We start from the raw sequence: 72089 nt of genomic DNA, 5'->3' as shown, positions 1-72089 counted from the left end.
ATCCCTAACCTTGTGGGGTTGTCAGTTGATGCACTATAGTTTGTGTAGTTTGTCAGTTGAAGTACTGCAGTTTGATTAGTTTTGTCAATTGAAGCACTGCTGTTTGTCTCGTTTTGTCAAAATCCACAAACGCATGCTGTCCACCTATGTGGACATGTTCATAACTTCTTGAAAATTTGGTGTATAAAAACAGAACCAAATCAGTTCTTATTTTTATGTCTAAAGACACATAAAAACACTTAGTAACATTTTTTTATCTCAGTTTATCATGGGTCATGCATGAAAGGGTTAATATATAATAATGTTCTTTTTTTCCATTCAAAGACAGGGAGTTTGATTTTTACCAGGTCTCTGTTAAAATGTAAGATGCCAAATATGAGGGCAGAAGGTCAAAACAAACAGTGGAGATGACAGTTGACAACCTCTTCAAATGTTGGCTTCACAGACACAAAAGGGAATATATTTACCCTATATTGAATTTATTTTGGTATTGGATATTATCATAACATAATGTTAAATGCTGTATTGTATGGAAATCACTGCAAGATATGCCTAATGTGTGATTATGGTCAGCGGCGGTATTTGGTGTGAAATACTGTATTGACCCAAATATAATATATGCTTCCTTAGACAAGCGGATTTTTATACATGGTAATCATCAGGCAGAGTTTCTGTCCAGTCAGAGCTTTTCGTCCTGTCACTCACACAGACCAGTGGCCTGGAGAGAGGCAGTCTTGACACTGCTGGATAAAAAGTGTATCCATGGTTGGGTAAATCAGCAAACAACAGATTAGGAGTTTTGATGCAAAATTTCAAGAATCATGAAATTACTCTCATTTTTAAATTCATTTTTCAATTTTAAATTACATTTAATTACTTAAATTAAACTACTCAAATGACTCATTCCATCCATCTTCTACCGTGGGGGGTGCTGGAGCCTATCCCAGCTGTCTTTGGGCGAGACACTCTGGACTGGTGGCCAGCCAATCACAGGTCACATATAGACAAACAACCATTCACACTCACATTCATACCTATGGACAATTTGAAGTCGCTAATTAACCTAGCATGTTTTTGGAATGTGGGAGGAAACCGGAGTACCCGGAGAAAACCCACACATGCACGGGGAGAACATGCAAACTCCACACAGAGATGGCCGAGGGTGGAATTGAACCCTGGTCTCTTAGCTGTGAGCTCTGCGCGCTAACCACTTGACCACCGTGCATGTTGGATAGCAACATTACTTTCAACACAACAGTGGTATGAAAATAAAGGAAGAGTTTTTAATGACTTAAAATACCACAAAGTAAAGCATACTGCTGCAAAGTAGCAACGCTGTGGAGGTATTAATAGATGTTGTAGAGCTGACAGCATATCATCAGTGCCTCTCTGCAGGCTCTCTGCTGGGACTCGGTGTGGTTTCAAACGGCATCACACCTGTAGCAAAGCAAAACCCAGGCTAGTTAACTAGGCCTGCGAGGATAAGATATAGCGGGTCTGTGGCTGGACCATGGGAGTCCATTAAGGGTGCGATGCTTTGAAATAATAGCCCTAATGGAGGCCTTATCTGTGACTTTCTGTGGCTCGCCGGGGCTCTCAAAGGTGGAGCATGATCACAGGGTCTCGCTATGGTAACTGTAAGGTTCTTGGTTATATAAAGCATGAAGTCATATTTATAGGAATGGTGTATAGCTTTGTTCTGAAAATTCTCTTTCTATTATGCTTTTGGACCAAGTGACCATGTGCATAAATGGCGCACAAAAAGCAAGAAATCCAAGTAACAAAGTAAATTCATTCATTCATTTTCGACCGCTTTTTCCTCACAAGGGTCGCATGGGGTGCTGGAGCCTATCCCAGCTGTCTTCAGGCGAGAGGCCAGCCAATCCCAGGGCACATATAGACAAACAACCATTCACACTCACATTCATACCTATGGACAATTTGGAGTCGCCAATTAACCTAGCATGTTTTTGGAATGTGGGAGGAAACCGGAGAACCCGGAGAAAACACGCTCCAAACTTCACACAGAGATGGCCGAGGGTGGAATTGAACCCTGATCTCCTAGCTGTGAGGTCTGCGCGCTAACCACTCGATCACCGTGCAGCCAAACACAGTAAATGTTAGCATAGTACATTAGCATAGTACCATTTTTAGTTATTTTCATAGGTAGACATAAACATTTGGCACTATTATGTTGTGTGTTAACATTGCTACAATTCTAACATTACCATAGTAGCATGTAAACCTTCATAGCTAGATACTTATCACTATTATGCTAGGTGTTAGCATGCTAACATTAGCATGTTAGCACTACTGGCAAATCTAAATATCTAAATCTACATTGTACATTACACTACTATGATAGGTGTTACCATGTTAGCATTGCAACTATATTAACATTAGCATAGTACTATTTTTAGCTATTTTCATAGGTAGACACTTATATAAAAAAATTACGTTAGCATTTAGCACTGTTAGCAAATCTAAATATCTAAATCTACATTGTACTTTGCACTACTATGATAGGTGTTACCATGTTAGCATTGCATCTATATTAACATTAGTATAGTACAATTTTTAGCTATTTTCATAGGTAGACACTTATATAAACATTTTTACGTTAGCATGTTAGCACTGTTGGCAAATCTAAATATCTAAATCTAAATATGTAAATATAATAAATAGGACTAATAGCTGTAAATCACAATATGGACGACGGAGGTACTTTTCTAGTGCTTATTTATTTAATGTGTCCCATTTTCCATATAGACAAAATTCCCACTTTTACAATTAAATAATGATCATGCTGTAGTAATAGAATTATATTATAAATAAATAGTATTTATTTATTTTATTATTTTATTTTCACATATGCATTTTTTCCCATGATTATAAGTTTTATAAGTGTTACAAGTCAATAAAAAACAACATTTTTATTTAGACACAAACAGTCCAGCATCTTTAATTGTGATGGAAACTGATAACGTTTTTTCCGATGCCCCTAACCAGGACAATACAGCAGCTTCAATTGAAGCTCTCCCCCCCGCTCATATTGTGATCGTCTTTCTAAACTGTTTCCATTAGACCATTGTGATGGCCGTCTTTAAATACTTTCCGTGCCTGGACTTCAAAACCCCTTGCTGAACATTTTGTGTCCAATCTTAGCCAAGTATATGTGATGTGCTTGATTGTATGCCGTTCAGCCTGTGCCTCCCTGTTCAATAGAAGGGGTTCCATCAACTAAGTGAATCCAATCATGGCTAGAGGCAGATGGGGAGGGGGAGGATAATCAAACACTCTGTGCCTTTTTTTTCTCGCTCCAGCGCAGACATCTTGTAACTAATTGTGTTGGAGATCCAAAGGAGCTGCATTAAAAATAAGCTGAAATACTGCAAAGTGCCTGCTTGGCATTCACACCCAAATTTTTTAAGCTTAAATGCCTCACACTTACTTTTGTTTTTTTTTCCCATCCTTAAATGCATTGTTTTATAAATAGATTGTATCAGGGCATCCCAAAGTCCAACCAATGCAAGTAATATTTTATATAACAACGCGCAATACATGCATGTTTTCCTTTGGGCACCTGTGATATCAAAGAGGAAGTGTGATGATGACCATAGAAGCGAAAATGTCAAAACTTTCAAGCATTGTCTATACTAGGGGTGGGCAAATATTTTGACTCGTGGGCCGCATTGAGTTAACAAAATTGTCCAGGGGGCCAGAAAATATATTTAACACACGCACACACACACACTTACACACACTATTTTATGCTTATAATTTTCCTTGAATTATCTGTCTAATTTTATCTGTATTTTATCTTGTTCATATTTAATGTAATCTATTTATTCTCCACAGTATTATTTATTATTTATTATTTATTATTTATTATTTATTATTTATTATTTATTATTTATTATTTATTATTTATTATTTATTATTTATTATTTATTATTTATTATTTATTATTTATTATTTATTATTTATTATTACACGGGAGCCAGCGGGGCAAATATTTTGACTCGTGGGCCGCATTGATTTAACAAAATTGTCCAGGGGGCCAGAACATATATTTAACGCACACACACACACACACACACACACACACACACACACTATTTTATGCTTATAATTTTCCTTGAATTATCTGTCTAATTTTATCTGTATTTCATCTTGTTCATATTTGATGTATATTTATTATTTATTATTTATTATTTATTATTTATTATTTATTATTTATTATTTATTATTTATTATTTATTATTTATTATTTATTATTTATTATTTATTATTTATTATTTATTATTTATTATTTATTATTACACGGGAGCCAGGCAATGACATTTTGTTATTTGTTATTGTGCAATGACAATCAGGAAAGTCTATGTCTATGTTATGCTATCAGCTGTATGTTCTCATTTAAACATCAGACCACATCAAACTATGTAATTTAATTTAAAGTTTTTTTTGTTTTTTTTTTAAACAAATAAGACATCCAACTTGCAAGTCATGTTGCCAGTTTGTATGTTAAAAGTTGAAAGCAACTGCCGGGCCGGATTCAAACACTTGGTGTGCCACATGTGGCCCCCGGGCCGCAGTTTTCCCACCCCCGGTCTGTACACTTATTAAATGTTATGATGGTGGCTGTGACTCTGGAACAGATGAATTGTGCTCCCATTGTGTCCTATAGGAAGAAACGCTTTCACCGGTTAACCAGGGTCATTGAATGGATCGTCATTATTGTTATCATTTAAAGACAATTGGCCTTTGTTTAAACATTTAAACTATCACGTCTTGGGCTTGCGGTGCTGTGGCAACGACCCCATCCATGCAAGCAGGAACCAATTGCAGGTCAAACATTTTACAAACAATGCAATGACAAACTAAGATGGACACACCTGAACTAAATAGGAGGAAATTAGAAATTAGAAATAGGTGTGAGGGATTCAGGGAACAGGGTGAATTCTGAGGGAAATTTAGAATTTTGGATCACCCCCAAAATTGCATCCATTCTTCAATATCCCATTTCTGACAATTCAAATTACAAAACTTTTCAATATTTGTTTTTTTTTTTTTGCACATAGACACACAGATAAACACCGGCAAAGCGCTTGCACTTTGTGCTGCGTTTACCAGAGGTAAATATTATGCCAGCATAGCAGTTGTCCTTCCTCTGATGAAGTAAAAAAAAAAACAGCATTCACACAGGAAAAGCTCCAGGAAAGCGATGATTTATTATAATATAATTACTGCTGAAAGCAGCAAGGCCCCTCCCCCTAATCACTGCTTTTGTCACTAAATGGACATTATCGCATTGAAGATGCTTTTAAGGGCCACTTCCAGCCTTCAAATCAATAATAGTCAGTCACACACCAAAAATGCTGTTGTTGGACCTCAGGATGGCCATGTGTGTGTATGTGTGTGTGTGTGTGTATGTGTGTGTGTCTGGACCTCAACAAAATGTAAGACCAAATGTATGCTAATTATAACACTCGAGTATCCAGAAATCCCTCCTTGGCTCCAAATGACACCACTACTGGCCAGCATATTTTAACCAGCCATGTTTCCAGAGAACAGATTGTACAAAAAAAAATGTTCATATTCTTCACAATAACGAGATAAACTGAATGAGATTTGTCGTTCGGCCCAAAACAGCGAAGTGGCATTAATCACTTATTCACGTACTGGGCCTGCAGACAAATACACGCAGTCTCAGAGAAGCAATTGATAATTAGCAGTCATGGCTGAACAGAAGAGCGTATTTGAGCACTAGCGCCTCCGTGACCGTTTGGTTTATGTTCACTTTTATGACTTAGTTTTGGTTATATGCTGTTAATATTGCCAGGTCTGTTAATATTGCCAGCGACTTTGCGTTTCCCTTTAAATGACCCGCTACTACTTACCACCATTTCCAACCAATTGAATCCATTACAACATCAAACTGTTCAACGCGTTCACAACATTCAGGCTACCTATGTTTATAAAAATTCACAATTTTTCATAAAACTTCTATTACCTACCAACATTACAACATTCCAACATTACCATAGTAGCATGTAAACCTTCATAGCTAGACACTTGTCACTATTATGCTAGGTATTAGCATGCTAACATTAGCATGTTAGCACAACTGGCAAATCTAAATATCTAAATCTAAATATGTAAATATAATAAATACTCATAGCTGTAAATCACAATATGGACGGCGGAGGTACTTTTCTAGTGTTTATTTATTGAATGTGTCCCAATTCATGGCTGCACCTAAAATGTTTTATCTCTGTGACGACAAGACAGTCATCCATTTTCCATATAGGGAAATTTTTTTTCTTGATATTCCCATTTTTCGGGATACAAAATGCCTTTGCTTAACTGATTCAGACCATTCCAAAGTCAAAATTCTCAACTCATTTGGGACATTTAGCCTTCCGTATACATTGCACTACCATGCTAGGTGTTACCATGTTAGTATTGCTACTATATTAACATTAGCATAGTACAATTTTTAGCTATTTTCATAGGTAGACACTTATATAAACATATGTATTATCATGTATGTTAGCATTGCTACAATTCTAACATTACCATAGTAGCATGTAAAACCTCATAGCTAGACACTTGTCACTATTATGATCGGTGTTAGCATGCTAACGTTAGCATGTTAGCACTACTGGCAAATCTAAATATCTAAATCTACATTGTACATTGCAGTACTATGATAGGTGTTACCATGTTAGCATTGCAACTATATTAACGTTAGCATAGTACCATTTTTAGCTGTATTTTCATAGGTAGACACTTATATAAACATTTTTATTATGTTGTGTGTTAGCATTGCTACAATTCTAACATTACCATAGTAGCATGTAAACCTTCATAGCTAGACACTTGTCACTATTATGCTAGGTTTTAGCATGCTAACGTTAATGGCAAATCTAAATATCTAAATCTAAATATGTAAATATAATAAATAGGACTAATGGCTGTAAATCACAATATGGACGGCGGAGGTACTTTTCTAGTGCTTATTTATTTAATGCGTCCAAATTCATGGCTGCATCTAGAATGTTTTATCTCTGTGACGACAAGACATTATAATGCTCCAGTTTTGACTACACCAAGTGATCAAATTGTGACCTGACACCCACTATGATAATCCCATGTTCAAGGCTCCTCCAAGGCTCTGTTTTTTTCCCGTACCCCACATGGGTTTACATGGGTTCACATTACATGCCAATAATAGCGGACAACATACCAGTTAGTGCTTCCGTATTCTTCGAATCATATTAAAAGCTCATCTTTGCAAGGAGCCATTCATGACACAAGAGGAAGATGACTTGTTTCAAAATCAATAGCAAAAACGAAATAAGGCAGACTTTAAGTGGAAAGTCGCGGACATTCTGTTGCGTGTCTGATGGTCAAAGATGAATAACGGAAGATGGAAAACTGAGACAAGATTGTCTGAAATGATTCGCTGGGAATGACCTCCAGCGATGGCTGATTGTGAGAGGAGGACAAGTGCATCTCATGTCCTACATTGCTGTGATTGGATTAATAAATCAATCCCATCCGCCCATCGGGGGCTCACTCGGGCTATTTTTATGAAATGGGTTACAGAAGACCAGCAAAGTATTTGTAAGTATTGACTGACAAATACTTTTGACTTGGGGGCTGGTGAGGCTGCTTCAAGCGCACACTTAACTACAGTGTAGAACTGTAGACAATGACAGTGTGCATGGGGCAACAATCTGGCAACGATCAAACAAACCCAGGCGCCTGTGACAAAAACAACACCGCCAAATACTGACCCCGCATTTGGTCTTAGTCTTTTTAGTCTTGGTCTTTGTCGCGAGATCGTATTCATGAGCGTGTTAAAGCATCCGCTCCTATGAAAGCGACAGTAATAACCAAGCAGCACGGTGATCTTATTATTGGCTGGAAGACTGGAATCAATATCCCAGTGAGCCTTATTGATTCTAGAGAATGCTAAGAGATATTTGTTCTCCTGACTCTACTATTTCCTCCTCCCAATAAGCCTCTCTTATCTCTCTTTTTCTAACAGTTTCATTTCATTGTAAGATTTCATATTTTTATTCACGTATTAATTTTCAATTTTATTTCATGTGTGTTCAGTGTACACACTTTCAGTGCAGTGACAGACCTCGTATTTCGGTATGGGACAAAAATAAATAAATAAATAAATTATATTAGGAAAGCAGGAAGTGAACAAATGTAACACGAGACAATATTAAACTGAATATATTGGAATGTGGCGGCACGGTGTTCGAGTGGTTAGCGCGCAGACCTCACAGCTAGGAGACCAGGGTTCAATTCCACCCTCGGCCATTTCTGTGTGGAGTTTGCATGTTCTCCTTGTGCATGCGTGGGTTTTCTCCGGGTACTCCGGTTTCCTCCCACATTCCAAAAACATGCTAGGTTAATTAGCGACTCCAAATTGTCCATAGGTATGAATGTGAGTGTGAATGGTTGTTTGTCTATATGTGCCCTGTGATTGGCTGGCGACCAGTCCAGGGTGTACCCGGCCTCTTGCCCGAAGACAGCTGGGATAGGCTCCAGCAACCCCCCGCGACACTCGTGAGGAAAAGCGGTAGAAAATGAATGAATGAATATTGGAATGTTCATTACGTAGAAAACTCATGAGCCGTACGTTTTTGCTCACCGCGAGTCCGCCATCTTGTGTAGCACTACCTTGTTCTTTTGCGACTTTCGACATTTTTACTGATGGTTTCTGAAATTCTGGCATTAAAAATGCTGAGCTTTCTATTTCTGTGGTGCAGACACACAGTAGGTTCTGTTAAAAGTACAGTTACTTATTTTGCATAAATTTCCCATTTTGACCCAATACTGTGACTTGGAAATTATAGCCAATCTGCACTTCTGACTTACTTTTTCTTTATGGGTGACCTAAACCAAGACAAACTTTACTACTAAAGCATTTTGCTTATAGACCAGAGTCATAGGAAGCTGGTCATTTCTCATTGGCAACATTATATCATTTGAAGTCTCTCATCAGATCAACCAGTATTGTTTAATTTATGTAATATCTCAGATTAGATGAGGATTAAAAGGACAGTGGTCTCACAATATACTGGACAACTAACATCTTAAAAAAGATTATTACCCAACAAATGGTGATGGTGTTTTAGTAATTGCTTTCCTTTATAAAATGCACCTCATCTCTAAAGACCCCCTGCCCCCCAACAACTAATCTGCATGGAGTCCACTTTAGGGCACCATGTTTCACATCAGCTGCCTCCTAGTGTGTGACAAGAACAAGCCCCGACATGAACCTCCTTCTTGTATTCAGCTGTCACAGACACGGTCTGTGTGGGCTGAATAAAAGCTGGGTTGAAAACGCTTTACTCATTAGAATTACAAGAAAAACAAGGCAGTTTTATAGTTTTCGATCCATACTTTCCATTTATTATATGCACAGTTTGACTGCATTTAAGCCATCAAAGTGAACAAAGACTCACTCCATTACAGAGTGTATTTTGCTGGTTTTACATATATACTGTATATATTATATATTTGTATCGCGGGCATATGCGGACACCCTGGACTGGTCGCCAGCCAATCATAGGCCACATATAGACAAACAACCATTCACACTCACATTCATACCAATGGACAATTTGGTGTCGCCAATGAACGAACATGCAAACTCCACACTGAGAATCAAATCCAGGTCGGTCTTCCGATCTCCTGACTGTGTGGCCTACATGACATTGACATTTTTAATGAGTGCAAATATTGATACAGTATATACATACAGTATATCTGTGAATATTCAGGTCTATGTACCCTCAGGGCATTCAGTGGATCGTACCTGGACTGTTTAGGTTCTGTGAGGAACGCAAACACCAATTCATGCTCAGTACTCATGTTCAATACTAGGACACCAATATATTCAATGCCCTGAGAGCACAGTGTATATATTATATATATATATATATATATATATATATATATATGTCTGTGTGTGTGTGTGTAGGACGATACAGACATGAAAATGAGATAAGATTCATATCGGTATTGTTTTTCTTCTTTCAACAGACACGCTCTGTGCTGCTCTGTGATTGGTTTGTCTCTCTATTAGCAATGCAGCGAGCAAAAGGTTAATTCTGGATAGTGTCCAAGTGGGCCGGTGAGCTGTGGGATCCACAGATGCTGCTGCGGTGGAAGAGAAGCCTCAGCGTTGTCTTTACTTGGACCCTTGGGGTACTTATGCAGACAGTAGCTGCAAATGTATCCTAGTGATAGTGATTTTATCTTTGGCACTGTAACAAATTACATGTACAAGTACACATGTACAAGTACATGTTGAGTTGTAGTCAGAAGTCTACATAGTCACCCTTGGCATGAATATGACATTCATTTAGGATCTTGATGATACATTAGTATCATTATCACAGTACCTAATAAGTGTACATAGTACACTTATTGTGTGGAAATATGAGGTAATAACTATAAAAGCAATCTTCACTCGCTAAATGTACTGCAAAAAAGGCCAGTAAGGATAATTCATAATGCCGCCTACAGAGAACATACAAAATAAAAATAAAAATAAAAATAAAAATAAAAATAAAAATAAAAATAAAAATAAAAATAAAAATAAAAATAAAAATAAAAATAAAAATAAAAATAAAAATAAAAATAAAAATAAAAATAAAAATAAAAATAAAAATAAAAATAAAAATAAAAATAAAAATAAAAATAAAAATAAATTAGGAAAGCAGGAAGTGAACAAATGTAACAGTTACTGATTGTAAAAGTACCAGATGGAGGGGTAGGATTTAATAAGCTTTGCTTCTTCCTACTCCTTTTGGACATGTGGAACTGTGAACTTATTATGGGATGCACTCAATTGTAATCTAATGCATGTTCAAATAAAACCATTACCATTACCATTACCATTAGCATTACCATTACCATATATATGAATATGAATATAATAATGAGAGCTCCTGTAATTAAGACAATTTGTGTTCGGTTCAGGACATTTTTAATGAGAAGATCAGCGGAATGGAGTCTTGCTGAAAGTGCAGGCTGTCTGTTTGTTGGCCAGTACAACCTAATAGGTAACTATGGTGTACTCTACAAATATGTGAGTAGCCTTATCCTCCTAACGAGGGCCACAATGCTTTTGCTGGATGACCCTCTTCCGCTATCCCAGACTCATTAAAAAAGTTGTGCAAAACTGCAATGTTCACCTGGCAATTAAGACGACCTGGTGTTCTAAAGGGGAGGAATGGAACTCTTTGGAGACAGAGCATCAATGTTTCTCCATCCTGCTGCAGCATCATTCATTTGGATACCGTATTTTCCAGACTCTGAGTCACTTTTTCATAGTTTGGCTGGTTCTGCGACTTATAGTCATGTGCAAGTTATTGTATAGATCAAAAGCCAAAATTGTCTTTTCGCACAGTTTGCACACACTTAGCACCGGTTAACAACCAATTAAATCATTGACACACATTTTTTGGCATGCAAAATTGAATACCACTGCAGGGACAAAGTGCGTGCAAATGTAAACAAAGCTAAATTTAACATGTGCTGTCTTCAAGTTAAAGTGGAGCGGTGGTTGTTTTTTTTTGGTGACACCTAGTGGCCGCAATAATTCATCGCTATGAGCTTGTGACACAGTTAGGCACACAAATTCAATGACAGTCTATGGAGCCTATCCCAGCTGTTTCAGGCGAGAGGCAGGGTACACCCTGGACTGGTGGCTAGCCAATCACAGGGCACATATAGACAAACAACCATTCACACTCACATTCATACCTATGGACAATTTGGAGTCGCTAATTAACCTAGCATGTTTTTGGAATGTGGGAGGGAACCGGAGTACCCGGAGAAAACCCACGCATGCACGGGGAGAACATGCAAACTGGAATTGAACCCTGGTCTCCTAGCTGTGAGGTCTGCGCACTAACCACTAGACCAGTCCGTGCCGCCCAGCTTGTATGTTAAAAGTTGAAATACTTAGAAAGCAACTGGCGGGTCGGATTCCAACGCTTGGTGGACTGCATGTGGCCCCCGGGCCGTAGTTTGCCCACCCCTGTTGTAGAGAAACCCCAACAACACCATCCCTATTGTCAAACATGGAGGTAGAAACATGCCGCTTTGGTGCTGTTTCTCTTCTAAGGGAACAGGAGGACAACTACGCTTTGAGGAACTGATGAAGTGCATGGAACTCTTGGAAGAAAATCACCCCATGACCCCATGACCCAATTACCCAATGACGATGACCCAGACCACACTGCCAAAGCGACAAAGGAGTGGCTGAAAAACAAGCACCTCGTCCGTGGCCTTGGTCTCATTGAAAATCAGTGAGACCTTCAGGATTTGGAGACATCTTATTGATCCACAAACTGTTTAAAAATAGCAAAAAACCCACTGAGGTTGACATTTAATAAAATAGATTGATGAGTGTGTATTTTGCGATCGTATTTGTCCATGTTTGAGTAAATGAATGTATACGTCGCTTGTACTGTTTGCTGATTCATGACTCTAATGAAGTTGAAAGCGCTACTTCATTACTCATGTGTTTCCATCAATCATCCAGAGCGATACCGCCACAGCGCTCTGCTTGGAGGAAAGTTACAACATCACGGTCGTGTGGAGCTGTGGATCTCGACAGTGGCGAAGGTCAGTAACTGTGGTGTCATATGGCGTTTTCCTTTGTGGCCATTGCATTCAGCACTTTGTCCCCCGGAGATCTCATCCAGTTTGGCTGCGTGAGTGTCAGCAGCCTTCCGCCAAATCACTCTGCTCTGCTGGGACCTTTCTGTGAAGACTTAATGGAATAATGCAGGTGCACGCTCTCATGGGATGCAGTAAGAGGGGGGGTCATTGGAGGTTATTTGGTACAGGAGACCTAAAAGTGGCTGTAAACATGTTCCATTTGGAACCATAAATAGCAAGATGGCTTTATTGCAGGAACACATAAATAATAAAGTAGAAACAACAAAGTTTTTCTTTATGTTTTTGAATAATTGTTCTTGAAGAGTCTTGAACCAGTCATGATGTGCTTTATATATCACGATATTGACACTTACTATGGTACCCATTATGGCATTATGTACAACAAGAAAAAAAACTTAAACTGTATTATGGAAAGCAGGAAGTGAACAAATGTAACAGTTACTGATTGTAAAAGTACCAGATGGAGGGGTAGGATTTAATAAGCTTTGCTTCTTCCTACTCCTTTTGGACTTTTGGAACTGTGAACTGATTATGTGATGCATTCAATTGTAAGCACTGTCTCCAGACCAAACAACATGGCTGGTCTCACCACAGTTTTGTATCCCTTTCCTTTCATTTTCCGGGGAATTTTGCCCATCATTCACTCATTATGGGATACCCCCAGCTCTCAATTTTGTAATGAATACTCAACAAGATGCTTGTTTTTACCTGTGTTATATTTTCAAAACAGGGCTGCACGGCGGTCGAGTGGTTAGACCTCACAGCTAGGAGACCAGGGTTCAATTCCACCCTCGGCCATCTCTGTGTGGAGTTTGCATGTTCTCCCCGTGCATGCGTGGGTTTTCTCCGGGTACTCCGGTTTCCTCCCACATTCCAAAAACATGCTAGGTTAATTAGCGACTCCAAATTGTCCATAGGTATGAATGTGAGTGTGAATGGTTGTTTGTCTATATGTGCCCTGTGATTGGCTGGCCACCAGTCCAAGGTGTACCCCGCCTCTCGCCCGAAGACAGCTGGGATAGGCTCCAGCACCACCCTCGTAAGGATAAGCGGTAGAAAATGAATGAATGAATGAATGAGTTCTCCTCCTATTTTGTGTGGAAGTGGTAACTTTTTGGCTTCTTATTTTGTCTTTCCCCACCCTTGGTCATCTCTGTGTGGAGTTTGCATGTTCTCCCCGTGCACGTGTGGGTTTTCTCCGGGTACTCCGGTTTCCTCCCACATTCCAAAAACATGCTAGGCTAATTAGCGACTCCAAATTGTCCATAGGTATGAATGTGAGTGTGAATGGTTGTTTGTCTATATGTGCCCTGTGATTGGCTGGCCACCAGTCCAGGGTGTACCCTGCCTCTCGCCTGAAGACAGCTGGGATAGGCTCCAGCACCCCTTGCAACCCTCGTGAGGATAAGCGGTAGAAAATGAATGAATGAATGAATGATTTTTTTGATCAGTGTAGTTTACAATATAATAGAATTGTTAAACAAATTGTTCACGTTTTATGAGATACTGAATTGGTTGTTTTTATTCGCTCGGAAATATAATCATTCAACTTATTAAGATAGTTCTTAATAATGAAGATATTTCTGTAAAATATGAAAGTATCAATAAAAAGCGAGTACAGTATTGAATGTAGTCAGATTGTGCCCCACCAGTGTACAAGGTACTATTTTAACAATAGTTGCCTTTAAACCGCCCCCCATCTCTTAGCGGTGTGTCATAGTGTAGCACCAACAGAGACAGTGAACGCATCACTGGAAAACAAGGAGTGCGCAGGAGCTAGCGAGCAGCTGAGAAGTCAGATGGAAAGGAGGAGGCAGCAGCCACGGATATCATGACAGTTCAGTCGACGTTTGCCTTAAAGAAGAAGGCGAAATCAAACACCTTGCAGTGGGACGTTTAATGTTTCTTTTTTGGCTGCGCGGACGCATGTTTGCACCACTCCAAGGCGGGACTGCAGCGAGCGCGCACAGTGGTACTTGATGCAAGGAAAGCAACACCATTACGCGGGGATATTTTCCGTGATACGGGCTGCATTGATGGAATTTGAACGTTTACGCTTCAACTTGCTTGTGATGAGGAACCCAGGAGAAGTGGCCGTCAATGCTGCTTAGTGCGTAATCGTTCCTCTCGCATGGCTTCTCTCCACGGGTTTTTTGAAGTACACGCACACTGGTGACTGTTTAATGGCTGTGGGGTGCAGCCAGAAGAGTCGTGCGTGGAGACAGAGAAAGAGGACGGTGTAAGCAGAAGCCAGCGCACTTTTTTTTTGTCGCCTTCTTTTTGCGCACGGAGGAGGTGGATGCAACTCTTCTCAGAATCAGACTTTTCTTCTCCTCCTCCTTATTATTATTATTTTTCTCACTGCATCTTGTTTCTTTCGTAGTATGTCTGCACTCCGAAAGAAATTCGGGGACGATTATCAGGTAGTGACCACCTCATCCAGCGGCTCTGGCTTCAACAACCAGGCGCCCCCGGAGAAGAAGCGCAAGAGGCAGCGCTTCGTGGACAAGAACGGCCGCTGCAACGTCCAGCATGGCAACCTGGGGGGCGAGACGAGCAGATACCTCTCCGACTTGTTCACCACGCTGGTGGACCTGAAATGGCGCTGGAACCTGTTCATTTTCATCCTCACCTACACGGTGGCGTGGCTCTTCATGGCGTCCATGTGGTGGTTCATCGCCTACATCCGCGGGGACCTCAACAAAGCCCACAACGACAAGTACACGCCGTGTGTGGCCAACGTGTACAACTTTCCCTCCGCATTTCTCTTCTTTATCGAGACGGAGGCCACCATAGGTTACGGTTATAGGTACATTACGGACAAATGCCCCGAGGGAATCATTCTCTTCCTCTTCCAGTCCATCCTGGGCTCCATCGTCGATGCCTTCCTCATCGGCTGCATGTTCATCAAGATGTCTCAGCCCAAGAAGAGGGCCGAGACGCTCATGTTCAGCGAGCATGCTGCCATCTCCATGCGAGACGGGAAACTCACGCTCATGTTCCGGGTGGGCAACCTGCGCAACAGCCATATGGTCTCTGCGCAGATCCGCTGCAAATTGCTCAAAGTAAGTTGAGAGGAAGGAAGCATGCATGCACACGTCGCTCTAACGCTCTCTTAAGTCTCATTGCTAATTGGGCATATGCAATTAAAGCACCCCCACCCCACCCCCCCACCTGCCATACACGACCCAGTTGACCTGTCTAACATTGAGCATCACTTATACTATCATTTTATAGTACCCTATATCATATTTAAAATATATACTTTTAGAAAGCAAATTTGGAGATTATGTAACACTATAAATAAATAATATATTAAAATATTTCATATTATACACTAACGGTCAAATGTTTTAAAACACCCCAACTCCAATGAATGAGCTTGAAATAGTACAAAGGTAAGTGCCAGCATTAAAAAAAACAAAAACAAAAGAAGTTACCCAAAATGTGTATTTCAGAATGATACAAAAAGGCCACAAAATGGGTCAAACTTCCGCAGAAATGGAGGTTGGTGCAACTAATTCCTACAGGTGTTCCTACAAGTTTTGGAATACTTATACTACCTACCTCTGTCTGCATAAAAAACAGTGTTGGGAACACACTGTGCTACTATACACCCCCGTGAACATCATTTGTATGGCAGAAAGTCATCTGTTGCTACCAAAATGGTAAGAAAAAAGGGATTTAACAATGGAATAATACTTCAAAATGTTGTTTTTTTGCCTACATTGGAAATTGGAGTATTCAAAAACATTTGACTAGTAGTGTATAATACAATAATAATGCTATTTAGTTCTATTTTAATTCAAATAAAAACAAAACAAAAATATTTTAGATTATTATTGTAATTTGCAGTATTTGTCTAGTTTAAAGAAAACAATTATGTAATTTGATTGGATCTAAAAAAAAGTTATAAAATATTTGTAGGATTAAAATAAAGTTACTTGCGTCACTTATTCAGTTTTTAAAAGTATCAACTTAATCTGAGCCCAAATTAAGAAAATATTGAATTGGTTGCAATTTTACCTTAACATTTAAAATTGTTTATTATTATTATAAGGAACCTTTGATTTAATAAAACTAATTTTACTGCTTTTTACTTCCTGGTTTGGACATTTTTTATTATTATTATTGTATTATTATTATTATTATTATTATTATTATTATTATTATTATTATTATTATTATTATTATTATTATTATTATTATTATTATTATTATTATTATTATTATTATTATTATTATTATTATTATTGTCAAAGTAAGATTTGGCTAAATAAGGTGTTAGCATAATGCAGTGTAATGCAAACTCCAACCACACTAAACTTTGAATGTATTGGTCTTGTATTGGATCAGATTGTGCAGGTGTACCTAATGTAGTGTCTCTTGGGTGTTTATGCTCAAAGGGGTTAGAGGACTGTTGTATTGCGGTGCTGGCAGTACAGTATTTCTACCTACGCTTACGGCCGGAAGGATTCAGGCATTAGAAAAAACAATCAATATTCAATTTAAGTGTGGAGTTTAAGCTCGAGTTTAAAGACTTTCGCACAAGCGAGCCATTTAACATTCAGGAACTGTGACCATTTTATGCAGGATATCTTCATTTTCATGATGCCCAATAATGTAAGCATTATTTAATCATCGGTGTCTCTGCATGGCTGCCTGTCGTCATTAAGTAAAAAGCATGAAAAGCACGATCTCTTGGTTTGAGATTAGGCCGCTGTCTTGGGCGAGGGAGATTATTCTATTTATCTTTAAAAAAGTGTTGAGTTGCTTTCAAAGTGTGTCGTCCATGTAGCGTATGATCAATCTTTCTATCCGTTTAGCAGCTTTATGCCGAATGATGCCATAACCTTCTCCATGACATGTCTTCCCGTACGCTCCCTCAGTCTCGCCAGACCCCCGAAGGCGAATTCCTTCCGCTGGACCAGTTGGAGCTGGATGTAGGTTTCAGCACGGGAGCGGACCAGCTTTTCCTGGTGTCGCCGCTCACCATCTGCCACGTCATCGACACCAAAAGCCCCTTCTACGACCTCTCACAGAGGTCCATGCAAACGGAGCAGTTTGAAATAGTGGTGATACTGGAGGGCATCGTGGAGACCACAGGTGAGCCCCCTCCAAGGCGTATATGTACGTATGTGCTGAGTGTGCTCAAGTGAAAGCGTCCCGATGCTGTGGCATCTATTTCAGACTGTTATGAATAGTATTGATCTTTTTCATCTGTTAACAGCTGACAGCCAAATGGGCTCGTTATTGAGCCCTTGATTGCGTTTTATTGATCTGTGCTTCTGCGGCAAACATAGCTTGTAATACTAGCAGTTAGTGTTTATACATCACCGGTGATTGATTTTGGTGTGGAGTGACATCATTTACAGTCTACGTATTTCAACGGCGGTGTGTGATGAACGGGAGTTGAGTGTCGGGGTACACTTGAGGGAAAAATATCGATATCGATAGCTGCTATATATGGCATCATCATATAAACGAGTGCTGATGTAAAATCATGCCTTTTTTTTCTCATGACTTTGCAACTTTATTTTTTGTGAAATTGGTCTTAAACTAGACTCTTGTACAACCTTATACTCATAATTATAATTATTATTATTATATTATGTTATATATATAATATTTTATTATATTTATTATATTTTATATACATTTATATATATATATATTGAATAAGTTAATTAATTATGCTGCTTTGTGGTTGAATACAGCCTATTTATTATTTATTATTTATTATTTATTATTTATTATTTATTATTTATTATTTATTATTTATTATTTATTATTTATTATTTATTATTTATTATTTATTATTTATTATTTATTATTTATTATTTATTATATTAAAAAATCATATTTGGGCAGATTTTACACGCTTTATTTTGAAGCATAAAATGGAAAAATAAAAATAAAAATAAAAATAAAAATAATAATAATAAAAAAAAAAAAACTTAAACTATATTAGGAAAGCAGGAAGTGAACAAATGTAACAGTTACTGATTGTAAAAGTACCAGATGGAGGGGTAGGATTTAATAAGCTTTGCTTCTTCCTACTCCTTTTGGACATGTGGAACTGTGAACTGATTATGTGATGCATTCAATTGTAATCTGATGCATGTTCAAATGAAATTAAACCATTACCATTACTTCGGAGCGACTTATATTCCAGAAAATACTGTACTTCAAACGTCAGTAAACGAAATAAGTGACAATAAGGTCTTCAACCTGGACCGTGTCAGAAGTAAACAACTGCAATTGATGAGAGAAGCGGAGCATCCCTGAAGTGAATCTAATAATTACAATAATCACTCTTATTGCAAATGTTGAGGGAGAACATCAACATGGGGGATGTACTATACTGTACTGTAAATCCGCATCTTCATGGAGAGTCATGGTAAAAGTAGATATGATATATCGGATGGTTATCAATCACGCGAGTATATAATAAATGATCACCGCTTTCAAACACCACCAACGGTTTGCCAGTTTTCAGCTTTTCATGCTCACTTAATACACATTGTCCAGGTTTGATACCTCATAGCGGCTATCCTTACTGGAGGATAATAATTCACTTTCCAAGGTCCCTTCGGAATAAGGGGTTTCCATTTCTACAAGCTGGAGTAATGCCTCAAGTGAATTTCTGTGCTATGCTTGTGTTAAATTCACTGTGTGCTGCTGGAGTGTAAGGGAACACTCTTAATGCAATAGCTTGATGATGAGGAGATGGGACAAGAAGGCTTTCTTGGCAGACTTTTTAAATGGAAATTAGCTATTCAATTCCTAATGGAATGTTTTCATAGTGAGTTAATGCACTTTCATTAACACCCGAGGCAGCTTACGCTACGTTTTATTTGCACCTTTTACACTTCTACACGTGTGTGTGTGTGTGAGAGAGAGAGAGAGAGAGATCGTGAAATACAGTAGGTGCGCCTGGAGAAAACCCCTGTAATGGGAACTGTCACATGGTCAATGGGGGGTATTAAATATTCCTCTATCTAAAATAATCATATACTGTACATTTACAGTAAGATTATACTAATACTATACTTAAACTAATGTTTGAATCAATCAAAATTGAAAGAGTGAAATGAACGACATATTCCACTTTCATACCACTGGGTCTAATTTTTATGCTCATTTTGGGCCGTTTGTATTGAGTTGTGGACTCATGTAGAGCAGCTACACACAATAACCCGCATATAAAGCTTCCTAGATTCACATTCTGCACTTCTTTGTGCAGCGTTTCCATGGATTCCCTGTTTCCGACCCAACCAGTCTCTTTAATTTACTCCAACCCCCAGCCCTCCTGCCTAAACACTGACAGCGACATTGCGGGAGCAAAACAACGATAGTAATGAAATTCTGATTTTAAAATCCTGTCAGAGCCTGGTGGTAAAATGCCACTGTGTGCCACAGAGTGCGGACAGATAGTCCGCATGATGGTGTCATTACAGGGCAAGGAGCTGTCATTAAACTTTACAGGCACAGTCAATATTAAGGCTGTGCTGAAGTGTCCAACTGTACATTTACACTGGTGAGCCCGCCATAAGATTGTCTCTTCCATAATGGTCACACAACTTCTTCGGTTATGCAGTGAATGGTCTGATGATAATGCATTTAAAAAATTGTGTGTTAAGTTGCTGTGTGATGAGTTTAGCGTTCTTTGTAAGGTGACACTGTCAGGCTGTTTTTTCATAGCTCATGATTAACTCCAGTGGCAAGGCGGTCGAGTGGTTAGCGCGCAGACCTCACAGCTAGGAGACCAGGGTTCAATTCCACCCTCGGTCATCTCTGTGTGGAGTTTACATGTTCTCCCTGTGCATGCGGGTACTCCGGTTTCCGGTAGAAAATGAATGAATGATAATGCATTTTAAAAATTGTGTGTTAAGTTGCTGTGTGATGAATTTAGTGTTCTTTGTAAGGTGACACTGTGAGCCAGACTGTTTTTTCATAGCTCATGATTAACTCCGGCGGCACGGCGGTCGAGTGGTTAGCGCGCAGACCTCACAGCTAGGAGACCAGGGTTCAATTCCACCCTCGGTCATCTCTGTCATCTCTGTGTGGAGTTTGCATGTTCTCCCTGTGCATGTGTGGGTTTTTCTCCGGGTACTCCGGTTTCCTCCCACATTCCAAAAACATGCTAGGTTAATTAGCGACTCCAAATTGCCCATAGGTATGAATGTGAGTGTGAATGGTTGTTTGTCTATATGTGCCCTGTGATTGGCTGGCCACCAGTCCAGGGTGTACCCCGCCACTCGCACGAAGACAGCTGGGATAGGCTCCAGCACCCCCGCGACCCTTGTGAGGAAAAGCGGTAGAAAATGAATGAATGATAATGATAATGCATTTTAAAAATTGTGTGTTAAGTTGCTGCGTGATGAATTTAGTGTTCTTTGTAAGGTGACACTGTGAGCCAAACTGTTTTTTCATAGCTTATGATTAACTCCCGCGACCCTCGTGAGGAAAAGCGGTAGAAAATGAATGAATGAATGAATGAACTTATCGTTTTAATTGTATTACAGTCTCAGAAAATGGTAACCTGGTACAAACATTCAAACAGTAATGGCTGTGATGCAGATATAAATTCGACTTTTTCCTGCTCCTTTTTGTAAATGTATTTTTTGTGTGATTTCATTGACTTAAGTACAAGAAAACATCAAACAATTTTCACATTTCCGCATCAAATAAAAAGCTGACATGAGGCGGTGGCACACCTCTCCCTCTTGGTTTAAGTGCGCACTGGATGCCATGTGTTTGTCAGCGTGTCACCAATATACTGTTTTCAGACATATTTATAAATAAAACACATAGAAATGTCATACGTTGAGGCGCTGCAGCAAGGGACAGGTCTATAAGCTGGAAGGTGCTTGTCGCTGCCCTCCTTCCATTGAGAGTAAAAGCCAGCATTTGACAGTTATGGACACCAGTACCAGCTGGAGAGAGATACAAACTTTCAAAGGAAGTCAGCGCCTCACCAGCCATGAACCTCGCTTACCCTCGTTTGTTTACATCCCAGACGTTCCTGCACTAGTTGTGCTCGAGCGACGTCGGCGGAAAGGCAAAGGGTGGGGGGGGGGTGGGGCTGATGTAGAAACAATCTACAGTTAAAAATTGATGTATAGTGAAAGTCTAAATCCTCAGACGCTTTCATTTCTGGCCAATGCAACTCTGTTTCCATGGCAACCTCTCCTTGAGTATGCAGGCTTGCAGCAGTGCACCTAAACTTAGGTTGTTTTATTCCGATCATACGAGGACGATAACAGGGTTTGTGTAATAAAACAGATGCTGCAATGAAATTGCTTTGTTAACACAGCGACATGACAACCCCCATCTCCAGTGAAATAGGAAAAGCACCCAAAGGGATGGAATAAGATGTAATATTTATGTGAAGTATGGTGTTTATTAGTGAAGATGCTGATCTGCGTTCTTTTTTTTTATGGCCTCGCAATCACACTCTGCTAGACAAAAAAAAAACGCACACAAATAGATTCCCTTTTTACACAGTGAACTTTTGTGTCTTTACAAAATATCTTATGCTGATGTGCCCACACGAAAAGACAAGCGAAGAATGTGTAGGATTGTTCTATTTTGCTCTGACAACCTCTCCACCTTAGAAAAAGCAGCACCAGCTATTCCTCCTTCTTTTTTCAATTGCAGCCGGAGGTGTTTTGATCATGCACACTCCAAATGAGACGTGTAGGTTTTGGGATATTTGCTTCTGGAATAATGCCAGGAGTGGCTTTGTTGGATTTTTTTTTTTTTTACTTGTTTTGTTTTCATGCAGCTGCAAGATGATGAATGTTTTGGGTTTGTGCTGCTTAGGATTTATTGCTTTTTACATCACATTGCAATTAATAGACTGCGGTGAGTGTCTATGCTAAGAAGCACACTTGCAGCACGACTTCTCTTATATTAAAAGTTGTGGATGACTTAAGAGGAGGAATATCTGGCTAAAATTTGGACTCAAAACTGAAAATGCAACAAAGAGGAGAGCTGTGAAGCCTACATGGGTGTTTAAGAATCAAATTGCATGTTTAGTATGTTGCCAGGTCTGCAGTAACATTGAAAATACTCCCTGCCAACAGTTCACCGCGCTCCCCATTATTTGACCTAAAACAAATGACGTAAGTAAGAACTCCACCCCACGTCACGCCCTCTCCAAGCGTTCAATTCACCATAAATAGTCAATGCAAAGTGGCTCATGAATGCATTTGAGCAATACACTTAATTAGGCTTAATAAGCATCTGCGATGCCGTCGTATTGACTCCTATATGATTTGTTGAGTGTGCTAAAGAAACGCAGCGCTTTTGCTTTGGAATTGATGGTAATTGATGGTAATCATACAATTATCTGCAACAATTGCTTCGCTTTATGAACAACCAATTTACAGTAAAGGACACAAAGTTGTGATTGGTGGTATAGTAATAATAATAATAATAAATTATTATTAATAACTAATAATAATAATTAATTAATACTTTATTATACTATTATTTTATTATATATATATATTATATAATTATTATGTCAATAATAATAATAATCATTATTATTATTATTAATATATTACAATAATAATAATAATAATAATTGTATAATTAAATAATACAAAATAACAATAGTAATTATAAAAGAGAACACAGGTCACATAATAATCAAAATCAAAATCAAAATCAAAAACTTGGGGGAGCTTATCTGGCTTATGCCCACACCCATATAAGGAAGTCTGCTCCTCTGTGACATCACAAACGGGCAGTTTTACCACGCCTTCTGAAACCGTGCCTTTTGACCCATCCCATACTTTTTTCAGGCCTCACTTCCAAATACCTAAACCTCATTATCTGAAACTTTGGCATCATTTAACATGAGAATACAGCATTCTAACTACATTTATAGGTCAGAAAAGTGGAAAAAGCACATTTGGTCCACTTTAAATAATCTCCTTACATTTTTTCTCCCAATATTATGTTGTTATGCCTGTAACTTTATTCTTATGATATTGTAAATAGTCCAATGCTATGCAACTAAAATGACATATATTCTTATAATATTTAATATTTATAGTTTATTCTCATACAATAGCGAACTTATTTGTTGTTAGAATGTGACTTTTTTCCTCTTGATATTTTGACTTAATTCTCTGAAAAATACTATTTCTACTTTTTTCTTGTATGACTTTATTTCAAAATTTTCTTTATTCTCTAGTAACAGTTTCCCCAACCTAAGTTTTCCAAATTATTTACATTTTTCGAAATGATAGTCATAATCAACATTGAAACTTTTTTTTGGTAAAATTTCTATTTTTGCTGTAGTTGCTTAAAAAAAGTTAATCTTCATGTAGAATGTGCCACGTGTCAATAAAAAAAAAAAAAAAAAAAAACGGCATTGACCGCAAATAGCCCCCGCGTCGCACTTTAGACAAACCTGATGTAGCCGACGTGCGTACCATATAAAGCTGGAAGTGTTGCTGGCAGAGACACGGCCACCTTTAGATGCGCCCCTGGCATAAAGTGTGTTTGGCTGATGTGAACATACTGTAAGATCCCTGGCAGGCAGCTGCGTGTGTGATTAATGATCTTATTACGGCTCATAAAGGCAACAGGGCTTTTTTTTTTTTTTTTCTGAAACATGGCCGCATGTGAGCAGCAGTGCAGTCACTGTTGCTGTGAGTCACTGCCCCCTTGGAGTCTCTAGACGTGCTTACAACACAAAGAGAAGAATGTGGAGGAGTCTTGTATGAACTGTTATATATGCTGAAACCTGGACTCATTTTAAAAAAAAAATTATTGCTAAAGAGCTGCTTGTAGATGTGAAAAATACTGTGAAAAAGTGTTTGCCCCTTTCCTGATTTCTTATCTTTTACTTTTTTAAATTAACCTTTTATTATGAATGCAGGGGAAAACCTTCATGTCCCTGTATGAACACTAGTGCACTCTATTTGAAGAGCTTGCAAACAAAAGGCGCTAAATCCATTTTGACTGATTTCGAGAAAATCAATGATTTTTAACTACGCACATATCAATATATTTGGTCATCATTTGGTCTATATTGCAAATGCAAGAGCTATCAATATAGGTAATAAAAATGCATGCTATAAAAATCCTGCACACACCATGTATTTTATATATTTTTTTAAATTATTTTTTTTCTTCGGATTTAGCGCCTTTTGGCTGAAATAAATTTGAAGTCACCTTTAACTTCTTCAATGGCATTGTTGTAAAAGAATGTAAGGTGCTTTAATGTGCTATGCTAATAAAATAATTACAACACAGAAGCCATTCTCAACATACAATACAAAATAATTATTATTAATTAAATTAATAAAAATTTTATAACATACTGCATAACATACTGTAACTATCATACGTGTACTTAATGTACACAAACAAAACAGGATGCGCACTGATACTGGCTTTCTGTATGTGCAGTGCCAATTGTATTCTTCTCTCTGATTGGTCAGATTATCAATAGATGGGAAACTTGGGCCAATCAGAATAAAGAATAAAGAAAGGGATTTAGCGCCTTTTGGTTGAAATCTGAAATGGAAATAGCGCCTTTTGGTTGAAATCATATTTTTTAAAATGATTTCAAGACCAAAATATGTGATTTGGATACACATGACAGAGGTCTATTAAACTCATGAAAAACATGCAACTTAGTGAAAATTGGATTTAGCGCCTTTTGGTTGCAAGCTCTTCATTTTCACTCAATTGCTTTATTAATTGTAAACCAATTCCACATGATAGATGCAATGTTTCGCTTTCTTTCACTATGACATTAAGCTCCGTATTATTACTGGTAATTCTCAGTGCTGTTTGAAACAAGAAAAAAAAAACAATATTCATGAGTACAAAACTGTCTCTTCACTTAAAACCTTTTGTGATTTAATACATGCAAATTTCCCCAGACTGAACATTAGACTCGGACGTGCAGTGAAATCTAAATATGACTTAAAATAAGTCATATTTAGAAGTCATAATAAATTAGTCATGAAGTGTTTACTTGATAATAAACACATTTGTGTTCATCATGGGAGGTTTCACTCATGGCTGTAATTCGCTGTTGTGCTGAGACGGGCAGATAGCAAGCAAACGCTGTGATAATTCCTATGTTGGTGATGTTCCATTCACAGCCCGCGTTGCAATGAGAAGACCGCAGCGTTAGACCACGCTCTGTCTTGGATGGCTTTTTCCCGCTGTTTACAAGGCAACCGGTGGCTAAAAAGATCAAAAAGAGGCATTGTCTTTTGCTCCAGATTCCACGTTATTTTTGTTGTCAGCCCCCTCTTTTTTTCATATTGCTACGCCGCTTCCCTGTGAATCAGAGCTACAAAGAGAAAAAATAGAATATGTGCTTATTTGAAAGTGAGTGGGGGTGGCAAGCAATATAGAGTGGATCAACTGGTCATGTTTATTCATAAGACACAGCAGTTTTAAATAATGATGCTATACATACTTGTAATTATACATCGTGAATGGGTCCATTGCTTGAATACATTAACAGAAATGCATGCGCGGGGTATATGGTCAACTATGAATGCAGTAATAATAATAATAATTGAGCAATTCTGAAAGAAAAAATGGAAAATGCAAGAAAAAGTTGCAAAATTAGGCAAATTAAGTCACAGGGCTCTAATTTTGTAGACCAGGACAATTTTTTTTAGCAGCGCAGTCCGGCGCACCCACGCATCGGTACCTCCCGCCAGCCTAAGTGTCAAAGACTGAGGAGTCCTTTTTCAAATCAAATTGGTCACACTTTCTGTAGACCAGGACAATTTTTTTTTTTAGCAGCGCAGTCCGGCGCACCCACGCATCCGTACCTCCCGCCAGCGTAAGTGTCAAAGAGTGAGGAGTCCTTTTTCAAATCAAATTGGTCACACTTTCTGTAGACCAGGACAATTTTTTTTTTAGCAGCGCAGTCCGGCGCACCCACGCATCCGTACCTCCCGCCAGCGCAAGTGTCAAAGAGTGAGGAGTCCTTTTTCAAATCAAATTGGTCACACTTTCGGTAGACCAGGACAATTTTTTTTTTCGCAGCGCAGTCCGGCGCACCCACACATCCGTACCTCCCGCCAGCGCAAGTGTCAAAGAGTGAGGAGTCCTTTTTCAAATCAAATTGGTCACACTTTCTGTAGACCAGGACAATTTTTTCTTTTTTTAGCAGCGCAGTCCGGCGCACCCACGCATCCGTACCTCCGGCCAGCGCAAGTGTCAAAAAGTGAGGAGTCCTTTTTCAAATCAAATTGGTCACACTTTCTGTAGACCAGGACGATTTTTTTTTTAGCAGCGCAGTCCGGCGCACCCACGCATCCGTACCTCCCGCCAGCGCAAGTGTCAAAGAGTGAGGAGTCCTTTTTCAAATCAAATTGGTCACACTTTCTGTAGACCAGGACAATTTTTTCTTTTTTTAGCAGCGCAGTCCGGCGCACCCACGCATCCGTACCTCCCGCCAGCGCAAGTGTCAAAGAGTGAGGAGTCCTTTTTCAAATCAAATTGGTCACACTTTCAATCAAATTGGTCACTCTCCCAAACCGAACCAAACACTCTCCCGAGGACTTCCGGAAAAAACTTCTTTCAGGGCTCACTTCCGAATGCCCAAACCTCATTATCTGACACTTTGGCATCGTTTAACGGTTTAGATCCCCTTTAATATTGCAACTTTATCCTGACTTTAACCAAGTAGTTGGACTTTATTTTCAGTGTGTCCCAAATAATGGCTTCTTCCATTAAGATGAGCGAAATGAAAAAGAATGACCTGTCTCGTGTTGGAGAGAAATAATGTGTCCTAATGATGGCATCCTACCTTTGCTTCTTTTAGTTGTTGTTGTTGTGCAAATGCTGAGTTAAACATGGAATGAAGACTAATTACTGCAATGAAGATTTGTATTTTTTTTTGGGTCCGGAATAGAAATCAGCCAGTATAATTCATTAGAAACATTTATTGCAGTTGATTAGCAGAGCAGCCAATGTCATGGCCTGATCCACGCTTTTATTATCAGCACACTTAATTGAAATGAAAATGGAGAGGTTTCCATTGTGCACATGGCTTAATAGTTTCAATTAGGACTAAGAGCTGCTATCCTATTCCTGATGTTCTGAACTTGCCACAATTGGACTTTGGATATGAGCCGACTGTGACTGTCTGGACAACGTGACCTATAATTTATTGCGGGTCACCTCACAGAGAGCGCTCTGTGTCACATCTCATCTCGAGGGGTTAAAGTGGGTTTAGAGGGGAAGTAATAACTGCAGATCAGGAGTGCGTTGTCGAATCAGACGTGCTCGGGGTGACGACTCGGGAGAGCAGAGGCTGGAGATGGTGAACTTCAAAATGGGTATCCACGTGCACGAACTTAGAGTACGTCGCCATTGTTATTAAATGAGATGACTGTCACATAGAGGATCTTTGAAGAGTGTATCTGGTAGTCGTTCACATTCTCAAATACTGCAGAGTGGTCCTGTCAAATACGGAATCCTTCATGTTTAATAGTGTAGGTCCTTAAAAACTGTGGAATACTACATGATACCTTCAACCATGAAATGATTTGGAATACCTTTGAATTCATGAACATTTCTTCTATGATGTTCCTCTTGTGTTACCATTCTGGTATCATCTCTTATGTTAACGGGTCGGTTTTGACCCGTGCATTAAATCAGCTATAAAATACACTACAAACAATAAGTTACCATCATGTACAGTGGCGTGAAAAATGTCTTCTCATGTCTTGGTTATCTTCTTAGGCTTCCTCATTCAATGAAAATGTTGGTTTTAATAATTTTGGTGTTGCCATGTAGGCCTTTTTTTTGTCACTATACCCCTCGATTTCAATTTCCAAAAATGGTCAAATGAACATCAAAAGAATCATATTCATAAATTGAAGGTTCTTTTGTTACCTGGCTATTACTGAGGGATATAGAACATATCTCTTAAATCAATTAGTTTTATTTATTTTCTCATTTTAGTATTAATCACTATAGAAATATCTATGGTGTTCGGGTCAATTTTGACCCATATATATTAATGTCAAGAAAAAGTAGAAAAAGTTTTTGTTTTCAGCAACAGATCAAAGCAGAACAGGCATTTTCCTTGGAAAAGGACAAGATGTTCATCCACTGTCATCGTTAGCCTGGTTTGAACATCAGCAGAAGGAGCTGAGGACCTGCAGACTTTTTCCCCTTCAGTGTTTGCCACGGTAATGATTATTCTTTTCAGTGACACAAAGTGGCATAAACAGCCCAAAACCGGCACGGCGGTTGAGTGGTTAGCGCACAGACCTCACAGCTAGGAGACCAGGGTTCAATTCCATCCTCGGCTATCTCTGTGTGGAGTTTGCATGTTCTCTCCGTGCATGCGTGGGTTTTCTCCGGGTACTTCCAAAAACATGCTAGGTTAATTAGCGACTCCAAATTGTCCATAGGTATGAATGTGAGTGTGAATGGTTGTTTGTCTATATGTGCCCTGTGATTGGCTGGCCACCAGTCCAGGGTGTACCCCGCCTCTCGCCTGAAGACAGCTGGGATAGGCTCCAGCACCACCCTCGTAAGGATAAGCGGTAGAAAATGAATGAATGAATGAGTTCTCCTCCTATTTTGTGTGGAAGTGGTAACTTTTTGGCTTCTTATTTTGTCTTTCCCCACCCTTGGCCATCTCTGTGTGGAGTTTGCATGTTCTCCCCGTGCATGCGTGGGTTTTCTCCGGGTACTCCGGTTTCCTCCCACATTCCAAAAACATGCTAGGTTAATTAGCGACTCCAAATTGTCCATAGGTATGAATGTGAGTGTGAATGGTTGTTTGTCTATATGTGCCCTGTGATTGGCTGGCCACCAGTCCAGGGTGTACCCCGCCTCTCGCCTGAAGACAGCTGGGATAGGCTCCAGCACATCCGCGACCCTCGTGAGGAAAAAGCGGTAGAGGGCCGAGGGTGGAATTGAACCCTGGTTTCCTAGCTGTGAGGTCTGCGCGCTAACCACTAGTCCGCCGTGCCGCCCTCAGGATAATATATCAGGTTTTATTCAAGAGAGAATTGAACGTGATGTTAACACAATTACGTAGTTTGTGTGTATTGCCGATGCGCCGCAGTGACTTTCCCATAATGGTCATAGCAGCGCCACACCAGACATCCTGGATTCATTATCCCTTTTAGATGAACTGCACTGGCTTCCCAAGGGGGCGACACGTTAATTGTGTCTTTAGGGATTTGTCAACCCCCCCTACCGGGTAGCAATAAATCACCGATAGAGGAGCTCCGAGGGCAGACCCGGGATGAACCGGTGCGATGAAACCACCAGAGATCCATTCAACACCGATGTCTTTCTCTTCAGGCTAGCGAGACATAGACGAGGCATCAACAAAACAAACACGAGGTGGCACTGAGGTTGCCGTTATAGACGACGACGGGCACTCGGGGGCAAAGTGCTACATGTTGTGTGACTGTGATAATATTGGCAGCTTAAGCTCGTTTCCGAGCTTGTGCACTTGCAGTGTTGGCCACAGGCCACATTGATTGGTGGAGCTGCCACCACCGTCCCCGAAGTGCAGGTGAATCAATGGTGCAGCCTAAACACAAAGCTACATGAATATGTTGTTCTTAAGGCAAGAGACTCCTCAGGGATTTTCCTTTTCTATTCTTGTCGCTCAGGCAAGCTTGCAGTTGGATGGACTCGCTTTGCTTTGTACAGTTCCGGCTTGAAAAAACAATTGATTCTTTTCTTTGATACCGCTCAAGGCTTAAAACATCAAACTCCTCTTCATGCCGATACTTGTGCAGTAATCCCTCGTTTATCTTGCTTAATTGGTTCCAGAACCGATAAGTGAATTTCGGCAAAGTGAGATTTTTTTTATTGATAAATAGAATACCTTTTTTTTTTAAACAAAAAAAAACAAAAAATCAATAAAATAAATGAAATAAAATAATAAAATAAAATAAAAAAATGAAATAAAATAAAATAAAATAAAATAAAATACAATAAAATAAAATAAAATACCTTATTTTACTGGCTATTTGCTGGCTTCTTAACATTATTAGAGCACATGGACATATAATAACATCCCTGTAGCCGCCTTTACCCAATAAATTAGAAAATAAATAAAAATAAAATAAGTAAAAATAAATAATTTAAGCCATAATTAGGACTCATGCTTGTGTGTGTTTCAATAAATATGTAAGAAATTACGTCAGGGTTTTACCTTGGAGTGGATTACAGCTGCAATAGTCGCCCGTGTTATTATTATTATTATTATTATTATTATTATTATTATTATTATTATTATTATTATTATTATTATTATTATTATTATTATTATTATTATTATTATTATTATTGTGAGAGACATTGTGTTGTGACATACATGAAACCAGCCACAAAACCTGTTGTTACGGCAACAAAGCCTGGTGCTTGTGTGTCTCACCAAACATTACTTACATTAATGACCAGCATAGAATACTATATATAGGCCAATGCTTCAATATTCATTCATTCATTCATTCATTTTCTACCACTTATCCTCACGACAAGACAGCTGGCATAGGCTCCAGCATATCCGCGACCCTAATGAGAATAAGCGGCATCCAAAATTGATGGATGGATGGGTCATATTGAACCACAAACCAGCATGATTTATTCATATATTTTGGAAAAACCCTGACAAAATAAAGCTGCGGAATTCAAATCCAGTTCCAAGCAGTTGCAATCCGCTCAAACGCTACAAAGTATGCCTCAACTTGTGTTTCACGGAAAACAGGGACCAATGAAACATGCTTACTCGCATCAAATGTTGACGCTTTGCTTGCATCCATGTCGGATGCTCTCTAGCTCTAGTCGACGTAACGTAAGTGCCTCTGACTCAACTCTGAGTTTTTTTTAAGCTACAGCTCCCTTCTCAGCTGAAATTCCCTTTTCTCTCTTCTATCCTCTCACTCCATCAGGAGATGAGCCAACCTCACATTCAGCCTGGGGGAGAGTCGGTGGTGCTTTTTCCTCCCACTCACCCACCTGTTATAGGCCTAGCATTTCTGCGACAGGGCGGTCAGAGGTGTGAACCACAGAGTCCATATCTGAGGGTTCGTTACCTACTGACTTTGCCACTACGGTCTCCACACCATTATCCATTGACAGTGTACCGATTACACCTCCCTTACGCCAGCAGTGCACCACTGCTGTTTTTAGATTGGCTTTTTGGAGTGCAAAAAAAGGCAGTAAAAAAAAATCTGCCTTTTCACACTTTTCAAGGCTGCTCAGCTCAGGATTGGCCACAAACGTTGTCCAACACAATGGCCGTGCTCATAAAATAACACAAACGTGTTCACAAAGAAAAATTTGCTTCACTGGGTCTGCAAAAAAAGGTTTTTAGCATTGTCCGCACACATAAATGTAAAAATGTTTTTTTTCCCCCAAAGGTCCTATTTCTCCTCTCTTGTTGAGAATTGTATTATGTTTTTGGGTAACACTTTATTGTTTGTTTTAGGTATGATTTTAGCTCTTTGAACATTTACAAGATCAGCAAATTTTAATAACTGTGTGTTTAGGATAAAAAGTTTTCTATGACCTCTATAACCAGCATTATACATTAAATGTTTTTTTATTTGTTTTAAAATTTAAAATTTAAAATTTAAAATTTAAAATTTAAAATTTAAAATTTAAAATTTAAAATTTAAAATTTAAAATTTAAAATTTTAAACAAAAGTCAATTTTAAATTTATAACTTGAATCAAGAAATAATAATAATAAAAAAATTAAAATTTAAAATTTAATTTTTAAATTTCAAAATTAAAAAATTCAATTTAAAATTTAAAATTTAAAATTTAAAATTTAAAATTTTAAATTTTAAATTTAAAATTTAAAATTTAAAATTTAAAATTTAAAATTTAAAATTTAAAATTTAAAATTTTAAATTTTAAATTTTAAATTTTAAATTTTTAATTTTAAATTTTTAATAATTTAATTTTTCTATTATTATTATTATTTCTTGTATCAAGTTAGATACGGTAAAACCAGAGAACAATAGACAGAATGGAGTCATTTCTGTTCCAGAACAAATTTAGCTTTTTTCGATATTGATAATATTTCTTCCTACTTTATAATGTTTTATTTGTAATGTGGGATTTCCAACTCATTTTACTGTCTATTATAACATCCAAACATTTGTTTTTGTTTTGTTTATTTTATATATAGGGCTAAGAGTTTTGGTCCCGGTATTGACCCCTGGGGTACACCGCACAATACATGTAAACTTTCAGATTATATTATTCGGGTGTCCAATACATTTGTTCATATTGGAGATATCAGTTGAGGTAGTGAAAATCACTCCATGGGTGTTTTTTTTGGGGAGGGGGGGGGTGACCAATGGTGGTTTGGAATCGATCCATGTAGTTTTATACATTAACTGGTTACCTCCATGGTAGTGTTAAGCACCGCCTCTACTTCCACTCTCCTTCCTGTGTTAATAGCCTACAGCCATATGCTCCTCGTCGCCCTGCCCGACTCCCCACCTTGCGTGGAGATGGCTGGCAGCCCCCGCTCACATTCCCTTCCGTTCTTTTCCGACAGCATCCCCACTCAAGCCTCAGCATCCAGGCGCTCCCCTCCCCCACACAGCAGTGCACTTCCCCTGCCTTTTTCTTCCTCCCATCCTCCCATCCTCCCCCTCCTTCTCCTTCTTCTTACAGCTAAGCCGTCAGTGTGCACGAGCACTAAAAGCTACGTGCTGCCAACAACTGTAAGCCACTTTTGCAAACAGATCGCACACTTGGACACAATTTTAACGGCACAAGGGACTTTCTTCCATTTTGGAAAAAAAAAGTCAAACTAAAGGAAATAAGCAGTGGAATGTTTCCGGATATGCTGCCTTTTACTGCATGGTCACCATAGAAACAGCTGGTCTGACTGGTGTACTGAGCAATAAAGGCTTTACAGTATATCAGACCTGACTTTTAAATATGATGTAATCATCTCACCATTATAACAACATTGTCTCGGCGATGGCTCAGCATTCCTCCACACTTCTTCACTTTATTTTAAAAAGCCTACTCAGTGGCTCCTATTAGGAGACAAATGGCATCCTTTGTGTTTTACACAATGGAGCATGAAATACAGTGGAGTCTTACACAATTTGTTTCCATACTCAGATGATTTACCGTGTAATACTAATACGTTCTAGAGTCATGAAACCTTCATTAACTTGCATGGCTTTTCTACGAGCGCTACGGCTTCCTCACACCTTCCAAATATTCATTTTCATTCATTCATTCATTCATTTTCAATTTGGAGTCGCTAATTAACCTAGCATGTTTTTGGAATGTGGGAGGAAACCGGAGTACCCGGAGAAAACCCACGCATGCACGGGGAGAACATGCAAACTCCACACAGAGATGGCCGAGGGTGGGAATTGAACCCTGGTCTCCTAGCTGTGAGGTCTGTGCGCTAACCACTAGACCGCCGTGTCGCCCATATTCATTTTCATAATTTTCAGAATTCATTTTCGACAGCTTATCCTCACGAGTGTCGCTGGAACTTATCCCAGCTGTACACCCTGGACTAGTCGCCATTCAAACAACCATTCACACTCACATTCATACCTATGGACAATTTGGAGTCGGCAATTAACCTAGCATGTTTTTGGAATGTGGGAGGAAACCGGAGCACCCGGAGAAAACCCATAGGGAGAACATACAAACTCCCCACAAAGATGGCCGAGGGTGGAATTGAACCCTGGTTTCAACCCTAAATTTGACAGTCAGGGTTGTTCAACACAGCCAGTAAGACTTTTACTGATTAATACTACTTCAAAACTGGTCTTCTTGTACATGAACATTGTATACAGGAGGTCGTACGCCAAGTCACCACTTTAATTGGCATTTTTACATTTTTTGTCATGGGAACCCATTGGAGTCGCTAATTAACCTAGCATGTTTTTTGGAATGTGGAAGGAAACCAGAGTACCCGGAGAAAACCCACGCATGCACGGGGAGAACATGCAAACTCCACACAGAGATCGCCGAGGGTGGAATTGAACCCCGGTCTCCTAGGCTGTGAGGTCTGTACGCTAACCACTCATCCGCCGTGCAGCCTCTTACCAATCTATTCACTAATTTCCTATTCATAGCTGGTTAATCTCCATTGTAACGCAGTTCCACTTATTCTTCTGTTTTCAGCCCTTTTCATTAGTTAGTTAGCTACGTGATTCCTCCTCCTCCTTCAGTGATATTGATATCCGTAAGAACTGTGGTTTATTTTATTTGCCGCCACAGAGGTGTGGATTAGTAACTTAAGTAAGAAGAGCGGCTTTGCACTCTGGTGGGTCATACTTTAGTCGTGCCGCCTAGCAGGAATACCACCAGGATCGTATGTCTTAGAAAGTAGTATCGGTAAATATCGGATTGACCGCCATCCCTATACCGCTTGTTAAGAGTTGTGGGACAAATAGTGTTAGAAGTGAGATTACGTTAATTAAGTTTAATTAAATTAAATTAAGGAAAATACATTTCTGCGGTTCACAATAGATGAAAATATTAGCTGGAAACCTCATATTACAAATATACAACATAAGGTGGCCAGAAATATTTCAATATTGAACAAAGCAAAATTTGTTCTCAATCAGAAATCACTCCACACTCTTTATTGCTCTCTGGTTCTACCATATCTTACTTATTGTGTGGAAATATGGGCTAATAACTATAAAAGCAATCTTCACTCGCTAAATGTACTGCAAAAAAGGCCAGTAAGGATAATTCATAATGCCACCTACAGAGAACATACTAACTCCTTATTTCTAAAATCACAAATACTTCAACTTGCTGATATAGTTCATCTTCAAACAGATAAAATAATGCATAAGGCTAAAAATAACCAATTAGCTAAAAATGTCATCCAATACTTCTCTACAAGAGAGGAGAAATATGATCTCAGGGAAGAAGTACATTTGAAACACTTCTATGCTAGGACTACGTTAAAAAGCCATAGCATTTCAGTATGTGGAATCAAACTATGGAATGGATTGAGTAAGACCCTCAAACAATGCACAACGATGAGCCAATTCAAGAAACAATACAAGCAGTTGATGTTTGCTAAATACAAGGATGAAGAGTCTTGAACCAGTCATGATGTGCTATACATATCACTATATTGACACTTACTATGGTACCCATTATGGCATTGGATGCTCATATCACCTTGTACTTCGGTACGGGACAAAAAAAATAAAAACTAAAAAAATAAAAACTTAAACTATATTAGGAAAGCAGGTAGAGAACAAATGTAACAGTTACTGATTGTAAAAGTACCAGATGGAGGGGTAGGATTTAATAAGCTTTGCTTCTTCCTACTCTTTTCGGTCATGTGGAACTGTGAACTGATTATGGGATGCACTCAATTGTAATCTGATGCATGTTCAAATGAAATGAAACCATTACCATTACCATTACCATTACCATTACCATTACCAAGTTCAGGTTTGATTAAGTTTGGGTCCATCAGTAGCATTGATCGTTGAAAAGACCTTTGGTAAAATGTACTTGTGTTATTTGGACAATCCAGGGGTTAGTCTGTAGGTTCAAATCTAGAACTCCGCTCTGAGTTCTGTGTCAAAAGTTTATAGTCAGTTTGACCGACCTTCGGTACAGTTGATTCCTAGTGCAATTCTGTTTTTTTAAATTCAATGGAACCATCTTGGAGTGTTAGATTGTGGGTACTCTTCTGTGACCAGTAGTGTCACAATGGTCAATGGTTACATGTCACTCCATCAGATAGTGTGGTCAAAAGCATTTCGGGACATGCGATCCTTGTGCTTTGGTCAATGAACTAAGTTGTGTCGGAAGATGTGATTCCATCAGTGGCATGCCCAGTTTGGATGACAGATGATCCTTATTCCTTTTTTTTTTTTTGGAATTTCTCTTTATGCACAACACTTAATCCTTTTCCATCCCTGAAAGCTTGTCAGGGGACTCTGTTGACAGCACTGCACTTGTGAGTGAGTGTGCTTGTGTGTGATTACGTGTGTGTGTGTGTGTGTGTGTGTGTGTGTGTGAGACTGTGTGGAAGAGAGAAGCAGATAGAAAGAGACAAGGGGATAGGGATGAAGAAAGTACTTTGTGAGCTCTTCCCTAAATAGAATAAAGAACTCTCAGAAGCCTGGATCCTTTTAAGAAACCATTTTCACAAACAAACCAATTTCAGTATTGCTTTTGATGAATGAGCGTAATGTCGCCACGACTGACACTAGATTGTCTCCAGAGTGCTCTCAGGTCCGTGTTGTTGATTTGTCGCTGAGAATATGACTTAGCCAAATGAATATCATTCTCCACAATCCACAACCTCGGGTGAGATACATCAGGACAGGGAAACAAGTCGGTAAAAAACACTTATGTTTTTTTTTTTTTTCCAACTACTATCAAGGCTGTTTAAGTCCACAGTGCTTTTCTATTCCAGAACCCCCCCACTACCAAACAACCCATTTTATCTTCGCCGTCACTGTGCTGACTCTGCGGCTGCCTCACTCTATTAGACAACCAAAGCTGTGCACTATTAAGAACAAAATGTGCATTTATTGCAAGTGAGCCTGAAACATTCATTCGTTCATTTTCTACCGCTTTTTCCTCATGAGGGTCGCGGGGGGTGCTGGAGCCTATCCCAGCTGTCTTTGGGCGAGAGGACTGATGGCCAGCCAATCACAGGGCACATATAGACAAACAACCATTCACACTCACATTCATACCTATGGACAATTTGGAGTCGCTAATTAACCTAGCATGTTTTTGGAATGTGGGAGGAAACCGGAGTACCCGGAGAAAACGCACGCATGCACGGGGAGAACATGCAAACTCCATACAAAGATGGCCGAGGGTGGAATTGAACCCTCGTCTCCTAGCTGTGAGGTCTACATGCTAACCACTCGACCGCCGTGCAGCCCGGCTTGAAGTCAATCATTCATTCATTTTCTACCGCTTTTTCCTCATGAGGGTCGCGGGGGTGCTGGAACCTATCCCAGCTGTCTTTGGGCGAGAGGCGGGGTACACCCTGGACTGGTCGCCAGCCAATCACCGGGCACATATAGACAAACAACCATTCACACTCACATTCATACCTATGGACAATTTGGAGTCGCTAATTAACCTAGCATGTTTTTTGGAATGTGGGAGGAAACCGGTCTACACGCTAACCACTCGACCGCCGTGCAGCCCGGCTTGAAGTCATGTGATTCAAAAATGTGTAGTCTTGTTTCTTTGCTTTTTGTTCTCTCCATAATTGAATCAATCAGGTGAAACAAAAGTCAAAAGAAATCCAGAACAGACACCTGGATTCTGCAGGTCTGACCTTCACACTGATAGTCAGTGTCTCAATTTGAAACAAACAAAGACCTCTCCACAAAGAGATGCCTTCTTTTCCCAATCACAACAAAAGGTGGAGCTGTCGTAGTCTCAGTTTGCTGACACACAATTAACTGTTGAGCTCATTTGAACACGACAGCTTGGTTCAGCATTCTCAGTACTAACCTTCCAAAGTGGCCGTTATTTTTGTTGGACTTGAACCCAGCATTTCTTAGCCAAACGCTTGGGGTTAGGGTGTTTTGGTGAGTCAATTCACTTCGCTACCACAACACTTTTGGACATCGGGTGTCACGGACCCCTGTAGTAGTGAACAATGGCAGAAGGTGTTATTGGATGTGTGTGTAGCCTTTTTGTGTCATGTTGTGGTACAATTATTTGAGCTGTCACAAAAGCAAATAATTTGTCTCAAAGTAAAAGTTATGCTTGGAATGTATCTGTTCACAAAAAATCAGCTTTCAACTTTTTGTTGGGAACTGATATTTCCCTGAAACTTACCTACGTTCTACTGCTAATTACAAAATAATGGAAAAGGTAGTTTTTTGTATATGTTTATATAGCCATTGAAGACAGTATTTTGTGTGCCTTGAAAGATCAGTCAAAATTATCTAAAATGGCCGGTAATGGAGGGGATGTTTTTTGAAAAATTGCGGAAATTGGTTCCAGACCCGACCGTGATAAGTGAATTTCTAACAAGTAGAATTCCTTATTTATGAATGAAATAGTTCCATAGTTCAAGTATTGAAATAGTTCCATAGTTCAAGTATTGAAAACCTGTTTATGACCTTCTAAATTCAGTTTTTAACATTATTAGAGCCTTCTAGACATGAAATAAACAACAACTATAGTTACTTTTGTACTACCCAATATGGTCGACTTAATAACAAAAAGTGCCACATAAGACATAAATATGCTATGAATATGTTCCAGTGTTTGACAGGAAGTGGTGTTGGGAATTCAGAGTTTGGCATGGTTTTACGGTCCTAACAGTAGCTTGTTATTTTTATGATGATGAAAATGTTATTTTTATTGCACCTGGTGCTTGTGTGTCTCAGCGAACATAGCACCTTGCCATGACTAGACATACATGTAGTGAGTCAATAATTGCCTCCAGCCATAAAAGGAGAAAATACATGATTTTCTCATGCTTGGGAAAAATGAGCTCTTTAAAAAGTGACTTTTTTTTTTTCAAAATGTGAACTCAGCACAGGATTATTTTAATGCTGTTAGCGCTGTCACATGCATAATCCAAATGAGAGCAGTAAACTGCAGAGTGAACCTCATCTTTGACAGACCTCTGAAGGCTTTTCACACTTTTTGCAATGTTATTAGCATAAAATGCAGAGTAGCACGGCAGAAAAGGGCCATGAGACTCCTCAATCCTTTAAATGACCGTAAAGCCTGAACATCTCCATTACTGGAGAAAGACTTTTTTTTTTTTAAATGACATCAAAATTATGGTAGAAAAAAATACAAATCATTATTTTATTGGCAGATACAGTTTAAAGGAGGCTTTTCATTTCAGATTCAACGGGTTACAAAATGGATCGACATGCCGAAACCTCATTTAATGCGACTGTAACCAATGAACAATGGAGAGCAGCATCCTTTTGTTTTTTCATGTGGTGCACTGAGCATCGTCATTAAGTGAAGCTGCTACACTGACCACTGGTGTTAGGAGTGGTTCCAAAAAAAATGCTCTATTTTTCTCTTGTAAGGCTGCCAGGCCCACCACACAAAGACAATGACAAACCACGCACTATTGTGTAAAATAAGCCCAATCGGTTGCGTGAGCAAATCTTCTTTTTCTTTTTCTTTCAGCTTTTCCCTTCAGGGGTCGCCACACCAAATCAATCTCCTCCATCCAACCCTTTCTCTCTCACACCAACTACCCTCATGTCCTCCTTCACTACATCCATAAGCTTCCTCTTTGGTCTTCTTCTACGTCTCCTACCTGGCAACATCCTTCTACCAATATATTCACTATCTCTCCTGAACCATCTCAGTCTGGCCTCTAACATGTAATGTCCATCTGATGTACTCCTTCCTGATCCTATCCATCCTGGTCACTCCCAATGAGAATCTCAGCATCCTCATCTCTGCTACCTCCAGTTCTGCTTCCTGACTTTTCCTCAGTGGCACTGTCTCCAGACCAAACAACATGGCTGGTCTCACCACAGTTTTGTTTACCTTTGCTTTCATTTTAGCTGAAACTCTTCTTCAGACATCACGTCTCCACCCGTTCCATCCTGCCTTCTTCACCTCCTTTCCACAATCTCCATTGTTCTGAATTGTTGACCCCAAGTACTTAAAATTATCCACCTTCTGTATCTCTTCTCTCTGTAACCTCACTCTTCCACTTGGGTCCTTCTCATTCGCACACATATACAAAATCTTGCTCCACGGCAAACCTCCGCTCCTCTAGCATCTCCTCCACCTGTTCCTTACTCTCACTACACTACTCTACTCACTACAAATCTGCATCTGTCATCTGCAAATACCGTCTAAATATCTGTCACGATCGGGCTTCACCCCTTTGTGACAGCTCCTTTAGTTCCTTTTTTGCCTCTCGTTTTCCTCAGTTCCTCGTTCATGCCCTTATTTTGTATTCACTTCCTCTGTTGCTCTGTTCTGTTTTCCGTTCCTTTCCGTTTTCTCCCACACCTGTTTTCAATTTGTGATTCCTATTTAGTTCAGGTGCGCGTTCCTTTGTTTGTCGGTTCATTGTCTTTTTGGTTGAGTTGGACTTGCTAGTGCGTCATCCTGCTGCATAGCATTAATAAATATACTTTTACCTGCACTTGGGTCCTCATCTCTGCATCCTGGGGTCAAACCGTAAAACTCACAAGCCGGACCGTGACAATATCTGCCTCAAAAAGTGCAAATGTGAACATTGTTACAGTATGCACAAGAACGTCATGTATTGGATGTGTATTTTTGGATTGTATTTCATCCTGAGTCGGTATGTGTCTGGCAGATGCAAGCTAAAATCCTAGTTGGGGATACTCCTCCTCGGAGTGGGTGTTAGAAGTGAGACCATTCCAGTTCCTGGAAATTGAGCAAATCTTCGTGGATTATTCGCAACCTCAAAACTTTGTCCAATTTCCCCGCACATTATATCCAATCGTCGGATTTTCAAACTCACTTATTTCTTCATATAACTCATACAGAGGCGGCACGGCGGTCGAGTGTTTAGCACGCAGACCTCACAGCTAGGAGACCAGGGTTCAATTCCACCCTCGGCCATCTCTGTGTGGAGTTTGCATGTTCTCCCCGTGCATGTGTGGGTTTTCTCGGGTTTCCTCCCACATTCCAAAAACATGCTAGGTTAATTGGCGACTCCAAATTGTCCATAGGTATGAATGTGAGTGTGAATGGTTGTTTGTCTATATGTGCCCTGTGATTGGCTGGCCACCAGTCCAGGGTGTACCCCGCCTCCTGCCTGAAGACAGCTGGGATAGGCTCCAGCACACCCCGCGACCCTCGTGAGGAAAAAGTGGAATGACTGAATGAACTCATACAGAATGATGGACAACACCGTGTCAGTCTCCTTTATTTTTGTCAGAACAGAATCAAATCACTGCAGTGCATGTGAAGAGGCGTTCGAGTGCACCTCGTAACTTTAACGTTACTGTAAATCTGTGAGGCAAATCCGAAATTTGACTGATTAAAGTGACAGCTCCATTACCCATTAAGTGACATGGGCCAGCATTTCTGATTCTGAAGGCTCTGGGCAGATTAGACCGACTGGATTGACTGAAAGCAGTGCAGCCACACTACTAAATGAAGATAATAAACTGTTAAAAATGTGTTATTAATTAGTATAATTTCATGGAAACTGTTACTGTTAAGGCCAGCAGAGAAGTCTTTGCTGGCCCAGACCACCCATCACTGTAAACTTCAGTACAATCCACAGTGGCAGGTATATATATTTTCTGCTCATTTTAGTGTCTGACATCTTGGTGGGTGAACACAGCGGATTTGTGAGACAGAGCCTAACGGTGAAATAAGCGAGTAGGATCTCTCATTATGCGGCTCTTGTTTGAGATGGGCCACCCCGTTGAGGATTGAAATGTAATGGTATTGTCTTATACGTAGTAGTCACAGAGGCGAACACATTACCATTTACTGAAAGAAGAAGTGTAATGGATCCACGGTTACACAATTCTCACCTCACGGGCTGAATGAAGAATGGTTCGGTCGGAGAATCCGATGATGTATTCCTCCCCACAGTGTTTCCTCAAACACCTTTTCCCCGGGATTGTAATTTCCTTGTGTTTATGAGTTGAGCAATGAAGATGCCTGTGCGCGGATTCACTTTTATTGCCTGAATATGAGTAGGGTAATTATCACTCTTACGTCTATGAAATGTCAGAAACTAGTAAAAGGGAAATAAATAAATAAATAAAAGCACCGTAGTCGTCTTTGAGCCCCAGTTGATATATTCAAATTGCTTTTTACCACCCACCATCTATTTAGACTCAAATGTATTTAATTTGTTGTCATAGTGGGAAAGGCTGCAAATCATCACATTTTAAAGGCTTTCACAAGCTAAATGTAGCAGTTCACAGTAAAATCATTTCTGCCAATTTCCTCCAATAGTGTGAGAGATGTGGAGATGTAAGATGACTATAAATATAAGATGAGCATATGAAAAAAAAACCTATTTTTGGTTTGGTATTTTTCAAAAAAGTTGCTTCATTTTCATGAAGCAACTGTTTAATTGCAACAAAAAAATCTATCATATTTTTTCGCTGCTGTAAGATAACTTTGCCAACCTTTAAGATATAATTTTTCTAGTTTGGCTGCATTTATCCAGGTCACTCGTGTGTGAGTGACAAGAAGAAAAGCTTTGACTTGCTTGTTTTTTTAACAGGCACTAGACACACAAGGGTGTACAAAGTTGCAGCCGTGCTGTTTTTTTATTGACCCGTGTTACGGTCTAGAAATATAATTTAACAAAGAAAAAAAAAAAACAACAACAGCAAACATTGGGGAATCAGCTTTAAAAGAGCAAAGTCGAAATATTAATAGGAAAAAGCTGTAACCTAACAAGAAAAAGGTGTAATTTTACAAGTGTAACACTGAAATACTGTTAGGAAAACAACCTCACTTTAGTAGAATAAAGTCAAAATATTAAAAAAAAACTTTTTAAAGATGTAACAATCAAAATAGCCAATAAAGTTCCAATTTTTAGAAAATTAGGTTGCTTAAAAAGTCTTACAAGAATACGGTCATAATTAAGAGAAGAAAATTTACAAGATGAAGGAAAAAACAACAGCAAAAATAAAAAAAAATTGCTTTAATTTTAAGAGACTGAAGGCAAAATATTAAAAGGGACCTATTATGCTCATTTTTGGGCCTTTGTATCGAGTTGTGGACTCCTATAGAGCAGCGACACACAATAACCCCCACGGAATCCTTCCTAGATCTATTCCAGTTGTATTTCCTGGGATTTCCAAAACTTCTGTTTCAATTTATTCCACCCATGACCCACTCCGGGGCATGCAAACTCCGCTGTTCCAGTTAGTTTGTACAGCTAACAACTTGTACCGGGGCATGCCCATATAAGAAAATCACCTGCTGGATCAAGCCTATGACTTCTCACAAGGCGGAAAAAAACCCAGCCTTTGGAGCCAACTAAGGTTCCCTTTAGTAGAAAAGGACAAAAACTCTGAAAAAGTTGCAATTTTACATAAAATAAATATGATATAATATTATTACCCCTGCTCTAATGGATACTCCCAGCACCTTGAACCAGCTAGCAGCTGCCCATCGTGCACATGATATGGACAAATATGGACAAAAGGTATTGGGACATATGGACATTACACCTACATGAAACAAAAATACACACAAAAAAGGTTTGTAATCTATTTTTTCACACGAGTCTGTGGGAATTGATGTCCACTTATGAGGGCTTCCTGGCTCACCATCTTTGTTCCAAGTCATCCCGAAGGTGTTTGATGAGCTTCTTCCACAGTAAACCCGTCCAAGCATGCTTTTATAGACGTTGCTTTGGAACAGAAAACGGCTTGTTGTATCAAAATAAGCATACAAAATGTCAATTTGTCGGGATCAGGCAGTGCTCCTGCTGTCTAAAAGAGCAGATAGGGGTCCTTCTGCAAAGTTGTAGTTCTCTTGTGGCCTGGTGTGGCTCTCTTGTATGTTTTCCATGCTCCAGAACTTGCTATGCCATTATTTAATACGTATTGTTTTAGTAATTTTAGCTGCACTGTAATGTTTATGAGTCCCCTATATATATATAATATTTTTATTAGATTGTACTGCACTGTGATTATAGCGTACTGTTGCAGGCCCAAGAAATCCGACAGTGTATTTCTGCCTGAATCTGTGTGATACGCAGTAAGCGTGAATATCAACAATCTCCAAGCAACCTTTTGTCATTTCAGCTTTTTGTGTCGCAAAGAATTTTGCTGATGGTCAAAGTGAGAAAAAAAAAATGTGTCTCTTGAAGCCTTACAAATGCTTCAATCTCGCTTTTGCAGAGAAATCAATTTTCAAAAGACAGCCCTGACTTTTTGTTGTGGAATGTCACTGCTACTTTGGAACAAGCAGTGAGAAGGCTTATGACTCTAGAGTACACAGATTCCTATAGTTGGTTTCCATAGAAACACAGTCTCAGGCAAGCGTGTCTTGGAGTTACATAAGGTGTTGCCAATAATATGAAATACACACAGATGTGGGCTTTGTCTTTTGTGTGAATTCCTATTTTTGGGATTGAGAGACAGTAACACAGAGCAGTGTTTTACTGCACCGATTTGGGCTTTTTAAACTGCTTATGTGGCTGACGTTGTTGTGCATAATGTGCACAAATTCCTTGTTGTCATTGTTGTGTATGAGAGCAGCTGCTCTTCAGCTTCAGATTTAAACATACTGTAGGTGACACCTTGAATGATGCCGTGGTCTAGGTGTCAATCTTTGAACACACAGCAATTAAAAAAAAAATAAATTAGCTCTGATAAAGTGTTGTAGCATTGCCCACTTTGAGATTTTTGGGTTTTTTATGAGGGGAACATGCAAAACGTAGGTTACCAGAGCCTGGGGTGAGTCAGATATTTGTCTAATCTTTTGTTTTAGTTTTTCATTCCATGTCATAATACAGTGATGACTTGGTTAAAGTCCTAAATTTGACTCAAACCAAAACGGACTCTAACCAAAGCAGATTTTTCCATAGAAAATACTGTATATTAATCAATTAATCTGTTCCAGACACCCAAGAATATTACCACAAGACACATTTTATGGACAATATTATAGTTTTACGTGCAGAAAATCAAACCATCCATCCATATCCTCACTAGGGTCGCAGGTATGCTGGAGCCTATCCCAGCTGACTTCGGGATAGAGGCAGGGTACACCCTGGACTGGTCGCCAGCCAATCACAGGCACCATTAAAACCATCAATTCATAAAATAGATGCGTTATTCTTCTGGAACCACAATTTGCATTTGTGTAAAAAATCGAACTGGAAATGTAGCATCGAAGATGTGTGGTGACGTCCAATAATTATGCTATCTAATCAGCATCTTAGATGAATTACCTCAGCAAAGAAAACACAGATTTAGACAGATTTGTGATGAATACTTTGAGGAAACTTTTGTGTATGTAGAAAAATCTTTTGCTGTTTGAGTTCAGCTCATGAAAGATGGGAGCAAAAACAAAAGTGTTGATATTTTTGTTGAGTGTACTCGCCTCATTATTCTCTTGACTCATTATTGTAGCAAACCTTTGCCTTGGGTACACATTAGTTTAAGTTGTTTGGACTCATTTTTCCCAAAGCTAACTGCATTTTTGATCTTGTGGGTGTGCTTTGGTAGTCCATAACGACGCAGCATTGATTGGAATATTCAACAAAGCCGACTTGTAGTGATGAACAGATACTACGCAGTTTTACAGGCTCAGAGTGCCTCCCAGTTTCCAATCATTCTTAACTCCCAATCGCGCCAGCCCTTTATTTCTTATTGGTTTTTCCCATTAGATCCACTGCAGCACACTTCCATATGCCTAAAGGCCTTGGGACTCAGATGTTGTAATACTGTGAATAGCTCAAATGCTCTGAATGTTCTGCCTCGTACACATCTGTGCTTGTGTACAGAGCTGCTGTCGCTGAATTCATTCATGACCTTGGGAACGAGGCACAGATGCCTCCATCCTTTCAATCATGACATCTCTGCACCGTTGTCTCACTTTGGACGACGGCTGTTATCGCAGGCATTAAGATGGTAATTAAAGTATATGATAATAAGCCACTGTAGTCACCAATTTCCTAATGGATTTCAAGAAAACTTTGACACTAGCGTCCCACGGCTTAATGCTAAAGAAGAAAACCTATTTTGTCGTTTGTTTTAGACGCAAACTCAATTAAAGATTATTTGAAAGCACACTCAAACTAATAAAATAAATAGGTTTAAGATACACTGCAAGCAAAGTGGTATGATGTAATGGGAGGGGTTATTATGGCACCTACTCGAGAACGTTGATGCATATGGTCGATATAGTGGAATTTTTTTTTATTCCCAATTCATTCATTCATTCATTTTCTACCACTTTTCCGCACAAGGGTCGCGGAGGGTGCTGGAGCCTATCCCAGCTGTTTTCAGGCGAGAGGCGATGTACACCCTGGACTGGTGGCCAGCCAATCACAGGACACAAAAAGACAAACAACCATTCACACTCATACCTGTGAACAATCACCTGAAAAGGTGCATGGGGTCCACGCATGCACGGGGAGAACATGCAAACACCACACAGAGATGGCCGAGGGTGGAATTGAACCCTGGTCTCCTAGCTGTGAGGTCTACGCGCTAAACACTCGACCGCCGTACAGCCCGGCTTGAAGTCATGTGATTCAAAAATGTGTAGTCTTGTTTCTTTGCTTTTTGTTCTGTCTGGTGGTCAGCCAATCACAGGGCACATATAGACAAACAACCATTCACACTCACATTCATACAATTTGGACAATTTGTAGTCTCCAATTAACCTAGCATGTTTTTGGAATGTGGGAGGAAACCGGAGTACCCGGAGAAAACCCACGCATGCACGGGCAGAACATGCAAACTCCACACAGAGATAAGCCGAGGGTGGAATTGAACCCTGGTCTCCTAGCTGTGAGGTCTGCACGCTAACCACTCGATCTAACTTTGCCAAAAAAATATTTTTGGTTCAATATAAGCTGAGAAATGACCCTGCATGTGGTTACATTTCACAATGGAGAAAAAGCATCTCAGTCGTTGCCATGACGACCCTGAATCACCTCCCTTAGTGGTCGGCGGACAAGAAGCTGGCAGTAATGTTACTATCTAGGGTTCTGCGTAGTACTTGTACAACCCAAAATGCACAAACAGTTAGATTAACACATCCCCTGTGTAACAGCGTTGCAGATTGACCTATAAGATTCCCTTTTTGTCCCATTAAGCACCACTGTCACTCCCATCAAAGGAGATATGGTCCTCCTGAAGGGTTTCCACCTGCGGCCAATTCTCTTGTGTTCTCCTTTATCTTCTTTCATGTGCTAAATACAAGTTGCTCACAGGCCCTGGGATTTCCTCTAAAAGCCATTTTTCTTATTTTTCACAAATTATTCATGTATATGTACTGGTCAGATTAGAAGTGTACGGAAGTCACTTATTAATGGACCGCTATTGTAAATGGTTTTCATTCATTCATTCATTTTCTACAGCTTATTCTCACGAGGGTTGCAGGGGTGCTGGAGTCTACCCCAGCTGTCTTCAGGCGAGAGGCGGGGTAAACCCTGGACTGGTGGCCAGCCAATCACAGGGCACATATAGACAAACAACCATTCACACTCACATTCACACCTATGGACAATTTGGAGTCGCTAATTAACTTAGCATGTTTTTGGAATTTTGGAAGGGTGGAATCGAACCCAGGTGTCCTAGCTGTGTGGCCTGCCCGCTAACCACTCGTCCACCGCGCAGCCCGTAAAAGATCTTTATTTTCATTTTCCATAAATAATGACCTGTAATATTAGTTATGTTGAACTAAGTCTGTGTTTTTGAATCACTGGCAGAGTTGTTTGGGCACATTTTGACCGTACCATAACCAAAACGGTGTATTATTTACACATTATTACACACATTTTCAGGGTGATATGTCCCATTTAGACCAGTCCAGGGTGTACCCCGCCTCTTGCCCAAAGACAGCTGGGATAGGCTCCAGCACCCCCTCGACCCTTGTGAGGAAAAGCGGTAGAAAATGAATGAATGAATGTCCCATTTAGACCAGTCCAGGGTGTACCCCGCCTCTTGCCCAAAGACAACTGGGATAGGCTCCAGCACCCCCGCGACCCTTGTGAGGAAAAGCGGTAGAAAATGAATGAATGGAATTTTCAGGATGATATGTGCCATTTAGACCAGTTCAGGGTGTACCCCGCCTCTTGCCCGAAGACAACTGGGATAGGCTCCAGCACCCCCGCGACCCTCGTGAGGAAAAAGTGGTAGAAAATGAATGAATGTCTCATTTAGACCAGTCCAGGGTGTACCCCGCCTCTTGCCCGAAGACAGCTGGGATAGGCTCCAGCATCCCCGCGACCCTCTTGAGGACAAGTGGTAGAAAATGAATGTCCCTTTTATGGGTGACTTTGCAATAACTCGTAAAAAGTGGAAATTTATGATAGGCTTCTATTTTGTCAGCTGATGTCATCTATTGACTTGTTTTGCTCTGTGAAAAAGACAATGGCGCTACAAAACTAAAGAGTTGATTCTAATGGAGGAGTGCCAAGCCTGTGATTAAAGTACCACAGCGTTTAATCATCTCTAAACATTAGGCTCTGCTGTGGCAACACAATGGCGGATAATTTGCTGTAATTGTTGAAGTCCTAGTTAATTTATTGAGGTAATGTGACATTTCAGCTTGTGTTTTTTTTGCCGCTCCACAGGGATGACCTGCCAAGCAAGGACGTCTTACACTGAGGACGAGGTTCTGTGGGGACATCGCTTCTTCCCGGTTATCTCCTTGGAGGAAGGCTTCTTCAAGGTGGACTACTCCCAGTTCCACGCCACCTTTGAAGTGCCTACCCCTCCCTACAGCGTGAAGGAACAGGAAGAGGCTCTGCTCCTCTCCTCGCCCCTCATGGCGCCATCGTTGTGCAACAGCGGGGACAAGAACAGCTCCCTGGACTGCTTGGAGACCCTGGAGGACAATGACAGCACCACCAAGCTGCCCACCAAGCTCCAGAAAATCACAGGACGGGACGGCCTGCCCAAAAAGCTTCTAAGGATGAGCTCCACCACCTCAGAGATGACTTACAGTTTTGGAGACCTGCCCATGAAGCTGCAGCGAATCAGTTCAGTTCCTGGTGTTTCCGATGATAAGCAGGGCGGTAAGGCCTCCAAAATAAGCACAGAGCCCATGAGTAAGTCGGTGGCAGACTTACCTCCCAAGCTGCAGCGACTGGCCGGGGGAGGGGGCAGGATGGACGGACACCTACCGCCCAAACTTAGAAAGATGAATTCAGATCGCTTCACATAAAGCAACCCCCCGCTTCTCATTTTAAGTCCTTACCTTAATTCTGAATTTATGAATGGACAATATTCCAATATTCTTCTTGCTGTATCAGAACAGAAATGTAGACTGGCTATATGTGCAGAAATACCTTATATCAAGTAGGGTGACGCAATTGAGCACATGGTCTTGGATGTAAGTGTACATGCAATGATGAAGGACTCTTTTGGGGACAATGTACAATTAGCACAATCGGGCATGTAAGAAGAAAACAGCGCATGTAGAACCCAATCTCAATAATTCCCGGCATGACATTTACCAATGTTTATATTAAAAAAAAAAAAGTGAGTTTCAGTCACGAATCTAACGTTTGAGTGAGTGAAAAATTGCACAAAGCCATACGATTTCAAACATGACATGATTCTAATTTGTGGCGACGAACGGCACACACATTTGTTTTGAGTTTCTTGCTTTTGTTGTTTAATGTAAAGTTGTGGCAATGTTACGTTGATTGCATGCTCCTCTTATTGACTATACAAAAGGTAATAGACAAAGATGTTTAGCCTTAACTATATTACCTTGTTTCCATTTTTCACGTTTGTTTTTTGCTCTTTCGACGACATACTACTTTACCATGTGCCAATTTAATGACTTTGTTTCATTGAGCAAACATTGAATATTTTGTTAAATGATGCATTTTACGCCGCACCTTTTTGTCCCCGGCTGAAACAGACACACAAGCTACGCATTTTACACTTGTTTATTAAAGTCAAATTTCAGTTAAAAGGGTCAGTCCCGGTACTTGATAAGCACAATGCAGTAATTGTATAAGATTCTATCATATTAGTTAGCATTCTTGGGCATTTTATTAGAAATCTGGGGCAGTAAGGGCAGTACTGTACAAAAAGAAATCTAGATAAGCTATAGTAGATGATCGTAAAGACACTGCCTGGTTAGAAGTTAGAAGGTGGGCATGCATTCTCCTCTCCGCAACGAAAGCAATAATATGAAGTGCATAATCTTTCTAAAGCCACAGCTTCCATAACAGCCCCATCTTCATTGTTTACTGAATCAATCCCACCACTTTTTGGTTCTCTCTTAATGCATTCAAATATTGTATGATACCGTTCAGGAATAAAGATCTAACAACAGTGTTTAGCACTCTTTGCCTACATGGTATATACTATATCCTGTTCTGATCAAGTACATGCAAAATACACAAAATAGACTACAGTTGACAGTTGGCCACTCACAGTCATTCTGAGCGCCGGTTACCATGGTAACACACAGCCATTCTCTCTGTCCCGTTTTATTAATCTGTCAATCATCGGTGTTTCTCTGGTCCCGCAGCGGTCATCCGTGTTTTGCTGTTTAAAAGCAATTACAGTGGAAACTTGTTTTTCGCCATTAATCCCTTCCATAAGGTGCGATAAAATATATTTTTCCAATAAAAAATCACATGTATTGATACATTAATATATAAGAACAGAAGAGGCTGCGTACTTGCTCAATTAAACTTTACTGTAAACTTCAGCTGCAGGTACAATCATCATTATACACACACTGGCACAGATGACTATCTATAATGTGTCTCGCTCAAACCGCTCCCTCTGCAACCTGTGTTAACTAGGAACAGCATTGTGCATTGTTCTGTGTGTGTGTGTGTTCTATGAACAAATAAACCACCCACACATACATAATAATAGAGATGATGAAAGGATTCCCTCACCAGAATCTGTCTATGGTCTAAAAGAACCACTATCCATTCTTCAGATAGTAGCTATTCAATAACCAAGACGTATTTTTTGTTGAAAACCAAATCATACAAAAAACGCAGCCTACCAAAACCGAGGTTCCACTGTAGTTCCACACGTTACACTCTAGCTACATTTTGTTATCATGGCATCCAGAATCTGTCTATGGTCTAAAAGAACCACTATCCATTCTTCAGATAGTAGCGTGTGGTAGCTTTATTTGGGCACCCGATTCTACCGATTAGTTTGTTCAGCGCACTATTCAATAACCAAGACGTATTTTTTGTTGAAAACCAAATCATACAAAAACCGCAGCCTACCGAAACCGAGGTTCCACTGTAGTTCCACACGTTACACTCTCGCTACATTTTGTTGTCATGGCATCCAGAATCTGTCTATGGTCTAAAAGAACCACTATCCATTCTTCAGATAGTAGCGTGTGGTAGCTTTATTTGGGCACCCAATTAGTTTGTTCAGCGCACTATTCAATAACCAAGACATATTTTTTGTTGAAAACCAAATCATACAAAAACCGCAGCCTACCAAAACCGAGGTTCCACTGCAGTTCCACACGTTACACTCTGGCTACATTTTGTTATCATGGCATTGACTTTTGACAGCTTCACTTCACTATGGTACTTCACTATGCTTTGTGTACCATTTGAAAGTCTTATTTACTACGCCCTATTCGTAACATGCAGGTGTGGAATGAGTAGCACAACAGAGTGTGCATTCAACAACCTGTTCTGCTGTTTTTCTATTTACCCTTGTTTGGTGTTCTTTGATGGATTGGATGACGGTCACAGTTCAGCAACCATTTTATGATAGTATTATAGTATCTTTTCAGTGGGCGACATTATGGAAACTTTCCTTCCATTGGACAGTATCAATATTCTGTGAATGGGTTTACACTGGTCCATCACCACATTGCAATTCAAATTCTGCGCTTTCACTCATCATGATTTTTCCAAAATCATTAATAAATCATGCTGCTATTGTATACAGCGTATTACACCCGTGCCCCTGCAAATACATTTTGCTCCTCATCAGTCACTATGTTTGGTAAACACCATTAGGGGTGTACCAAACATGGTGATTTGTCAAAACACCCTAAAGTTACAGTGGGTGTTTTGAAGTTTCCTGTGTGAGAAATGCCAATTGGATTTGACTTATGGGGTCAAAGTATTTAATAACAGAACCACCAGAGACTCCACTCCACAAGGATCCTGAACATGTGTCCCTGCAGATAACAAAAACACAACTTCCTGTCAGAAATCTCAGGGAAAGACATCATCATTGCATTAATATATTCTTGTACCTCATTGTTACATATGCCGAATGCTCCAAATGTATGTAATCTATTTCTAAATCAGTCACCAAAGTGTGTCAGATAAAAGCTTCAGAGACAGAGACGGTGTCACTGCCAGAAAAATGTTCCCTTGGCACGTTTATTGTTTTGTGAAATCAGTGCCGCTGTTCTTAATTCACAATGCACTCTTTTTCTCTGCTACACGTAGCGGGTAAATAATAATAAGACTTTTTTTTAAAAAAGAGAGACCCTGAAGGGCTCACGGCGATACAATCAGCTCAGTCAATTTGCGTCTTTAACCTATTGTAACCTTTCTGTGTGAATCTTACAAACCGATCGGAATAGCAAAACTGGTGGTTACTCTCAAAGTGGGGCGTTCGTCCCTTCATGCCCAACCTGAATCAACACTTGCTCTGCCAGAATACACTGTCCCTTTATCATTGAGGACATCTCTGCTCGCTCGTATTCCTTTGTCACACAGGCTGTCACATGTCTTTGCGGGAAAAAGAATTTCAATCCTAAAGCAATAGACGCAAATGCTGATACCGATTTTCGAAGGTTGAGAGATGTTCCGACAGGCTAAGTGTTATTGATAGGTTTCTTGATAAATAACATTTGGCACAGATTAGAAGTGGAAATAGAAACGAGGCTTAAGGGGACAAAAACTGGATGCATTTTGTGTTTTCTCAGTTCGAATCCAATTTGCAGTGCATATAGAACGGATCTTCGTATGACCTCGTACTTCGGTATGTGACAAAAAATGTTACAAAAAAAAATTAACTATATTAGGAAAGCAGGAAGTGAACAAATGTAACAGTTACTGATTGTAAAAGTACAAACGTGGTATCCTGTAATTTTAACTCATTCAATCCCAGCTGTTTTTCAAATTCAACATCTTGCAAGGCACACTGAGTATTGTGTTGTATGGCTCTTTTAGTCTTAGGCTCTTTTAGTTCTTAGTACAGGGGTCGGCAACCTTTACTATCAAAAGAGCCATTTTACCACCTCGTTTGCAAAAGAAAAATACAAACAAATAAAAAACAAAAAATAACTTAAATTATTTTAGGAAAGCAGGAAGTGAACAAATGTAACAGTTACTGATTGTAAAAGTACAAACATCGTATCCTGTAATTTTAACTCATTAAATCCCAGCTGTTTTTCAAATTCAACATCTTCACTACCGTCCATTTTAGACGATTTTGACAAATTTCGCAAGGCACACTGATTATTGTGTTCTATGGCTCTTTTAGTCTTAGGCTCTTTTAGTTCTTAGTACAGGGGTCGGCAACCTTTACTATCAAAAGAGACATTTTACCACCTCGCTTGCTAAAGAAAAATACAAACAAACAAAACACAAAAAATAACTTAAACTATTTTAGGAAAGCAGGAAGTGAACAAATGTAACAGTTACTACTCCTTGGACATGTGGAACTGTGAACTGATTATGTGATGCATTCAATTGTAATCTGATGCATGTTCAAATGAAATAAAACCATTACCATTACTTTTGCTAGAGTATATATAAAAAAAATACAGTATGACATAAAATACAATGGAATTGATTATCGTTCATATCTGAAAGTGTCCAGGTGGTGAAGGTGGCTCCATGTTGGGCACCCACTGTCTGTAAGTAGAACCGTTTTTGTAAACTTCTCTTGCCATCCATCCCCAAATGTTCTCAAATTAATTTAGATAAACAAAACACGGTCCAAAAAATTGAGTTTATTCCTCTGGAAAAAGTTCTTTGTCAGACAGGCATTGTGAACTGCAGTGTTGTGAGTCATTTCCAAACAGACGCGGGCCTTCAGTCATTGGGGATGACCCCTGAAAGATCTCCATATAACCAGCTGCTCTTTGACGCCCCTGCACAACCTGAAGTTCCATTGTTCCATCATGATGTCGGATCCCCTTCTCTGGAAAACATCTCAGATGAGATCTCCTTGTTATGCCAGTAACGTCGGAAGCCACCAGGACTGTCAAGGTTACATTTTTGAATTTTTGAATCTCTTTCATTTATCAATGTCCCATGTTTGATGCTCCTCCAAACGGGAAGGCGGTTGAAGGAGACAAAGCCTTTGAAAATGTTTTTTGTTCTAAAACCCTTCTCTTGCAGATGCTGCTGTCGACACCAGTAACAACCTTCATTTTTGGCCGAGGAACGTCCTGTCTTGACAGACAGCCAATCAAATCCTTTTCCATTTTTTTTTTTTTTTTTTTTTTAGTCTACCATTTACTGCTTCCTTATTATCACTTATTGGGTATTACTGCGTCCCACCTCGGTCGCAATAACACTCTGCAATCTGACCACGTTCAAAGCGAGAAAGCTTTTTTGGCTTTGCCATCCAGACATCATAACCGTGTGAATAAATGACAGAAAATGACTCCCACTTTTTGGGCAGATATCGGCTTTTAAAGGCTGTGCTCTTAAATGTTTGATTAGTTGATAACCATTAAACTGAAAGAGGCTGTTTGTTGGAAATAAATTACTCCAGAAACTTTTCAACTGGCCTTAAAATTTGGATCAGGAGTGTATTTTAAGTCTAAAAAATTGTCTATATTGGAGTTGCAGAACTGTTTTAATGTGACTAGACAAACGCTTCTGTCGATAAATTCTACATCATCAAAACAGAATATTTAATGATATTACATGATTACTACCTGAATATAAGATGAGCTCTCTTTTTCAAGACTTGTTTTTCAATAAATAGTTTTAAGACCAAATGAAAGACAAATTTTTCCAGTATCTGGGGAAATAATAACTGGTGGATTGCAGTAAAATGTACAGTATCATCATATTTGTTAGCTGCTTGATAGCATCATATCACTTCTATTGTTGCCCAACCACTTCATTTGAGCAGGTCTCCGTATCCTTACAGATCACAGGTATCACGTGAGTGATGGGAAGAAAAGCTATGACTCACTTGGAGATGTATACATTTCTCATCCTTGAATTTGTTCCCACAAATAGTCTTATAAAAATCTTATATTCAGCTCAATAGGGTATATCAGGGGTGGGCAAACTTTTTGACTCGCGCGCCGCATTGATATAACAAAATTTCTGGGGGAGACTATATATTTTACACGTAACAGTCCACCTGTTATTATTGTATCTGTAAAATTGTCATGCAATCTGCTATTATTATTTATTATTTTATATTTATATTTAAATATTTTAAAAATAATAAAATATTATAATAATTAAAATAAAATTAAAAAAATAATTATTATATTATTATTATGTAAAATATGCAAATATAACAATATTATTATATATAATTAATATAATAATTAGCATTAATATAATAAATATAATAATCATAATGCTGAAATGACTATTACTAGTATTACTACACATAATTTACTTGTCATTTTTTCATTTTTTTAACACTCCTTGAAATTGTCCCAAAACAAAAAATGTGTAAAATTGTTAAATTTTCTAGCCATTTTGTCCTTGAGGAGACGGCCTGTTAAAAAAATCTGAAGTGGTAAAAAAAAAAAATGTTGTCCAAGCTGTTGCTTATAATCTATCAAATAATCAGCATGAGTGAGCCTATTCATAAATACATTTACAATTATGAGGCATCAGTATTCCACTCGGTGAAGTGGATACCTTCTTTTGTCTTTTAGTTGATATTAAATGCTGTGATTGTGTTTTTGGCGCAAAGTAATGGTTAGAATATTCACCTTTGCTATAATAAATTGAAATGACACGGCCATTATGAGCGGGAACGGATATTACACAGTTAAAATGAGAAAAAAAATATGACTAAATATTGTCATCTTGAACTCATCGGAGCGTTATACCGGGAATCGTTAAAAGAGGGTGTTTTATCGTGTCATCAAAAGTCAGTAGATCTGTATCGTTCAGTCATTGGTCTGTTTTGAATATCAATGGAGGAAAGTTGATTCCGGGAAGGACTCGCACTAAGGGGCAGATTAAATTGCTGGAGTGAGTACAAAAGGGAACACCAGAGGTGAGCGGATAATGTTCTTATCAGATTCTGTTATGACTGATTTTACATTTAAGCCTCATGTCCTAACAGTTGATTATCTGTTCTTTGTTCACAAAGATCTACACTTCTCCGTCATCATCGGTCATTTTGAGATAGCCTTTAAATTGGTTCCATGCTGTTACTGGAACTGGAACTACTTGGATGATGAATTCTCTGGATAATTAGAGTGAATGTCTGAACCAAAAGACTAATAAGACAGAATCGGCCGATATCCCTTATTTATTGATATCATCTACTAGCCTATTCTACCTTTACGTTTAATCGTACTTTAATCATTGGGACCGAAGTTTAACTTACTGAATATGATTTTGTATTAAATTGATATTTTAATCAATTAATTCTTCCAAAAAAAGAGAGACATTTTCATTTCTTTGCTCCCTTTTGCATTGCAATTAACGAGTTTTAGTTTTTGTCTAGCACAGTCTCGAGTTTCGTTATACTTCTGACGACTTTGAGTACCTCATTTTTATATTTTTGTCTGTGGAATATTACACTCTGCATTCTCTACATCCCACGGTTCAATCCTTTTAGTTTGTAATATAATTACATATTTGGCTGCACAGCGGACAAGTGGTTAGCGCACAGACCTCACAGCTAGGAGACCAGGGTTCAATTCCACCCTCGGCCATGTCTGTGTGGCGTTTGCATGTTCTCCCTGTGCATGCGTGGGTTTTCTCCGGGTACTCCGGTTTCCTCCCACATTCCAAAAACATGCTAGGTTAATTAGCGACTCCAAATTATCCATAGGTATGAATGTGAGTGTGAATGGTTGTTTGTCTATATGTGCCCTGTGATTGGCCCGAAGACAGCTGGGATAGTCTCCAGCACGCCCGTGACCCTCGTGAAAATAAGCGGTAGAAAATGAATGTGAGTGTGAATGGTTGTTTGTCTATATGTGCCCTGTGATTGGCTGGCCACCAGTCCAGGGTGTACCCCGCCTCTCGCCTGAAGACAGCTGGGATAGGCTCCAGACCTTCGTGAGGAAAGGCGGTAGAAAATGAATGAATGAATGAATGAATTACATATTTGGCTGCATGGCGGTCGAGTGGTTAGCACGCAGGCCTCATAGCTAGGAGACCCGAGTTCAATTCCACCTTCGGCTATCTCTGTGCGGAGTTTGCATGTTCTCCCTGTGCATGCGTGGGTTTTCTCCGGGTACTCCGGTTTCTATATGTTTATTTGTCTATACGTGCCCTGTGATTGGCTGGCGACCAGTCCAGAGTGTACCACGCCTCTCTCCCGAAGACAGCTGCCTGCGACCCTGGAATGAATGACATATCTCGCGGTTCTATCCGATGAAAGAGCGAACAGGATAAAAAATAGACAGAGGGATGAGATGCACCACAGACCGTAGACGAGGGCACAAGATGAATAATGTATCTGTCACAGTCCTGTAAGTTTGTAAAATGACAGTGATCAAAGTTGTGTCAGGAGAGGCTGGTATTAAGGAGGGGGGGGGGGGGTTAAAACGGCTGAGTGAGCGTAAAAGCAAACACCACATGAGGAAAGATGATATTTCTGTCCCTTGACAGATTCTGTCATAACGTGTTTTACATTTACACTTCCCTTCATCATCCCCTGGCACCGATCCTGCCATTATAAACAGCTTTGATAATTCGGTTTGGAAACAGCTACCACAACCCGACATAGCCGCTATACGGAGAAATCATAGTACTTCACTGAGCGATCCTCCTCTTTTAATGCATGTTAGAAGCTTAAAAAAAAAGGCATCATCTGTTTGTCTTTGCATAGCGGATACAAACACACGCAAACACAAACACGCAAACACACAGACACAACAGATGCCTCGTCTCTGGCGTATTGTATTTGTAAGATAACTGGTGTGGGCGTCTGCAAAACAGTTCATTTTGCACCTGAGTCAAAATCCATCGCCAGCAGCACTGAGAAAAAAAAAGGAGGCTGAGAGGGACACATCGCACTAAAGCCACTCTATGTAGAATGCGCCATGCTCGCTTTATCTGCCACCTTCCATTTTATGTTCACCATTAAGATCAATGAGCGACTGTCAGCCTCCTCTTCCGGAGATATTGCTTGGAAGGAACAGGCGACGGAGGAGTCGCAGCTTTTTTATAATGTTATACATTTGCCAATAGGATCCTCAGCAAATAATCACAGGAGATTTCACAGTATTTAATTCATACAATTTGTGTGTGGTGTGTAATTGTTTTTGCTTTTCTGTGCTTTTACATAAGACTCTTCAGAGTCTTACCATTTACCGTTTATTGTTTATTACATATCCCCATTAGTCTAAGTGGAAAGGACTAAGTGGGGGGTCCAAAAAATTACATTTCAAACTTCAAACATAATACAATAAAAACAGTCACAATTAAATAAAACTAAATCCAAACAAAAATCATCTGAGATGTAATGGAATACAACCCTTAAAATTATTGAAGCCCAAAAAAATTATTCCAATTTACAGAATTTCAGAATAAATCAACCAACTAGAAACTGACTTCCTTGCTAAAATGCTAAACTCAAATGCTAAAACTGTTTATTTTCTCTCCGTTCTCACTGTTTTTAATTTCTGGACTATTCTGAACCACACACACTGAATTCATTCATTCATTCATTTTCTACCACTTATTTTCACGAGGGTCGCGGGCGTGCTGGAGACTATCCCAGCTGTCTTCGGGCCAATCACAGCGCACATATAGACAAACAACCATTCACACTCACATTCATACCTACGGACAATTTGGAGTCGCTAATTAACCTAGCATGTTTTTGGAATGTGGGGTGGAAACCGGAGTACCCGGAGAAAACCCACGCATGCACAGGGAGAACATGCAAACTCCATATGGAAATGGCCGAGGGTGGAATCGAACTTGGGTCTGGTCACATATAGACATTGTGAATGGTATAGAGTGTGAATGGTTGTTTGTCTATATGTGCCCTGTGATTGGCTGGCCACCAGTAAAAAGTGGACCCTGCCTCTCGCCCGAAGACAGCTGGGATAGGCTCCAGCATCCCCGCAACCCTCGTGAGGATAAGCGGTAGAAAATGAATGAATGAATAAATAAAAAATAACTTGTCAAACCTTTGTTTTCAAATGTGTTTTATGATTCGGTTGTCGATTAATATTTTGCAAGTTTTCGTACAATATTGCACGTAACTAATTAGTCGTTTTTCCGTGTACTATATTATTGCGCGGAATCAAATGCTCAACAAAGCACCCTATGCATTAGTGACTCACTGTTTGTTCATTTATTGGGTGACACTACTAAATAGCCTACCATGGGGGAAAGTTTGATGGTAGCCTTCACCAAATCACTGGATTTTGTCTTCTATAAAGGGTAAAAGTGATGTTAAATATTAATTTATACATTCCATTCATCATTCATAATTACTTTACATTATTTTCTGGTGGTTTTTAGCTTATGTATGAGTTCAGTCTGTTCACACTGTGGTCAAGTTCTGGTTTAAGTCGGATCTTATATCCATATGATACCTAAATTAAATGGTACACAGAACACATGAAGGAAATAATATACCGTAATAAACACAAAATTCAAAAAACAACCTTTCCATGCCAACAGGACCACTAACCAGCTAACCAGGACGGCAGGCTTCTTGCCTGTCAATCACAGCACGCATAAAGAAAACAACTTTTACCAAGAGAAAACCCACAAAAGCATGAAAAGTAACACTCAAAGATGTTTCAACAGAGATTTGACAATGACAAAATATTATGGGAAAATGTGTTTTGAAATCTGAGTACATCAGTTATGGACTCTACAGAATATCTCACCGCAAAGATATCAACATGAGAGCATGCTGAAAGCTGTCATTTCTGTTTTGACAGATTACCCCATTTTTTTTAAGGGAAAATGAAGCAAAAAGACGACCTTTTAAAATAATTTAAAAAAAAAAAAACAAGAAAAATACAGCCACAAGGAATGTTTCATTGAGTGATCCCTCATAAATCATAGCAGCTTTGTTTATCATGCGCCGGCTGTATACTTTAAGCAAAATGACTTCACAGGGCATCGAAGGGGGCATCAAATAATTGTGGTGCTCCAGGCAGAGCCGTGAGGACTGAAATAAAACAAGTGCTCTCTCGGCTAAAAATAAGCCTGTTCAGATGCGGATGGTGGAATGTCGGCCGCATCCTCTACTCGGCTGTGGAGGCGACTGTTTGATGAGTGTGGCATTGAAGAGAGAGGGGATGTACATAACTGTGCGCCATAACTGCGTACCGCTTTTGTCTGCTAATATGACACATGAACGGGGGGACTTTTTTTTTTTTTTTTTGCCATCTCACTTACAAAACAGTTGATACACTTCATTGCCTTAAAAAATATCATTGAAGTATACACACATTACTAATGCAGATTATTGAAAATGTGCATAATTTCGGTTACATTTTCAGATATTCCCCCTTGCATATTAGCAATTAATGACACTTTTTAAATACTTCATAATGAGGATATCCCCATGAAGCCCTTGTTACCTAGCAACTGCAACTAGAACACACCGCATCTGGATGTTGCAGAGACTTGTCTTAATGTAAATGTAGAGCTATTATACAGTAAGTACAGTATATATTCTATAGGAGGAGCACTTTAATTTATAATTACATTCTCCAGTTGGGTGAAAGTCAGTTTCCCCTTGTCAGTCTCCTGCGTTGTAGTCTTTCATTTTCATGAGAGTCGTTAATGTGTTCCATTTGTTACCTTGGTTGTAAACTGTCTTGGAGTCTTCCCCAGGTAGTCGGGTGTTCAAACGCTGCCAAAAACCTGTTCGCTGCACACAAACACACTAAGTAAAATGAATTACACTGAACAGTAGCATTGTTTTTTGGTTGCAAGTTTGCTTCAAAGTTAGCATCAAAAGTTTGGGATCACTTGGGAATTTGGGCTTTTTTTTTGGCAGTCCTGCTATGAAGTCCAGCATCCTGAAGTCGTGCTTCACAGTTGATACTGAGACTGGTTTTTGACGGGTACTTTTTAGTGCAGCTGCCAGGTGACGACCTGTGAGGTGTCTTTGTCTTAAACTACATACTCTTGCAGAGTTGTGCAGCGTTTTTCTGTCCTTGTTAGACCCAGTTTGTGCTGCTCTCTGAAGGGAGTAGCTAACAGCATGGTAAGATATTTTAGTTTAGATTTTTAGATGGGTTTTCTAATAATCTATTAGCCTTATAAAATGATTAATTTGGTTTAGCAGCCATACCAGGAGATTGATGCAGAGGACTAACAGTTGTTGATAGTAGGTCTCTATACAAAACTGTAGAACCTTTTTTGAAAATCATCTGATTCATTTTAATTGTTGGTGAAATGGATAAAAATGTTTGTGAAATGGAATTTTTTTTTTGTGAAATGCAGGAAAATTCTTTGAAAAACAAAGAAATTTTCAAGTGATCCCAAACTTTTGAGCGTTAGTGTAAATTATACCGTAGTAGCATGTATGTAGTAGTATTTTCTAGGGGAGGTTCACTGTGCCGCACTTAGAATACTTAGGAATAGGAATCCTCAGGAATAGAATGAACTTGATGACCCCTTTGCTTCATGACGTCATAAAAGCCAGAACCTGGAAGTAGAGCAAACAGGTGAGGGAGATGATAGATTATTGTTAGAACGTCATTAAAAAGTGTCCAATAGCACGTGTTACTGTTTGTCAGCTATATGACCAATAATATTACGTAATATTAGTACAATATACATAGTACAATCAGGTCCTCAACAGCCAGTGGATACGGATCCAGGACACTAACCCTTGCTGGGCTCAAAGCAGATGGGACACACCTGGGATGCCAGGTGTTGCCTCTCTGGAGGATTAATGGGCCTACCACAGAGCGTATCATCAAAACGCCAATGAAGTAGAGTGCCCACTTGAAGACCCTAAGGAAGCTTGAAACCTCCTTCTTTCCTACCCTTACCCAATGGTACAGTGTGGTTGGAAGTGACATCTCCGTGGGCGGGGCAGTTTTTGGTGCCAGGTCGGAATCTTACAAAGGTAATCAGATTGTGAAAGTGTTACTTTTGCTGCAAAAGAACCGTGTACATGTACTTCATATATAAATAAAAGATAAGACAACAAATGGTTTTCAGGTTTTAAAATAACACTCTACCTAATGATGCATTTTTGGTCTTGTGCGACTTATACTCCAGTGTGACTTATGTATGTTTTTTTCTACGTAATTATACATTTTTGGCATTGTGCGACTTATACTCCAGTGTGACTTATGTAGGTTTTTTTCTACCTAATGATGCATTTTTGGCCTTGTGCGACTTATACTCCCCTGGGACTTATGTATGTTTTTTTCTATCTAATTATGCATTTTTGGCCTTGCGCAAATACGGTATATAGACACAAAAATACAGTATAACCAAATTCTAATTATTAGTAACTGAATAAAACAGATTTATCAATCTGTGGTATATGCCTCAACCGCATACATTTGTTAAACAGCCCTCAACATGTAATTCATAATGCACTCCCCACACATACATTTTTGATGATATAGAAAAATAGAACAGCCTTACAGCCTCCACTTTACTTCACCACAAGAGTCAAGCCTCCCGTCGGCATACACCCTCTGAGAGTTGATTGGGCTAAATGTTGCAGAACACTGTTTTCATTCCATCTCTGTCTTCCTTTTCCTTTTCTGTCGGGGTCATGTAAGCGCGGAAGAGTTTAATTATATTCCCCCGCTGGTATTCTGAAGAAGCGGTGAGATCAATGGGGGACAAGAGCAAGAAAATGAGCTGAAGACACTGTAGGAACTTTTACCGTTTTTTTTTTTCTTCTTCTTCTCTCCACTAAGGTGAAGTTCATTAAAAAGGAAATTTGTCTGGAATCATTTGTCAATGTTTGTTATCTAAGCGCTAATCTTAAATACCGTTGTAGCACTTAAGCACATCAATAGGTTCCAAATGAAGTTAATTGTAACCTTTTCCAGGCTGAGTGGCCACGCAGCTAGGAGATCCGAGTTTGATTCCACTCTCGGGCATCTCTGTGTGGGGTTTGTATGTTCTCCCCGTGCATGTGTGGGTTTTCTCCGGGTACTCCGGTTTCCTCCCACATTCCAAAAACATGCTAGGTTAATTACGACTGCAAATTGTCCATAGGTATGAATGTGAGTGTGAATGGTTGTTTGTCTATATGTGACCTGTGATTGGCCCGAAGACAGCTGGGATAGTCTCCAGCACGCCCCCAACCCTCGTGAGAATAAGCGGTAGAAAATGAATGAATGAATGAATTCAGTGTTTGTGGTCCAGAATAGTCCAGAAATGAAAAACAGTGAGAACGGAGAGAAAATAAACAATTTTAGCATTTCAGTTTAGCATTTTAGCAAGGAAGTTAGTTTCTAATTGGTTGATTTATTCTGAAATTCTGAGTGAGTAAATTTGAATAATTTTTGTTGTTCTGGTTCTGGTTGGCTTCAATAATTTTAAGGATTGTATTCCATTACATCTCAGATGATTTTTGTTTAGATTTAGTTATATTTAATCATAATGACTGTTTTTATTGTATTATGTAGAAAATAAATGAATGAATGTAACCTTTTCCAATGTAAGAAAAGTGAGTACAGTTAAAGCTTCTCTTAGAGAAGAACAAAATAACTACTCTCTCTGTCTAGACATTTAATGAAGTCCATTAGAAATAGAAATACATGAGTGGTGGAACTGTGTAGACATAGCAGTTAATTATAGTTAGCTCAAACTCACTTTTGGCCTTTTCTTTACTCTTCCCACTGTTGGTGTATCTCATTATCATACCGAAAGCAATAACAAGAAAACATCTTAAATTGGGATAGAATGGAAAGTAGGCGTTTTTGTGGCAGCAAAGTTTTCAAAGTTTCAAGGCTACATTCAATTAAGTACTGGAAAAAAAATAATCAGGTAGTGACTGTAATTCATAATACAGTCAAATACACCTTTGACTGCCAAAAATATTCCCCCGTGCTGGAGAACTAATGACTGTGCGGGCTTGGGTGAGGTTGCCTTCTCATCAAATGTCACAGCATAGGATTTAAAATAGAACAAGTAAATAGTATGCTGTTCAAACAATGGGCTGTTAGGCTGCATTCAGTAGTCTAGTCTGCTCATTTACCACTGCCTGCCTTTGAAATACATCAACAAGTCTTTTCTATTCCCTCATGACATTATGATCACCCACTACTGCTAGCAAGGCCTTCTCTGCTGGCCTTAATTCTGTCAAAAGCACTGATCTACATTTATAACTTCAATTTTAGTATTTGTTCCATGAAATTGGATTATTTCATCCCAAGTCATTTATCGTTGTTTTGTTCTTTTTTTTTTTGTCCAATCAGATTTCAGCTTCTGTTCCAGTTGCATTTGGTTTATTTGCTCAAACGGAAAGTATACACCTCATTCCGAGAGAAAAGTGCCAATCCGAATGAATATATAATCGGATTCACAGGGGTGGAATATTCCTTTCCCCAATCCGATTGAAGTATCTTGTACCCGCTCAATCGGAAGTGTTTGTAGTGTTTGTTTATTGGCGGTTGGCAAGCAGCTTTCGTGTACATTAGCGCCATCTGTGGAACAGAATCTAAACCCTTCTATACGCCATTCACAAGTTCAGTTATTCTTTAAAAATATATATATTTTTTTATTTAAGATAAATATATATTTATATAAAAAAATGTCCCGAGTTTAATTGTAAAATATTAGCAAGATTGAATTTTATCTTTCTTCGTTCTTTCAGCGCATGCTCAGATATGACGTAACACGCAGATCGAGACTTTTTCCAGTTTTAAAAACGAAAAAAAATGTCAAGACCGGACGAACAAAAAACTGGCAATATGGAGTTATTCCAACAAGTGAAAGAAAAACGGTCGGTAAGAAGTCGGTATCACGTGATGTTCATGTTTACGTTTTACTGCGCATGCCCATTGACTATTGACCAGAGATTGGAATATTCCTTTCCATGTATACCATTGTTTTTGGAAAAGTCATTCAGAAAGATTCTATTCAGAAAGCGGAAGAACTCCTCATGTAAACGTGGCTACTGTGATTTGTGATTCTACTCATATTAACGTACATTAACATCATCGTTTTTCCATCATGAGATTAGTTCATCAGTGTGTATTTCGACAAGCAGAAAGTGGAGTTGATGCACACCCAAAGTTGCTTGCCAAACATCAATAAACAACAGAAGAAAAACAGTCTGTCAAGCCTTGCAACACAATAACACCAAGAGTGGCTGACAGAGGTGAAGAACAAATTGACTTAACGTTGGACATTCTTAAAAAATCAATTTTCAAGGCAACCTTAAGGAGAGGTGGACCAACTTTGAACATAGCTAGCTTGTCTCAGGTAGGAAAGGTTTGTTTGCGATTTCCAGACTAGTGCTTATTATCGGTGCAGCTGGATTAGTGATTGGTGAGTTTTTTGTTTTTTTCTTTAGATTAATGTCTAAATCACTACCGGTGCATGCGTGGGTTTTCTCCGGGTACTCCGGTTTCCTCCCACATTCCAAAAAATTATTAAGTTAATTAGCGACTCCAAATTGTCCATAGGTATGAATGTGAGTGTGAATGGTTGTTTGTCTATATGTGCCCTGTGATTGGCTGGCCACCAGTCCAGGGTGTACCCCGCCGCTCGCCCGAAGACAGCTGGGATAGGCTCCAGCACCCCCGAAAATGAATGAATGTCTAAATCAACAAAAAAAATGGAGAATCGAATGAAATCGTATCATTGGTACGCTGCATGGAATCATTCTGATTTTAAAAATATATCGTTCTTGAATTGCATCTTAATTAAGATCTAACGATATATCGGGCCGTTATTTACATTTCAATAAATATTTGTTTAAACATGAGACCTGTAATATTTGTTATCATGGTCATTTTTTCATGTAAATTGAGGGAGCAAAAGCAGTATCGGCCACAAATATCAGCCCAAGCAAAATCGTCCATCGGCTAAGGGTGATGGAAAAAAATCGGTATCGGCATCGACCCCAAAAAAACCATTTCGGTCGATCCCTAATCTTAACCAGTGTATCCAGATTTGAAGAAGAAGAGCGTTTCATCCCTAGTAGTCATCCGTACTACATATACTTAGACTATTGACATACTAGACCAGGGGTGGGCAAACTTTTTGACTCGCGGGCCGCTTTGAGTTAACAAAATTGTCTGGGGGGGGCAGAATATATATTTAATACACACTATTTTACGCTTATAATTCTGACAGTCCGCATTGAATTATTAGTCTAATTTGATCTGTAAAAGTGTCGTACTATCAGTTGTATGTTTTCATGTCACTTTTTTCAGGAGCGCTTTAAAGATCAGACCACAGTAAACTACGAAATTGAATTTTACAGTTTTGTTTTTTCTGAATCAAACATCCGACTTGACTTATGTTGCCAGCTGTTGTATGTTAAAATTTTAAATATTTAGAAGCAGTTGATGTTTGCTAAATAATCACTAATAAATACAATAAATCACTATATTGACAGTTACTATGGTACCCATTATGTCATTGTATGGTCATATCACCTCGTACTTCGGTACGTGACAAAAAAAATAAAAACCTTAAACCATATTATGAAAGCAGGAAGTGAACAAATGTAACAGTTACTGATTGTAAAAGTACCAGATGGAGGGGTAGGATTTAATAAGCTTTGCTTCTTCCTACTCCTTTTGGACATGTGGAACTGTGAACTGATTATGTGATGCATTCAATTGTAATCTGATGCATGTTCAAATGAAATTAAACCATTACCATTACCATATTGCAGGCTAACCTGAAAATGTACAAACACATGCAAAATTTTGATGTACATTTTCAATGTTAACCCAAAAACATGCTAACCAGGGCAAACGCTAACCGAAGTTCCACTTGTAGTTAGATATATCGACATTTTTGTCACACTTAAAACTGCACTTTCTCTCATTCACCATTACCATTACCATAGAAAGCAACTGGCGGGCCGGATTCAAACGCTTAGTGGGCCGCATGTGGCCCCCGGGCCGTAGTTTGCCCACCCCTGTACTAGACTATGAATTACATTGTTTTGAGTCGTTACTGTTTCCAACCACATCAGTGCAAAAGCACCATAGTTTGTTTCAACCAAACCAAACAGACAAGTGTGAGAGCACCATTAGAGCGAGTTACAGCTGATGCTTGTCACCGTTGGGACAACGCACCACAAAGATAAACTCTGTCACATCACGAATGTAAGGCAGACAACAATATGATGCTGTGTCACAATCAACAAATGACAACCGTGTGACTCGGACTGCTCACAAAAAAAAAAAAAAAACAATCTCTATGGCTACGCTGCTTTAGAGATGGGGTCATATTCTGAGGGCTTCCAGGAAATGTACCGTAAAAATGCTCTGTCACCTCACATTTACACTGACGTATAGGTCCAAGGGCAACTGTCCCCTCAAGGACAAGTATACTGTATTATATCAGAACCTGGAAAGATGCTGTAAAAATGTTTGGGTTGCTGCACTGCCTTTCCTAATATACTAACATAATTAATCAATGCAAAAAGTCTCAACCCTAAAAGAAAGATATGTACACTACTATATATGGGTTATATAAAGTGTATATGGATTAATTCACCTTGAATTATTTCCTATGGAATGTTTTAAAACACCTTGTTGGAATTTTGCCCATGATCCACAATCCTTATGCATATTCTTTGCATTCTAATGAAATAAAACAAGTTAGTATAAGCTAGCAAGCAATGCACATCATTGGGAGGTACATATTTTGACTACAAAAACAAAGTTTTATCTTTTGATATACATGCAATTAACAGGTACATTGATGATAACATGTAGTAATTACAATATCTTGCCGTATTTTGATGATTTCAAACATTACTGAAAAGTATTTCCTAGCGTAGTGACTTCACATATTAGGGATACTAGAGATATAAGGTTTCAGGTATATGCCTTACTGTGGGACTTTGGTCATCCGCCTAGACCAGGGGTGGGCAAATATTTTGACTCGTGGGCCACATTGAGTTAACAAAATTGTCGGGTACACACACACACACACTATTTTATGCTTATAATTTTCCTTGAATTATTTGTCTAATTTTATCAGTAAAAGTGTTATACTATGTCACTGAATTTTACAGTTTTGTTTTTTTTTTTTTACTAAATAAGACATCCGACTTGCAACTCATGTCAGTTTGTATGTTAAAAGTTGAAATACTGCAAACTGGTGGGCCAGATTCAAACGCTTGGTGGGCCGCATGTGGCCCCCGGGCCATAGTTTGCCCACCCCTGACCTAGACCATCCTCTTTGAATATGGAGTCCCTCAGGGATCAATTCTTGGGGCCCATCCTATTTGCTTTTTACCTTGTACAACATGCAATTTTCAAAAAGCAGGGCATATCCTATTATTTGTATGCAGATGACTGCAAAAATGTATTTTCCACTTGCACTGCTTGAGTGCTGAAGCGAACTCAATGTCCGGTTGGCTTAGAAAAAAACTAGAGAAAGAAAAACTAAGCAAAACTTTATTCTACTACTTTAACGATAAAAACTCACCATAGTTTTAAATTAATTATCTCCCACAAATCCATCAAAGTCCTCATCTTCTGTATCTAAATTGAAGAGTTGGGCAATTTCGCCACCAAATATGCCGGGTTCCCTCTCATCATTGTCAGTGTCAGTCTTTTTGTCAGGTGGCTGTTTCGCAATTATGCTGTCTTTCACCAAAGCTCGGACAACAGTTAGAGCAGATACCTCAGCCCAAGCCACTCCCACATAGACAAACAACCATTCACACTCACATTCATACCTATGGACAATTTGGAGTCACCAATTAACCTAGCATGTTTTTGGAATGTGGGAGGAAACCGGAGTAAAACCCAAACTCCACACAGAGATGGAAGAAGACGGGATTGAACTTGGGTTTCCTAGCTGTGAGGCCCGAGAGCTAACCACTCCTTAAGTAACTTAATTTTTGCCCAATTAATATACATCTTGGCTGCACGGCGGTCGAGTGGTTAGCGCGCAGACATCACAGCTAGGTGAACAGGGTTCAATTCCACCCTCAGCCATCTCTGTGTGGAGTTTGCATGTTCTCCGAGGCCGGAATTGAACCCTGGTCTCCTAGCTGTGAGGTCTGCGCGCTAACCACTCAACCACCGTGCCGCTCTTGTGGAGTTAATAAACACAAAAACACATTGGGAGGTTGTCTACAGCCACAGCTGTTGTTGCCAATGATTTCTGCTATTTAGAGAGCCTGGCGGTTATTTGACTTGTGTAGAGCACGCTCTTATGAAGCAGGAGACTGCGGTTAACTGAATAGAGGCTAATTCAAAGCATTTACAGTATCAGACCACATTTAAACTCAAAATGCCACCCACACGCACTGAAAAGTTTAAGAGTGTTTTTCAGTGGGAAAAAACATCCTGAAACGCTCCAGTGACATCCCAAAGACTTGTACTACTTGCTAGTTGCAGGTTTTCATAGCTGTTACAGGCGATGCTGTGTCATCATGGAGGGAATTAATCACTCTGGCTCAGCTCAAAATATGCTTACCATCTGTTTCATTTTATTCCAGCGCCCAGCTCATGGCTCATGTTTAATGTATCTGTGCTAATGGCACCATCTATGTGCGGGACAATGGCAGTCTCTGCATGCGGGGGAAACAGTGAAAGTAGTAAAGGAAGGAGGGAGACCTTGGTTGTGCGAATGCCTTCAAAACATCATCAAATAATTTGCTCCACTGCATCTCAAATTGACAATTACCATGAATAATAGCACTAAAATATGCTACATCATTTGACATTGCAGTCTCACCTCTTTGTCATTAGGGTGGCACAGTTGGTAATTTGATCATATTAGAACAGTATTTATGATCTATTAAAATCTTATGCAAGGAGGTCAAGAATGACTCACTCTAATATGATTATCCCCTTGAGTAATACATAAGGGACATATGGACTCAGAGTATGTAATCGGCCTTTAAGGCACATTTGCTCTTACGTATGCCCATACAATATGAATATGGTATAAAACATGCATATGGACATATACGCCCATGCGTGCACAACGTGCTGGATGCATATGATGCACATCGAATGTACATATTTGCATAAAAAATTCACGAGCCCAAATCAATTTGACAAACAAACTGATGTGAGGTTATTTTAATTTTACATATTTGCATTTAGAGATATAAAGTCCATATTAGACTGACTTTACTAACTTTTAAAAGGTGGCAAAGTACTGCAAAGTGAATTTAAATATTTTTTATATTTAAGTCAGTAATCTCCCTGTTCGGCAACTACTCACCAAAACTGCTTTCTTGCTAGTAGTGGTTATCCCATTGAGAACATTCCAGTTGCATCCTGGGGCCTTGGGTTTTATGGTTGCGTAATGGATATCACTGTTGTAGTTTTTGTGTAATCATGCTAGCTAACTAACACACAAAACAACAACAACAACAACAGAAAACCTGAAAACCTCTTACTATTTGGTGGGAATATTTTGTCCTGTCCAGCCATTGGTTGCATATAGTATTATTGATCTAAATGCCCTTATATACCAGAGCAGGAGGGGATAGAAAAGAAGAAAAAGGAAAACAGAGGCATGGAGTGCCTGACAACAACAACCGCAACAATAACAGAACAACATAAACAAACAGGCTATGTCAACAAATGTCAATGATTGGCCATTGGGGCATATAGTATTATTGATCTAAATGCCCTTATATACCAGAGCAGGAGGGGATAGAAAAGAAGAAAAAGGAAAACAGAGGGATGGAGTGCCTGACAACAACAACCGCAACAATAACAGAACAACATAAACAAACAGGCTATGTCAACAAATGTCAATGATGGGCCATTGGGGCATATAGTATTATTGATCTAAATGCCCTTATATACCAGAGCAGGAGGGGATAGAAAAGAAGAAAAAGGAAAACAGAGGCATGGAGTGCCTGGACAAGAACAACAACAACAGCAACAACAACAATAACAGAACAACATAAACAAACAGGACTACATCAACAAATGTAAATGATGGCTATAAAAGACAATAATGGAGAGGACAACAGATAATATTACTGAATTGAAAGAGTCAAACATACTATTAGTGGTAATAGCAGTCATGAAAATATTAACCATGATAGTAAACAGAATGACAATTGTAATAAGTATAATCTTATTGCTGACATCATCGTGACATAAAATGACTAGACATACACAATTATTAATAACCTCTTCATTGGTGCTAATTTTCCAAACAAAATAACCAGATGGACACAAACAAGAGCATGCCTGCTGTATAGATAACATAACAGCTGTTTACAGTACAAAAATATAATTGTTTAAACTCTCATTTACAATGGTAACCAATAAACATACGTAGTCTAGGTTGCCACAGCTTCAAAATCTTTCAAAAATATTCAAACACACTTAAATATATGTGCTTTTTATTTGTGATCTGCTGCCAAGAAATGCTTGCTTAGGACATGGCACACTCTGTTGGAGTCACATCAAATAGCTCCAGCT

At 39.2% G+C, this 72089-nt stretch overlaps 1 protein-coding gene across 2 annotated transcripts; it reads left to right on the top strand.

Moving 5' to 3' along the window:
• Positions 1–14465: 14465 nt before the first annotated feature.
• On the top strand, positions 14466–52271 carry kcnj3a (potassium inwardly rectifying channel subfamily J member 3a). Of its 2 annotated transcripts, XM_058082488.1 has the most exons (4): positions 14466–15021; positions 15110–15791; positions 17616–17832; positions 48973–52271. In XM_058082488.1, exons 2-4 carry the CDS (start codon positions 15111–15113, stop codon positions 49563–49565), a joined length of 1491 nt encoding a protein of 496 aa, XP_057938471.1. In that variant the 5' UTR covers positions 14466–15021; position 15110; the 3' UTR covers positions 49566–52271. The 2 variants fall into 2 exon arrangements, with proteins under 2 accessions (XP_057938471.1, XP_057938469.1); XM_058082486.1 differs by having other exon boundaries at positions 14466–15791.
• The last annotated feature ends 19818 nt before the right edge of the window (positions 52272–72089 follow it).

This window comes from Doryrhamphus excisus, chromosome 9 (genome assembly GCF_030265055.1).
Source record: "Doryrhamphus excisus isolate RoL2022-K1 chromosome 9, RoL_Dexc_1.0, whole genome shotgun sequence".
In the NCBI taxonomy this organism is placed as follows: Eukaryota; Metazoa; Chordata; class Actinopteri; order Syngnathiformes; family Syngnathidae; genus Doryrhamphus; species Doryrhamphus excisus.
Note: the sequence above shows the minus strand (reverse complement) of the source record. Positions and strands in the feature narration are given on the sequence as shown.

Coding starts and splice junctions, on each gene's coding strand:
- kcnj3a (XM_058082488.1), top strand. CDS start 15,111: ATGTCTGCACTCCGAAAGAAATTCGGGGACGATTATCAGGTAGTGACC. Junction 15,792..17,615: donor TCCGCTGCAAATTGCTCAAA/GTAAGTTGAGAG, acceptor ACGCTCCCTCAG/TCTCGCCAGACCCCCGAAGG. Junction 17,833..48,972: donor GGGCATCGTGGAGACCACAG/GTGAGCCCCCTC, acceptor GCCGCTCCACAG/GGATGACCTGCCAAGCAAGG.